The following is a 72,089-nucleotide window of genomic DNA, read 5'->3' as shown; positions in this document are numbered from 1 at the left end:
TCAAAAGTATTTATTTATATTGTATATTACTGTTACACACACGCCTAAAATGCCATGATTTGTTCTTTCATTTTAGAAGATATTTCTTTTAAAGTTATGTCTTTTTAAGAAACATTTCGTATTTTGGAATGCAAAATATTGATGATAATGCTTTTACAATAATTTTGTTTTCCTTCTGTCGTATTTTCCTTTCTCACCTCGCAAAAGTCGATGTATGTTCAAAAATGGTTCGAAAATGAAAATAGGGATATTTCACCCTGTTTGAAACGTCTTGTTATAACATACTGAACTTAGAAGGTAAATTTTGTACCACCAGACATGTCAACTCTGACGCGAAATCGTAGCAGTTATAGTAGTATTAACTGTGGTCGTAGTAGTAATAATAGAAGAAGTAGTAATAGAAGTAGTAATATTAGTAGTATTAAAGTAGTTTGCAGTCTTGAATAAAGAGTCAGTTTCCCAAGCACACTACGATTAACATAGACTGACAGTAAGACCATATGAACACGGCAAAGGCAGGGGTAGTGGAGGACATTTAAGGAAAAAAATGACAACATTAGTTTCCAACCCGTCTTTGTGTGTCCGGACTGAGGCAGGCCTGCGTGGCTCGGCCCGGAAATACATGCACCCGGTTCGGCCCTATAGCATTTGTGTCCGGGCCGAACAGGACACGCCCAGCCCATGCAGGGCTCTGATTCATATCCACTGCAAACGCTGTTTTTGTTCTCTTTTGACTTTTATTTTAGTACTCAGGCGAGAATTGTGTTTTATGTCTTAATTTTCTGCATCCTTTCACATATGGAAAGATTTGTTTACGTATCTAAATGTTTCATTAGGTATGGAGAGCTAAATGACAAACAAACATGTGCTGATATTAATACAAAGTTTCGAAATATTGTATTATTAAGTATTTCAATCAATGTTGCTTTTTTTATACAATTAATAACAAGTCTTATTATATTTAAAAGAAGAAAAACACATCTGCAAAATTTCTCCCGATTGCAAAGATTGGCTTAGAGGTTCGAACCTGGTTTAATTTTCCCCGAAGATACCCGAAGCTGGACTTTGAAAATTTTTGCCTCAAAATAGCAATAAAGAATGCCCTCGACCTTTGAGACAACATGGAACTTTTGGGAGTCAACTTTCAAAAGTTTGGGGTGGGTTATTTTGCCCCATAAAACCGCCTTTCCGCACATACTGTTACCTTGCATACTGTTACCAGCATTTTTTATATTTCATGATCAAAGGTTTGCAGGGGTCCCTGCTCCCTAACCGTTTTTCTCAGGAAAATACGAAACCCGTGTGACTTCAATTTAAACCTATAATATCTGTGGAATATTTGATTCAATTTGGTTCACTTCTTGCCGTCTTTCGGGCTTCAACTTTTAAAATTTTGGGTGGGTCTCTTGCCGCCTAAAACCGTTTTCCCGCAGACCATAAAAAACCCGTATTCCTTTATTTTTTGCGTATTGTCCATACAAAGAGATATGTTGCAATTCTTCATGTCCTTTACACACATCTCAGATACTGTTACTTGCACTTTTGATATTTGGTGATCAAAGGTTTGGAGGGGTCGGCGGCCCACGCTTCCGTTTTCTCAAGGAAAATACGAAACCCGTATTCCCTCATACAATATATGTGCACAATTTCGTTCACTTCGGCTCAATTCTTCTTACCTTTCGGGCGTGAACATTCAAAATTTTGGGGTGGGTTCTTTTGCGCGCAAAATAATTTTTCCGCATAAAATGAGAAACAAATATTCATTTTCTTTTTGCGTATTCTCCATACACAATGTTTCGTTGCAATTCTTCATGTCCTTTACAGACATCTGACATACTGTTACTAGCGCTTATGAAATTTCGTGATCAAAGATTCGGAGGAGTCCGAGCCACACTTAACCGTTTTTTTTAGGTAAAGTGCGAAATCCGTATACGCTCATTTTATGTCTACAATATTTGCGCAAAATTGTATTCACTTCGGTTCACTTTTTTTCCCTTTTGGCGCCAAATTTCAAAATTTTGGGATGGGATCTTTTGCACCAAAAACCGTTTTTCAGTAAAAATGAAAAACCCGTATTCCTTTGTTTTCAGCGCAATTCCCATACAAAAAATTTCGTTGAAAGTCTTCATTTTCTTTACACACATCTCACATACTATTAATAGTATTTTTGATTTTTCGTTATCAAACGTTTGCGGTGTTCGGCGCCCCACCCAACTGTTTTCTCTAGGAAAATACGAAACCCTTATCCTCATTTTACGTCTGCAGTACTTATGCAAATTTCATACATTTCGGCTCATTTCTTCTTGTCTTTCGGGTGTCAACTTTTAAAATTTGAACAGGAGCTTTTGACCCCTAAAACAGTTTTTCCGCAGGAAATAAGAAACTCGTATTGATTTATTTTATGGTTATTTTCCAAACAAAATGTTTCGTTGCAATTCTTCATTTCCTTTACACACACTTCACATACTGTTACTAGTACTTTTCATATTTCGTGTCAAAAGTTTGGAGGGGTCCCTGCCCTTTCCAACAGTTTTTTTCAGGAAAATACGAAACCCGTATTCACTCATTTTACGCCTACAATATGTGTGCACAAGTTCATTCATTTCGATTCACTTGAGTTTGCTTTTCGTTCGTAAACTTTCAAAATTTTGGGTGGGTGCTTTTCCCCGTAAAACTATTTTTACGCAGAAAATAAAAAAAAACAGTATTCGTATGCTTTTTGTATATTATCCATACACTAAGTTTCGTTGCAATTCTTCATGTTCTGTACACAGATCTCACTTACTTTTACTAGCACTTTTGGTATTTCGTGATCAAATGTTTGGAGGGGTCCGTGCCCTACCCCGCCGTTTTTTAAAGGAAAATAAGAAACCCGTATTCCCTCATTTTTTGTTTATAATATCTGTGCAGAATTTCATTCAGTTCGGTTCACTTCTTCTTACCTTTCGGGCGTCAAATTTCAAAATTTTTCTTAGGGGCTTTTTCCCCCTAAAACTGATTTCCTCAGAACAGTAAAAACTCGTATTCCTTTATTTTTTGTGAGTTGTCCATAGAAAAATTTCGTTACAATTCTTCATGTCCTTTACACAAATCTGACATACTGTTACTAGCATTTTTTATATCTCGTGATCAAGGGTTTGGAGGGGTTGCGTGCCCCACCCTACCGTTTTTTTTAGGAAAATATGAAGCCTGTATTCCCACATTTTACGTCTGCAATATCTGTGCACAATTTTATTCACTTCGGTTCAGTTATTCATGCCTTTCGCGTGTCAGTTTTCAAAATTTTGGGTGAGGGTTTTATATTAAATCTTTCTTTTATGTAACTTTTTTTTAATTCTTTTTTTTTGGGGGGAAAGGAGAGAAATGTTTTTTCTGATATGTGTCTTTCGCAATTCATCTTTTTTGAGGTGCTTAAGTAAGATCATTTTGTAACTTTTGATGTCATCCAACTCCGTCACGATAATAAAATTGTCATTCTTAACAATTTGTTTTATTTCCTTATTTTTCAGTTTGCCACACTGATATATTTTTAACATAATTGAGGTTTGCTTCAACGCCTTAGGAATTCGGAACCAACCCAACCGCCGAGCTTTTTGGGTTGCCTGCTATTGCAGGAAAACGAGAATTGCAGGTGGTAATTCACTTTTGGAGTTGTGTATACATAATTAGGGGCGCCGCCAGAACAGAAAAAAATAGGGGCTGTGTAAGTGGTAGCCCCCCACCATGTCCAATTCAAGCACAAATTTTCGCAATCATTTGTACTTCGTTTGTACAGAAATGTGTAAGCGAAATGTTTATTTGTACACAATTAGGGGCGCCGCAAGAACGAAAACAAAGTGGGAGGGCTGTCTAAATGGAAGCACCCTACCATGCCTAATTCAATCACAAATTGTCGCAATCCTATGTACGTCGTTTATACAGAAATTTGCAAGTAAAATTTTCGTTTGTAGACAATTAGGGGCGCCGCCAGAACGAAAACAAACTGGGAGCTGTCTAAGTGGTAGCCCGCCACCATGTCCAATTTAAGCACACATTTTCGCAATCGTTTCTACATCGTTTCTACAGAAATGTGCAGGCAAAATTATCGTTTGCCCACAATTAGGGGCGCTGCCAGAACGAAAACAAATTGGGGGCTGTCTTAATGGTAGCCTCAACCATGTCCAAATCAATCACAAATTATTTGAATCGTTTGTACACGGTTTGTACAGAAATTTCCAGGCCAAATTTTTGTTTGTACAATTTTAGGGGCGCCGCCAGAACGAAAACAAATTGGGGGCTGTCTAAGTGGTAGCCCCTACCAACATGTCCCATTCAGTCACAAATTGTCGCAATCGTTTGTAGTTCGTTTGTTCAAAAATGTGCAGGCAAAATTTTTGTTTGTACACAATTAGGGGCGCCGCCAGAGCAGAAAAATGGGGGCTGTCTAAGTGGTAGCTCCGCCCCCCAACATGTCCAATTCAATCACAAATTGTCGCATTCGTTTGTGCATCGTTTGTACAGAAATGTGCAGGCGAAATGTTTGTTTGAACAAAATTAGAGGCGCTGCCAGAACGAAAACAAGCTGGTGGCTCTCTAAGTGGTAGCTTCCCACCAACATGTCCAATTGAATCACAAATTGTCGCAATCGTTTGTATTCCGTTTGTACAGAAATGTGCAGGCGAAATTTTCGTTTGTACACAATTAGGGGCGCCCCCAGAACAGAAAAATAGGGGGCAGTCTAAGTGGTAGCTCCCCCCCCCCCAACATGTCCAATTCAATCACAAATGGTCGTAATCGTTTGTACATCGTTTGTACAGAAATATGCATTCGTAAGTTTCGTTTGTACACAATTAATGGCGCCGTCAGAACGAAAACAAAGTGGGGCTGTCTGAATGGTAGCCCCCACCATATCCAATTCATTCACAAATTATATAAATCGCTTTTACATCGTTTGTACAGAAATGTGCAGGCGAAATTTTCGTGTGTACTCTATTAGGGGCGCCGCCAGAATGAAAACAATGTGGGGGCTGTATAAATGGTAGAAAAATTTAAAAAAATGTATCACATTTTTGGAATATTTTTCTAGCAGGACTTTGTTCACACTATTGTGTGGTTTGGTATGTTTACTTTATCGTGTGATTCCCTATATTGATCTTATTCTAACGATGATGGAATTAAATGTTTTTTGTGTTTATATTTATACTTACAATCATTATTGCTTAGTTAGTTTATCACTCCTTGGCTCTTATTATTAAACTTATTCATTATTTCTTACGTGAGTTGAATCCTTATGAGAAAATTTTATTTTTTTCTTTCTATCTTGCGCAGAAACCGTTATTCTAATCTCGTACAGGAAATTGATAAGTGGAAGATATAACAAATTCACAAAGTAGACTGTTAAAGGGAAAATTATAACACAGTATTTTGTTTTATTCGATCATCTTCATTCAACTCATTTTGGAGAACTATAGAATGTATGGTGAAGTATTTTGGTGCACTCAGCATTCTGCTTTACGAGTAAAGTTGCTGACTGGCCGGCATTTGCTGTGATTTTGATTAAGGCCGGTGACCGGTGCAAACTTCTTATTAGCCCCCTTTTGACCGGTATTTTGGAATCTGGATCCTGAATATAACATTGAACATCGAAATTTTTCAACAGTGCCTTTACAAACACAAATTTCCGTTGTATTATACATTATCGATATTTTTTTAATGTATGGTAGTTTTTTTATTTATTTAACATTACAAATTTGATAACACTTATATTTTATTGTAAAAGAATTTTATACATTTATTGAGAGTATAAAATGTCTTTTTAAAACAATTTCCTTTGTTTGAAGTGTAAGTTTATAGAGTAAATTTCATTTTATGAATAAACTATTGTTACATAAAGATTAATATTCAGTATTATTCATCTGTTTCGATAATTTTAAACAAGTGGCAATTGCTGGTAAATACAATAACGATCAATACAGTCTTCAGGTTCTCGTTTGTACAGAGAATTTTGAGGGTGTGCCTGTAATTTTGTTTTCCTGAGTTGGCAACCTATTTACTAGGTTTTGTTTCAACTCTGCTACGTAGTGGCTCCGTACTGACACCCCGCATGCAAATAAGTATGTAAGGCTACCATACGCCCCGGTTTCTTAAAATTTGTTCCGGTGTGCAGAAATTTTCCTTCTTGTAATGTTTTTTCTTTATTATTATTATTATTATTATTATTATTATTATTATTATTATTATTATTATTATTATTATTATTATTATTATTATTAATTACACATCAACATTTCTGAAAAGATAATAAAATCGACTTATTCCTTTTCCTTTCAATTCCGACAATAGTATAGGAACAATTTCATTCTAATCTTTATTATTATTCCAATCGCTGCTTCCCCGGATAATACATGCAATGTTTAAATCCTCCTAAGTAGCACCCTTATCACTAAAAGTAAGAATGTATACCCCGAGGTGGCAACAAATTCATGTGACGTTGGACACCAGCCCCGAAAACACATTTTTTTTCTGCTTCAGTAAAACAATTATGCAAATTGTTTTCTTTTAGTTCGCATTTTAGGTTAACAAAAATAAATCAGTCTATTGAAATTTGCAAACAACTTCATAAATCTGGATTTTTTTCTTTATAGACATGTAGAGCATGTAAAGGTGGTGTGTGTAATAATATTGAAAATATAATTTTTGCCTAAATATTGTATGTTCACTGATTGCATTTATATTGTATAACAGCTTCTAGCTTCTATAATAATTTTTAGCACTGTTGATTAAGTATGGACTATATTAATACGTTATTTTAAGTTGCATAACTAGTGCGATACTGTAGTAAAATTCGCAAAAAATATTAAAAGAAGTTCTATATACATTACTTACTAGAAAATAATGTTGTCTTCAGAACTTTTATTCTTTTAGTCTTCAGAACGCAATTAAATTTTATTTTGACTTTCGAAGTTGATTGCCTAAATTTTAACCTTGGAAATTTGGATGTGGAGTAAAATAAAGAAGGTCAGCAGGGTAGAGAGGAAAACGATTTAAGAAATGCTGAAAAAATGCAAGAGACGAGAGAAATATTAGACGATATAAGGAAGCGAAAAAATGGACGGATCACAAGTTTCGATCTTGCTAAGGGATTGCATTCTGAGAGATGTAGTAAAGGGGGTGATATCAGGAGAGCGAGAGTGTGTAAGAAGGTGGCAATTGATAGATTATAATAAGGAAAGTGGTACTTTATGTTTGGTTTCGAGGCAGATATTAGCGGGAAATCGCAAAAAATGGAAGCTTTTTACCTAGTTCACGGAAACTGGCCTGTCATTAATGCCAGAACACTGAGGAGGAGAAGGAGGATAATTATACTACAAACAAAAAAGCCGAAACAATGGTTTATGCATAAGAATTGGTCAGCTTTTTTTTCTGGTATCAGTTTTGTAAGGTTCTAGCTCTCTCAAATTGGTTAGATTGTAAGGTCAGGACACTCGGGTCGGTTGTCGGGTTAGGTCACCTCGGGTTGGTTCATTCTGGTCACTTTGGGTCGGGCCAATCGGGTCAGCTCTGGTTGGGTCAGTCAATTCGGGTCACGGGTGGGGTCGGGTCGGTCTTCAACACATATAATTTCCACGAAAATTACAATATATCACAGTTTATACCTCATTGGACTTCCAATAAAACATTTTCAATGATGTGTACACCATGTCACCATTTTTGCATGTGGGAATTTCTAGAGGGATTTTTGTGGGAATTTGATGGAGTGTAGATTCCTGTGTGTGTGTGATACATTACAGGATACAAGATGTCGAGGAAGTGTGTAAATAAACCGGACAATTTCTGTTATGTATGTGGGGTGCTGATATTTAAATCACAACGTCGAAGTTTTACTCCACTTGTGTGGAAGTGTTATCAGTTATATTTTCGTTGCTTTGTAGGAGACCAGGATAAGAACTGGGTTCCTCACTACATTTGTTGTACTTGCGTGAAACTTCACACTGGGTGGGCAAATGGTGAACGAAACATGAACTTCGCAGTACCGATGATATGGAGGGAACGAAAAGATCATTCTTCAGACTGCTACTTTTGTCTGACACAGATAAAAGAAATTAGCAGTAAATCTAACCATCAGCAATTAGGCCAGTTCCACACAGTGCAGAATTACCTGTACCAGTACCTCCTCCTCATCTTACGGTAAACGAGGATTACGTACTTGAGGCAACTATTGAAGTTCCGAATGAAGATGATGATCCTACTTATGTAGGAAGCACATCTACATTGGATCCCCATCTGATAAATCCGGGTGAACTAAATAACCTCGTACGGGATTTAAAACTTTCCAAGACACAGACAGAACTTCTTGATTCTAAACTTAAGGCTGGAATCTGCTCCATCGTGACACTAAAGTGTGTATTTTTCGAAACCGTCATGCAAAGTTTCAAAACTATTATTCTCAAGAAAATGATTTAATGTATTTTATAATTTTTGTGGTGTGATAGATACACTCGGACATGCACATATAAGTACAGAATGGAGATTGCTTATTGACTCTTCGAAAACTAGTTTTAAGGCTGTCCTTTTGCACAATGGCAACAATTTCCTTCAGTGCCTTTGGCTTATGCAACTAATATGAAGGAAACCTATGAAAACATCGAAATGTTAGAAAAGCCTAGTGTTAGAAAAAATTCAGTATGACAAATACAAGTGGACCGTTTGCTGTGATTTACAAGTCATTTTTTGTTAATGGGTTTGCATGCTTGGTTATACGAAATATTATTGTTTCCTCTGTGAATGGGACAGCAGGAACAAAGCGGAACATTACATCAAGAAGGAATGGCCAACGCATGTATTAACTCCTGGACAGAAGAATGCTGTTTATTCCTCACTGGTGAGCCCTGATTAGATAATTCTACCTCCTCTTCATATAAAGATGGGGCTCTTCAAAAACTTTGTTAGGGTAATGGACAAAAGTAATGCAGGATCTTGTTACCTCAAGGAAAAAAATCCTCGGGTTAGTGATGCTAGGGATTTTTGTAGACCCCCAAATAAGATGTTTGATTCGTGACCAAAAATTTGATGATATCTTAACTGGTTGAGAAAGCAGCTTGGTGTCTATTTAAATGTTTAACAGAGATTTTTTTTAGGAAACAAGAAAGCCCCAAATTACCGTGAAATTTTGAGTAATTTCCGGCAATCATTCAATGAAATGGGTTGCAACATGTCCCTTAAAGTTCACTTTCTAGACCCCCACCTGTATTTCTTTCCTGAAAACCTTGGTGCTGTTAGTGATGAGTATGGGGAACATTTTCATAAGGACAATTCCTCCATGGAGAAGAGATACCAGTGACAGTGATGTTCAAAAATGCTAGCTGATTACTGTTGGACACTTAAAAGAGATGTTCCAGAATCGAAAGAATCGAAAATTTCGCCTGCACATTTCTGTATAAACGATGTACAAATGATTGCGACAATTTGTGCTTGAATAAGACATGTTGGTGGGGGTTACCATTTAGACAGCCCCCACTTTGTTTTCGTTCTGACTGCGCCACTAATTGTGTACAAACGAAAATTTCGCCTGCACATTTCTGTACAAACGACTTAGGAACGATTTCGACAATTTGTGGTTGAAATAGACATGGTGGAAGGGCTACCATTTAGACAGCCCCCACTTTGTTTTCGTTCTGGCGGCTTCATTAATTGTGTACAAACGAAAATTTTGCCTGCACATTTCTGTACAAACGATGTAGGAACGATTGCGACAATTTGTGATTGAATTGGACATGGTGGAGGGGCTACCATTTAAACAGCCCTCCACTTTGTTTTCGTTCTGGCGGCGCCATTAATTGTGTACAAACGAAAATTTCGCCTGCACATTTCTCTACAAACGAAGTACAAACGATTGCGTCAATTTGTGATTGAATTGGACGTGGTGGGGGGCTATCATTTTGACAGCCCCCCACGTTGTTTTCGTTCTGGAGGCGCCCCTAATTGTGTACAAACGATAATTTCGCCTTCATATTACTGTTCAAACCATATAGAAACGATTGCGACAATTTGTGATTGGATTGGACATGGTGGGGGCTACCACGTAGACAGCCCCCACTTTGTTTTCGTTCTGGCGGCGCCCCTAATTTAGTAAGACGAAAATTTCGCCTTCATATTTCTGTACAAACGATGTAGAAACGATTGGGACAATTTGTGATTGAATTGGACATGTTGGTGGGGGGCTACCATTTAGACAGCCCCCCCTTTATTTTCGTCCTGGTGGCGTCTTTAATTGTGTACAATCGAAAATTTCGGCTGCACATTTCTGTTATAAACGATGTACAAATGATTGCGCCAATTTGTGCTTGAATTGGACATGGTGGAAGGGCTACCATTTAGACAGCCCCCACTTTGTTTTCGTTCTGGCGGCGCCACTAATTGTGTACAAACGAGAATTTCGCCTGCAGGTTTCCGTACAAACGATGTAGGAACGATTGCGACAATTTGTGATTGAATTGGACATGGTGGAGGGGCTACCATTTAAATAGCCCTCCACTTTTTTTCGTTCTGGAGGCGCCATTAATTGTGTACAAACGAAAATTTTGCCTGCACATTTCTGTACAATCGAAGTACAAACGATTGCGACAATTTGTGATTGCATTGGACGTGGTGGGGGGCTATCATTTTGACAGCCCGCCACGTTGTTTTCGTTCTTCTGGCACCCCTAATTGTGTACAAACGATAATTTCGCCTTCACATTTCTGTTCAAACCATATACAAACGATTGCGGCAATTTGTGATTGGATTGGACATGGTGGGGGCTACAACGTAGACAACCCCCACTTTGTTTTCGTTCTGGCGGCGCCCCTAATTTAGTAAAACGAAAATTTCGCCTTCATATTTCTGTACAAACAATGTAGAAACGATTGGGACAATTTGTGATTGAATTGGACATTTTGGTGGGAGCTACCATTTAGACAGCCCCCCTTTATTTTCGTCCTGGTGGCGCCTTTAATTGTGTACAATCGAAAATTTCGCCTGCACATTTCTGTATAGACGATGTACAAATGATTGCGACAATTGGTGCTTGAATAGGACATGTTTTTGGGGGGCCACCATTTAGACAGCCCCCACTTTGTTTTCGTTCTGACGGCGCCCCTAATTTTGTACAAACGAAAATTTCGCCTGCGCATTTGTGTACAAACGATTGAGACCATTTCCGATTGAGTCTGATAAGTCTTTCTTCATTTCCGAGACGTCTCCTTTTCACCTCTATTGTAATTAAATTCTTCCTCGAGAAAATCTGTAATCAACACTGTCAGTAGCTACGTCGTCGACTAATACACCTTAACAAGTACAGCTTTATTTTTGTATATTTTTCAACAGTTTACCAATTTAAAACTATCGCAAACACAAATGAAATGAAATCTTTGAGTTTTACGTCCCACGGTTATGCCGGTTAGGCTAAAGGAGACGGTGATGATGAGTAATGAATGAAATGGTGGAATGAAGAAAGTGGGAGGAAACGGGAGAACCCCGAGAAAACGCACACGGTGTTTGTCCACCATAAAGTTTACAGGGCGGGGGCTAGAATTGAACCCGGGACCGCAAGCACCAGAGGTGAACGCTCTACCACTGAGCCACCGCGGCCCCTATTACAAACAAGAATATGTAGTCAACTTCTTTAATACTTCGCTCGCAGGAACCCGTTCAGCGCGTGCAACAAGCAAAAATAACATGTGTGGCGTCTCACAAATGAAAAAGGGGAAAAAATAAAAGCAAAAGCAGCACGGCAGTGCCTTATTGCAGTCAGTGCTGACAACATAGTTTCGGTCGTCACTAACGCCAATAGACCTACTTGCGGTGTACAAGAGTTATACAGTTACAATATACGTTGTGCCACAGTAGCGCTACAGGCGGAATGTGCACAAACTACAAATGAATATGTTCCCTTACAAGCTTCAGTCACTGTTGCACCCTCTTTAAATTCTACACATCCTTTTTGTCTCCCACTTTTTGACCTTGACAAGCAGAAGTACCAGGCTTTCCGAGTTCACAACCGTAAACTGTTTCTGTATGGAGTACGTTTTCAGTTCTTTGAATGACTGTGAGCGCGAAAAACAAGGGTGATGATCGGGCTACCGAATACGGCAGTCAGAAACACCCGGTTGCAACTTTAAATGTAAAATACAAATATAGAGCCTTGACAATGCCGTGAGAATGTATATGTATATATATAAAGGGTCGTGGTGGCTCAGTGGTAGAGCATTCATCTCCGGTGCTTGAGGTTCCGGGTTTGACTACAACATCCGCCAAATGAGCTTTGTGGTGGAAAACACTTTTTGCGTGTATTTTCTAGAGACTCTCCCGTTTCCTCGCACTTTCCTCATTCCACAATTTCACTAATTTCTCATAATCACACTCTCCTTCAGCCTAAACGGCATAAGGGTGGGGCGCAAAACTCTAATATTATTTCATTTCACTTATACATATATATGGATGAATTTAATACTTCAGAGGAAATGAAAGTATTCGATAAAATCTACAGCCTAATGTTCTTCAATTTAAACGTTCGTTGCACTGTGATCGGACTACCGCAATAGAGATAAGCGTGCAGATCCTTAGTAAAAAGGACTTCGGTACGTTTTCTTTTAAGATCAATTATTCTAAATGAATTTTCTTTATTCCTACAAGACAAGTATCGGAATAATACAAGCATTACTAAGCCAGTAAAAAATCGTATATTAAAAGTATTAAACGATCACAAAATACAAATTTTATGTGAAAATAAAAATTTTCGTTTTCACTATAAACTTATTATTAGTAAATGCACTAAATTTAGTACTACATTGCTCAGTATAAATGAAAAAAAATATTTCCTGCTTCATCTTCCTCTTTTTCTTTATTAACAAAAGTCCACTTCATTGATACCCTTCGAAGGATGAGTATCGCTTTCCGGCGAACTTGGCTTTTTTTGCCAAATACTTTCATTTTGAATTTTAATACTTCACCATCTGTGTTATACATCTGTGTTCACATCTGTGTTATAATCAAGAGACACACTTGGAAAACTGAGGTTCATTCTATTAATAATACTCTGTATATCAACGCATGTATGAATTTTAGCAAGTCCTCGTCATCTAAGACATTGCGTTTTTACATGATTACGAATGGTATCTGTACAATAACTAAAGTAAAAAACTAAATCTATGATTAATGAAACCCATAGGTTCAAAGTCGCGTTCACAAAAGCTCTCCACTAACTTCTATCCTTAGTCAACTGGATCAAGTTTCTACTTTGTATTCCTATCTCTGCGAGATCCATCTTAATATTATCCTCCCAACTGCGCCTAGGTCTTCCTAATGATCGTTTTCCGATTGATCTTCTAGTCAAGATTTTCAAAGCGTTTCTACTTTCTTCCATGCCACCTACATGACCTACCCACCTAACCCTACTAGACTTGACGACCGTAACAATGTTGGGTAAGCCTTATATATTATGTATTTCCTCGTTACGAAGTCAATTATCCATTCCCGTTACTCTTTGGTCCGGATATTCTTCTCAGGATCTTGTTCTCAAATACTTTCAGCCTATGTTCTTCCCTTACAGTAAGCGGCCATGTTTCGCAACAGACACGATTATCGTTTTGTATATTTAAGCTTCAAATTTCTCGACAAAATTCGCGACGACAATAGATTTTGAACAGAATGGTAACACAAATTCCCTGCTTTTATTCGATGTTTAATTTCTTCGTGAATATGATTTTCGTCTGTTAATATTGATCCTAGATTATTGAAAGTATCCACTTTAAAAAAATATTATTTCTAGCGCATCTACAATTTGCTCTTTACGCTCACGACGCACTTCCATGTATTTTGTGTTCTCTGGATTTACTTCTAAATCAATTTCCGTACAAATGCTTAATAAGATCTCTGCATTTCTTTCTGTTGTTCTATCAGCTATTACTTAACTTTGGTCTGGAATACGCTATAAGGAAAATCAAATATAGCAACTAGGGCCTATAGTTGAAAGGTACACTGAGAAAAAAATGTAGGTGGCATACTTAAAAACGTAGGTTACATTCGTAATTCCTGTAGTTTCTGGACTTAACGTACAACCGTATATAGCATCCTGCAGCAAACGTATAGCTGAAAAAGTATGTATTATACGTACTGTCTACATAAGTGCAATGACGTCATTCGTGTGACGTCATCTACAGTAACAAGTATATACGGAGGTAATATCTAGCTTTGTGACGTCAGGATCGTATGTAGCATGTGGATTAATAATGACGACACTCACTGACTATCAGGACGGAGCGTAATTTCAAGAAGTATGCAATATACGTTCTGTACGTGTGTTTCTTGCGTTCAACCCCGAGACAGCATCTATATTGTACTTGTGCCCCGTACGTACGACTAGATACAGTGTACGTATTGTACCTATGTATTATACAGATTTTCCTTATGTCGCACACATCTTGTCCCGATACAGCATACAGAATATCCGTATGCACCATACAGAGTGCACATATGCAGCTTACAGACTGTCTGCATGCGGCATATAGATTACACGTATGTCGCGTACAGGCTGGCCATATGTAATGTATGGATTGGATGTATGTAGCTTGTAGATTGTCCATATGAAATATACGGATTTTACCTGTATCGCATACGTATTGCCTTGTTGTAATATATGAATTGGACATATTCAGGATCTAGATTGTACGTATAGTGCACCATTATTGAAGCGCTGCAACATACTGAGAAATGCATGATACATTCTTACTGTAATGTTGCCACATATTGTTTTTCTCTGTGTGGAAACAAAAATTGCTTAAAATATGGTTGATCTCCTTTGTGCCAATAATAATAAAATTAAAAATACTACACTTTTCAAATCTTAGTTTGGAGCAGTGAAACTGTCCAGAGAAATGTATTTATATGCAGGGTGTAAGTTTGGACTTCCTGCTAATTTTTTGGAAAGCTACTGCAAAGCCAAGTGTTGAAAAGTGGCACAAGAGTTAATTTTAAAATTATTGGCACAAAGGAGGGTAACCATATGTTAAACTATTTTAGTTTTCATACAGATTAAATCAATATGTGACAATATTACTGTAAGAATTTATCATACCTTTTGCAATAACTTAGTTGCAGCACTTCAATAATAATGCAAAATGCACAGCCATGTACAATCCTATGTTCAAACTCAAAAAAGACTTACGTACAGTCATTTATTAAGCCATTATCATCCATTGCTTGTACAGTCACGAAAGAAAATATTCTTCAGTTGACAAAATTTGTTTTCCTAAAAACTCAACAATAAATTAACCTATCAGAGTACCGACTTTGGCAGGTTGTCAAGTTATAACTATTCGAAGAATAACAACAAAAAGATCCAAATTAATTAATTTGTTGCCGAGCTATTGGCAAAAGAAAATTTGTCAACTTTCAAATACTTTCTTTTCCGTGTGTACTATATAAACACGACTTTACCTCATTCTTTTCCTTAATAATATCCTCTTCCAAAATGCAGAAGTTGTTACCATAAGAGGCGTGAATAGGATTTTCCAGAAATAACTTCTCTGCACATTTTAATTAACAGATAAGTTATTTTTTAAATGACGCTATAATTAAAAACATGGTGTCAGCTGAAAACGTTTTCCCTCACAAGATGATTCCTAAACAGTACTCCCCGTTAAAAATGCAACTTCAAGGAGACAGGGAAGCTACGCCAAAGTTCCCAAGCCGATATCTAATAGTAAGTGTCGAATATGCTTAACCCTTAACATACCAAGCGGGGTACTCTAGGGACCCCAGAGAGTGATATTTGGTGATACTGCCGCAATTACAAGAATCAATTTATTCTCGATTTTTATATGTATCCTGCAACCCTTTGAGATATCAATTACATGATTAGATCAAAGATGCGTTTCTTTAAAAAATACAAAAAATAAAAACACACTTCAAAATGTAAAAACTCCATTGTTAAACCTGTGTTTCAGATTTACGAACACAAAAGTATGAAATTGTATGAAGAACTGAGAAGTGTTCAAATATACATAATATTTGACGTCAACAATGTTCATTTAACTTAAGTATGCTTCTAGACATCCAAAAAATAATAGTTGGAGTAACCCTCTGCAATACTATGTTAAGAAATTAAAATAATACTTGGGGTCCCCAGAAGACTCCAGCTTGGTAAACAACTTTGACGACTTAGGCTTGCTACGTTAAGGGTTAAACTTACCGCTGTATTCGCTGTGTGACAACGTGGTGATAGCAGAGCAGAACTGACCCAACATTGACAACCAGAACGACTGTAACACAGCGAGACATCGAGAGGATGTTCTCTTCTGGTATGGTAAGCCATGCGTCTTACGATCCAATGCCACAGCTCATCAACTGTAGCTGGCGGAGTTCACAGGTATGAGAAGCTGTGCAGCCATCGACCAAACATATTTATCCTTCCCTGCTCTATACATTCTGCAAATTTGGACTTTCCTGGATGTATCCTTCTTAGTTCAACATTTTAAGTAACGAGCAGTGTAATAGTCTCATACATTATTTAAAGAAAGAGCGATGATTCTCAGAATTACTCGGAAGTTTCTAGTTTACAATTATATACATATATAGATAGGTAGATAGATAGATAGATATAGATATAGCTATATAGATAGATAGATGTACAATAATTTAAAACGGTTATATCAAAGTTTGCATTCAGAGCACAAAAAGAAGTATAGCTCTCGGAACATTGATTTTAGCCAGATAATACCACTAGTAAACTCAACCACACTCAGTACCGTTAGTTGCTTGGTATTGTCTATGAGGCAAAGATCATCGTATCTCATTGCGTGTAGATTTTTGTATTTGTTTAACACTAAAAATTGTTTGTCGCTAATCGAACCCAGTAACATATATATAACGACAGGACGTACATTAGTCACAAGGTTACATGAGTGAAACACTAAATTATTCGATTGACACTTGCGGCCTTCTCAACACTAGAGAAAGGTACAAAGTGATTAAATAAATACGAAACATAGTACATACAAAATATAGCGATGTATGAAGTCTCCTTTTCATACGATTTGGAGAAAGGATACATCTGTAGAGAGCAACATAAATGATTTCTCTGGAAAATTTGGATTAGTCAGGAATTCGAACAAAAATAATTTTGAAATTCATTAAGTCCAACATTTTTTCTTTCTTTCTTCGGATTCTCAATAAAGTTGACTACTGAAAAGCTGAGTTACAGATTTTATGTTAAAACATATTCACTATACCATTGCCTTATTCACAGAACAATACATTAGTTATTAATGTATGACTGAAATAATAGTGCTTCGTGCAGATTTACTTTATAAAATTGGAATTGCAAAATGATAAAAAAAAAGTTGCAAGGTATAATGTTCTTATTTACAGAGAAAAAGAGTTGAAAGGACTTAACCCTAACAAACATTTTCTTTAAACAGACATACATTTATTCTAATTTATGGAAGAAAGAAATAATTTGCGGAGCAGTATATTTATTAAGGTTACATATTTGTACAAAAGAATGTAAATACAATCGGGTCTGTCTTCAGAAAGGACGTGCTTTTAGCCACAAATTACACTGCTTCTTTTCGCTGTCTTTCATGCAGAATCCTGGTTTTGTTTTGATGCATGAAATACCTGAAACAAAAATCCAAAAATATTTAAAATGTTACATTTTAAAATATTTAACATTTTTTAGATTAAATGGACAAAATCTGTTCGGTCAGGTATGGACTTTTGGGTTTCTGGTAGAAAAATGATGAATTTTAAAAAAAAGTGTTTGTTGATGCTGAACAACTCGAAATGTATTACTATGCAAAAGTAAGTGGGTACCCACTGGCGTTCGAGGTACCATAGGGTACCTAATATGTCTGCATTTTTAGATATGTGGAAATATATGTCTCTAAAATGTAAAGAACTGATATCTGTTTAGTACAGAAAACCGCAACTCGGTAAGCCTTATGGATACCGAGGTATGGGAAAATAAAGGACAACACCATAGAAGTGTGAGTTTTGCGTACTACATTGTGCAGTTTCGAAAACGTAATTACTGAGGGCTAACAACAACCTCAAAAGTAGTTTCAATTCAATACACTACACACACGTCCTTATGGGGGTTTTCGGGTACTATGGCATTCGCAGACCTCCCATTTCTAAACATTCTAAAATATATCTTAATAAACTTATAAAGAACGTTACAGGTGTGTGTTTACCGAAACCGCAAGTCGGTATGTTTAACAGTTACCGAAATATGGTGAAATAAATAGGAACACCATAGGTATGTGGGGCTTCCATACTTGACAGTAGTTTAGAAAATTAAGGAAAATATGACTAATGGCTATCAAGATATTGTCAAATAAAGGGAGGACCCACACAGTTATAGGGTTTTCGTGTTAGGTGGTAAAATTTCCGAAACCGATCATGAAATCTCAATAAGCACCAGTAGCAATTTCATCCTAAAGTAACTGGGTATTTCCATGGGGTTTTAGAACATCATGGGTCTAAAAAGATTAAGTTTTAAAAGCTTTGGAAAATATAACTTGACATTTGTAAAGAGTATTAGAAAAGAGAATAGAGTTACCCAAAACTTCCAGCCAGTACATCTTACAGCTAGAGAGACACCGTGAAATAAAAGAGTATTAGATTTTGAAATTTCATAAAACAACTTTTGATCTTAATAAAAGTTAAATAAGATGGTACTTATATGGGTTAAGTGAGTACCTCACACTCGTCAGGGCAATTCCGATCGAAAGATTAATTCAGCTCGAAGATTTCTTCGGGTAAATCCAAGCGTGATAATTCCTAGCGTCCAAAAAGAATGAAAATTCTTTGTCAATATCAAATATAGCAACCAAGATATAAGTAATTATGTATTTTACGACGTCGTAAAAATGGAGACCCACATGGATTTGTACTGTTGAGTCTTTGCTGTAAGAAGAAGAAATTTCAGAAAACTACCGTATATACCTTAATAGACAACTAAATGGGTGGAGGCACGGTGGCTTAGTGGTAGAGTGCGTACCTTTGGTGTATTGGGTCCCTGGTTTGATCCGTGTCCAAGTCAGTTTGTAGTCGACATTGTATTCGTGGGTATTCTCGGGGTACTCTCGTTTCCTCCCACCTTTACACTCCATCAATTCTATCATCAACATTCACTTGCCTTAATTTCATTTTAAAATTAAATGGGCAGTTAAGTGTGATCGTATCTCTGTGGATTAAGAGAATACTCCAGTGTAGTTTCCGCAAAACATACTAGGTACACACCCCACCACTAAGTTACTGTGTCCTCACTGATTTAATTGCATATTAAGGTATATACAGTAGGTTTTTGAATTTCTTTCTTATAGCAAAGACCCAGAAGTACAAATCCTTAAAGATCTCTGTTTTTACGTCATAAAATAAATGACTCGTTATATTTTGGTTACTATATTAGATATTCACAAGGAATTTTCACTCTTTTACACAGCTCGATGAACCTTTGGAACTGCCTGAAGAAAACCTAGAACTAATCTTTCCATCGAAATTGTACTGAGGTACTCACTTAACCCATAGAAATACCATCTTATTTAATTTTCTTGGGACCAATAATTTTTCCGAAGTTTCAACATCTCATACTCTTTTATTTCACGGTGTTTCTCTATATGTCAGATGTACTAAATGCAAGTTTTAGGTAAATACATATTTCTAATACTCTTTACAAATGTCAAGTTATATTTTCAAAAGCTTTTAAAATTTAATCTTGGTAGACTGTAAGATGTTCTAACACCCCATGGAAATATCTAATTACTTGAAGATGGAATTGCTACTGGTGTTTATTAACTTTCCATGACCGGTTTCGGAAATTTTATCATCTAATACGAAAATCCCATACCTGTATTGGTCCTCTCTTTATTTGACAATATCTTGATAGCCGTTAGTCATATTTGAATTCATTTTCCAAATTGTACCTTCAAGTATGCAACCCCACATACATATCGTGTCGCTCTTTATTTTCCCATGTCTCGGTATCCGTAAGGCTTACCGAGTTGCAGTTTTCGGTAAACAAATATCAGTTCTTTACATTTTAGACACATGTATTTCCATATATCTAAAATGCAGAAATTAGGTACCGCATAGTACCCCTCTACCCCATTGGGGTACCCACTTACTTTTGCATACCAGGGCAAAAACACCAGTGGTCGTTACTTTAAAATTGAAAACATACTCTTTTGTCTCTTCTGTGAGCACCGTGAATCGGTCGGAGCTGTACCATAGTTGGAAAGAGACACTGATCCTTCCTATATATGACCATGTAGTCAGAATTCAAAATCAAATAGCCGTTGAAGGAAAAACAATATTTTAAAATCCCTTGTATTGCACCGGTAGTAGTCATCTCAAAATCGAAATGTTCCAGTGGTAGTTAGGGTTTTGTACCAGTGTTCGTCACTCAAATAACTTGACATAATTTATTCAGAAACGCACTGTTTATCAGTTTAAAATTAAGAATAGAGTATAAAGTACTAATCTTAATAACTGTGCATCACTTTTGGCACTCAAGAAAGAAAATAAAAAAGTTTTTACATACTTTTTAAAGCAATTTCAGTAAGAAAAATGTTAACTGAATTCAAAAGTTAACTATATATTATTTTAACGTTAAGAGTACAATATTAATTACTATGTTTAATAACTATAGTGACTTTAAGCACTCAAGAATGAAAATAAACATGTTTGTACAATCCGCGGCAAAAAACCTGCAACATGAGCATATAAGTTTATTGTGAAATGACGAAGTCTTTTGTTACAAAGTAAGTGTGCACGGGAGGAGGCCGAGGTTTATCGTGGCGTGATTCGTTCCACTTAGATGTTATGTTCGTTCCCTGTGCTGTTAGGCGTAGTTTCACAATAAACTTACATTCTCATGTTGCAGGTTTTTTTTTTGCCGCGAATTGTACATACATTTTTAATACAATTTGAGAAACAAAATAAATTAACCGAATTCAAAACTTAATTATATATCACCTTAAGATTAAGAATGACTATAAAATACTGAGGTTAATAATAATGCATTACTGAAGAATGAAAACAAAAATGTTTTTAACTACCTATATTGTATTTACATGTTGTTATTTCTCATTAACATGCTTTTTGATAACGCACGATATGGGCTAGGGGTACGCACGAGAAATGATTTGAGACTGTCACCTCTCGCAAAGGTGTCGCGAAAGTTGTCTCGTCTCGAAACCTGTATCTGTTTCTATTGGAAGAGCTATGTCTCGTCTCGAATTTCGTAACAAAAATTCGTTACACATGCAGTTTTGTGTAAAAAGTTAAATGTATAAATACAGGAGAAAAATATTGCAAACAAACATTATGTTAGTATGTTGAACATACTTTTTTGTATGTGGTGCATAATATCTTCATCTATGGGGTTACTTTGCACCAAAGTTTATATGAAATGAAATCTTTGAGTTTTACGTTCCACGCTTTTGCCGGGTATGCTAAAGGAGACTATAATCATGAAAATGAATGAAATAGTAGAATGAAAACTGTGAGAGAAAACGGAAAAACCCCGAGAAAACCACACACAGTGTTTGTCCAACACAAAGCCCATTTGGCACGTGCTGGGATCGATCCAGGAACTCCACGCAGGAGAGGTGAACGCTCCATCACTGAGCTACCACGTCCCCAAAAACACAACCTCAGAATATACTTCATATAGAGTAGAAATGAAATGAAATCTTTGAGTTTTACGTCCCACGATTATGCCGGTTAGGCTAAAGGAGACGGTGATGATGAGTAATGAATGAAATGGTGGAATGAAGAAAGTGGGAGGAAACGGGACAACCCCAAGAAAACCCACGCACACGGTGTTTGTCCACCACAAAGTTCACTTGGCGGGGACTGGGATCGAACCCAGAACCTCAAGCACCAGAGGTGAACGCTCCACCACTGAGCCACCGCGACCCCTCATATAAAGTAGAAGTAACAAGATGTAAAAAAAAAAAATGGCCCGTCTGGAGGACATGTAAGCTAAACACCAATACAATTGTTACAGATTTATTTACTTGCACTGTTTAGGCTGAACATCGCAAAACCGTTATCATTATGTCACATCCTTTCAAAACTATGCTAACTGCAACGTAGACCTGTTTTGCTTCGTAATGTCCAAATAGTTGATTACTGTGCTCGAAAGCAGGCAAGTAGCATACAAATTTATGATGTTGAAGGCGTTATTTTTCACAGCTATGGAGAAAAGACATGAAAACGAAAAATAAAAAGAAATCTTTGTTTTACTTCCTACGGTTATGCTATGTATGCTGACAATCACAAATGAGTATTGAAAATTGATGATCTTGGAATACGATTTGGTGGAATAATGAGGGGGGGGGGAGAATAGACATTGATTAAATATAAAATTGAAAAGAAATAAGGGCCTGACGCTCAAATATTTATCTATCTGGCAGCCATCTTGATCTCTCTAAAATATCATGAAGTACTTGATTGATTCTAAACCCAATAATAGTAATAGTAATTATAACAATAAACACAGAATACACCTAGATATAATTTACGCACCTTGAAGTGTAGAAATTAATGATTGCAATCCTCAGCATTCCAATAGTTCTTTGGTTTCTCCAAATTAAGATTCGGACATCGGTTTTCTTCTCAAGCAATAATGGGGTACAATAATCAGTTGCAGTCCAAAGCCAAGTCACTAAGCATGTAAATAAAAGATTTTGTGTTAAATATTTGAACGTAAATTTCATGAAATAGAATTCATTAGTTAGTTACATACAAACTCTTACGCATGTAAGTCAGAATCTACTTGTAATAACTTGTAAATTTAAACAAACTAAATTATACTACAGTTATAGGGACATCAAACATATATTCCATAAGATATATAGGGTGTCTCAAAAGTCCCCTGACATAAAGTAACTCGATTATTATCAGAGCTACAACAAAATGTAATTGGGAAACCGTCTCCAAATATGATGTTTCCAATGTAAGTTGAAGGAATTTTCAAAATCGGATGAGCCGTTTGGCTGGACACTCTTTATGCGTCCAATGTTAAATGAAAATGCAACGTTGCCATTTACCTGGACCCACAACATAAGTGAATGAAGTTACTGATGTTTACGCTAACATGTCGATGGCTAGCCCCCATTTCAAACAGTAACTTCATTCACATATGTTGTGGGTCCAGGTAAATGGTAACATTGCATTTTCATTCCACATTCGGCGCATAAAGAGTACAGCCCAAACGGCTCCTCCGATTTAAAAAGTGTTCACTTTAGATTGAAAACAACATATTTAGAAATGGTTTTTCCTCTTACGTTTTGTTGTAACTCTAACTGTCAGAGGACTTTCGAAACACCCTGTATACATCATACGAAGTTCCTTTCTAAATTCTACACGGGTGTAGTTTAATTGAATGTGAGATGGGTGATACACATTAGGCCGTTCGGGAATACTCTCACAGACGGCCGCCATTTTGAATTAAATTTGTTTGTTATAAACTGCTGGGTAATGTGATATATATTTTGGTCTAGGAATTAATTCGTGCGGTTGGTACGCACACATTGAAGCTGTAGTACAAACACAAAATACATAAATACCTTAAGAAAAATATTGTCCATCGCTAGCCACCGCTTTCGCCCATCTGTCAGGCAATGTACGGATTCCGTGGCGAAAGAAGTCCTCATCCTCGGAAGCGATCCAGTCAGAGATCCATGTTTCGATATCTTCTGAAGAAGTAAACCGCTGTCCAATCAAATCGTTGTTCATGCAATCGAACAAGTAGTAGTCCGAAGGAGCAACGTCTGGTGAATACGGCGGGTGGGGTAAAACTTCCCATCCGACATTTTCTAAATAGGTTTTGACCGGTTTTGCGACATGTGGGCGAGCGTTATCATGTTGAACAATAAGTTTATCATGTCTGTTCTCCCATTCTGGTCGTGTTCTGGCCAGAGCTTGCTTCAAACGCATTAATTGTCGTCGATAACGTTCTCCATTCATAGTTTCACCCGGTTGCAGCAGCTTATAGTACACCACATCTTTCATATCCCACCATATGCACAGCATAACCTTTGCACAGTGAATATCTCGTTATGGTTGTGATGGACCTGGTTCACCTGGTTTCACCCAGGCCTTTTTTCGTTTAGGGTTCTCGTAATGGATCCACTTCTCATCACCCGTAATAATTCGATGCAGAAACCCCTTTCTGCTCTGTCGTTGAAGCAGCAATTCGCAAATGGTTTTTCGTCTTCCAACGTCTCTGTCTTTCAATTCATGTGGAACCCAATGTGACATCTTTTGAATCATTCCCATGGCTTTCAAGCGTTTGGAGACTGTTGTTTGATCAACGCCTAATGCTGCTGCAAGTTGTTCCTGCGTTTGACACGAATCCTACTCGAGCAATGCTGTCAATTCTTCGTCTTGAATTTTTTTGGCTGTCCAGCTCGCTCTTGGTCTGCCAAGCCGAAATCACCACTTCTAAACCGTGCAAACCACTTCTGACACGTTCGCTCAGCTAGAGCATGGTCACCATACACTTCCACCAAAATACGATGACTTTCAGTCACACTTTTCTGCATGTTAAAGTAATGCAGCAGGACACCCCGCAAAAACACTTTATCAAGCACAAATTGCGCCATGTTCACTTAACTACAAACCGGTGTTGTTGACGCTTTAATCCACTGCCCTATACTACGAACGATACGCGATGACAGGGGTTTGCAACACATGTGTGGATACACGGAACTGTGGGACGCTCCGTTCGTTGCGCCATCTCTTGTCCACCCGCACGGATTAATTCCTAGACCAAATATATGGCCACGGGCTAGAATTTTCTCAGTATGTCAAATATGCAATCAGATTCCATGGAGCTTAATTTGGTGAAAAGTTATTGCCAATTGAACGTTGTATTTACCTCTTTCTTCTAGATGTAGAACCATACCGTTAGCACGTGAGGAATGCATCGAAATATTCAAACTGTGAAGCGGGAGGAGTGCCTGTACAGTGGTTACCGATTGAAAACAGAATCATCCACAAAATGACTGTGTTACATGTTGCAGTGTCACAGTAATTAACTAAATTTGAGGAGACGGGCACATTCGTGGACATACGTCGTAGCGGACGATCGTAGAGAGCTACAGATAAAGCAACACCTACGGCAGTGCTGACTTCTTTCTCGATGTGGCCCCAGAGGAGCACACGTCATTTATTAATGCAATGTGGGTTGAGTCATAGGGTCTGCGCGTGTATAAGTGCATCCGTACAAGGTGCAAATGAAGCAACATCTCCACGAGAACGATGTTGATCGCCAAGTGCAGTGAGTAATTATGGTTAACATTTTTATGCAAATACTCTTTTCAGATGAAGCTGACCTCTACGTAAATGGGAAGGTTAATAGGCAGAACATGCACAATTGGTCACCTGACAACCCCGCGTGCAAGACCCCTCCAACATGAATAGCGCAAAGAAAATTAATTATGGTGTTGGCAGACAAATGAGGAATACGTCTAATCAGTCACTTTTTCATTCCATAAAATTAACTGCGGAATAATACCTCACGCTCGTACAGGGATAGATATTGCGAGCTGCGATGCCCGAGGATGGTACATTCTCGCAGTTTTTTCAACACCATGGCGCTTTCTTCATTATGGATTCGTATTGCGTCACTACTTGAACAATTCTCTAGAACATGGGTTGATCGACGAGAGGCAGTTGAATGGCTGCTCGATCACCGGACCTAACGCTGTTCAATTTCTAGCTAAGTGGAAAAGTTAAGGCTATGGTTTCTGCAGTAAATATTCATAATTTTTATCATCTAGAACAAAGTATCGCCATCGTCTGTGCACAAATTTGACCCTATATCCTACTTTGTGTCCACAGCAATTGGAAGAAGCTTCTGCAAATGTTTATTGCTCAGTAGGAACATGTGGAACATATACTATAACCAGGGATAAAAGTGGACCTGAAAAGGTGGGGGGACGGTAGGTAGCGGCATCACTCCACGCCGTTCCTCCTGCCTATCTCTGCCCATTGTACCATTTTAGGATCTGGGGGACGCCCTACATATTTTTCGAGGTGGGGAACCCCCCGCGTCCCCCGCGTTCCCCCTCGCTTTTACCCCTGACTATAACAGCAAAATGTGTTCGAAGTGGGAAAAATCAGAGGCGGTGTGTTTTATTACGATTTTGACTCGACATATCGGACATATCTAAATGTTCAAATGCAGTGAGGTGTGAAGCCTACAAGATTGCATTTCTATTTACATAATGTCTGAAAACCACTGGAAAGCTTCTTTTAGTTACGGAGAAAAAACGGACAGACTGATCCATCCATCGTGAACAACTTTCTGGAAAAAAATAAATAAAAATAGCCCTTACCTTGTATCAGAGAATTATACACCAAAGTGCTCAAAAGCCGACTTTTAATATTAACAATTTCCAGCGGGAAAACTCCTGGACCACACACTCGAATGAGGGGTATTTCAAACTCCCGTAAGATCTGCCCCCACAGCAATCCCCTAAATCCGCCCATGCTCAAAACACGACGCTTATAAGAATTCAGACAAGACGACACATACATACATACGAAAGAAACAATTCAATACGGCACATCAAAATATAAACTAGATGAACTTCTTTGAAAACACCTCATTTTACAAACAAAAGGTAGAAAAAGGTAAAAATGTCAGTATTGTCAACTTAGAATCTATATAAGAAATAAAATCTTTTTATGTGCAAAGCTATTCGTCAATACGTATAAAAAATGGATTTATTAATGGTATTTAGCATTTATTCTTCCGTGAAGGTATATCTTGATCACTAAAAAACCAGAAACGGTATGTCTCTATCACTGGAAAAAAAACAGAAGGGTATGACATACCACTACATATAGTCTCACTTGGTTCACTGCCAATAACATTTCACCAGAATAAGTTACATGATATCTGATTGCATATTTGACACCCTCAGAACATTTTAGTGCATGGCCATGTATCACACTACCCACTTATCGTCCGTATTACAATTTCGAATCTAAGATGGCGACCGTCCGCGTGATATAATCCGAAAGTATCCCTCTGGGCCTAATGTGTATCTCTTATCTCGCAATCAATGCAACTACATCCCTGTAGTTTTCAGGAAGGATGACAAGGGACTTCTGATGCATCCTGTATATAATAGTTGTATCAATAATGACGGGTATACCAGCTAGGCTAAAGGAGACGCTGATGATGATATAATGAATGAAATGGTGGAATGAAGAAAGTGGGAGGAAACGGGAGAACCCCGAGAAAACCCACTCACGCGGTGTTTGTCCACCACAAAGTTTACTTGGCGCGAGCTGGGATCAAACCAAAGACCCCAAACACCAGAGGTGAACGCTTTACCACTGAGCCATCGAGTCCCGACAGGAATATTTGTTGAAGTCTACTGTCTTCTTCAGTACCAAGATTACACAAAAATGAGCCTATGGTTTTGATGGAATTCGAACCAACATTATATGTATACTCTCTCAGCGAGAATCAAAGCTGGCACCAAGTTTACATATGCGCGCGCATTGTATTTTACTTATACAGCTCACAGAGCTATGGGCGAGCAAGCAAGGCACGTGCCCCGGGCGTGTGGTTGGAGGGGCTACTAAAAGAGAGGTTATATATTAGTACTTTTCCATTTTGGTGTTTAATACTTTTCATCAGAGTGCGAAATCATGAAATCAAAGTGGGGGAGACTGAAAGAACTGAAGAGAGCGAGAGAGAGGGGGAAAAAAAGCTGCGCAGTCTTACACTTCAAAGAATTGTAGTGAAATGAGGTCAGAATTCAAGATGACATTCGGATGCTTGGCACGAAGAAAGACATTACAAGCAATTTTGAAAAAAAAAAAGAAAGAAAAAAACTTAAATAATGTGATATATTTTGTAGGCTTTGGATATGTATGTTTTAGTTGGCATCAACAATTATTGGTGTGTTTTGTCACAATTGACAGTTTAGCGAGAGACTAGGCTAACTGACAATTTTAACTTTCTGAAAGAAAAGGAAACAAATGAAAACAGCACGTTACGAAGGATACGACTGATATTCATAGTTTGGCTTAGTATACAACAGGGGTGGATCCAGGATGGACTACTGGGGGGCGATGGGTTGTAATGCCACTACTTACAAGATAGAGCTACTTTTAAGAGATTCAACTCTGGATGGGTTTTATTTTATATTAAAATACACAAAGTTTCCTCTTCTTGGGGGAGATAGACCCTCCCTGGATCCGCCCCTGTCTCAGGACAAGCCACACAGACAAGTGGTTGAGGAAAAGGTCAATTAATGACATTAGTATGCTGTTCCGTCAAAATCTCAATCTTGACCTGGATGTAAGATAGCCTGGTCTCTCACTGAACCCCTCAATTGAATGTTTAATATGTAAATTAGGCACTTCTACATCACAAACAGTAAATATAACCTACCTAATTCTACGTTTTTAAATGCATTTCTACAACTGATTGTAACTTTAAAGGTTCTCGTGAAGATTAGCTGGTGGAGGTTACCTAACATAGCCATGAGTTATCAAATTAACAGTTGTGCTTCGTGGGTGATGATAATGATCCTGAGGTTAGATGTTAAATTGGACTCGAGAGCGGAACAAGGGCTGATCTTATTCGTGTCTCAGACGGGGCATGGAATTGAACGAATATGAAAATAAGGTTGCTGTAATAGTTTTTCATAGGGTTTGTAAGATTTTCGAAACACTTGGCAATTTTTTTTTATCAAGACTTGACATTTTTTTAAGATAAAAATCAAGACTTGTCAATTTCAAGTTTCATCCCCCTCCCAATCTTGTAATGCTCGCTACGCCGCTGTAAGCAATACATATTTTCGACAATATTGGTTGTTCATCTGTTTCCGCTGGGTTCCAACGTGGTGAGCTACATATGGGACTTTTAATAGTGTTATTATAATGAGAAAGAATTGCAAATTATGTTGATGTTCCTAAAAGAGGGAAACTGAAAGAGAAATTAAATTAAAAATAAATAAGAGAGAGAAAAGTAATTACTTGAAAATAAAAATAAAGTCTTTGAGTTTAATGTCCCACGATTATGCTGTTAGGCTAAGGGAGTCGGTGATTAAAGCAAGTTAATGATTATGGAATATTTAGTGAAATGAGAAAGTGGGAGGAAACCAAGTCCCCGAGAAAACCTACGAGCACGTATATGAAAATGAAGTAAAACATACACTGGCCTATGCTTTCTTTGTTTAGCAGAGTCATAGTTTGGAATCGAAAATGTGTTTTGAATCCTTGTATTTAGAGATTGAGAGTGTAAGTAACGAAATCACTTAATACATCCATTAAGATTTCGGAAAGCGAAATCTAAATTTAGGTAAGCTAACTCCATGTATTAACTGCTTGCATCCGCTTCGTACATTGTTCGAAGGGTCACGAAACAAATCACCTCATTTAGTCTACACATACCTAGTACTAGCGTTAATTACCTGCTTCGTTGGGTGAAAATAAGAAAACCAGTAATACATGTATGTTACGTTAGTCAGTCACTTTTTTTACTATTACGAAACGCTCTCTCATATCGGTTATTTTCGATCATTTGTAAGATCCGTCTCCCCTCTTTCCCTCCCCAAGTTTCTTGGCTGAATTTTGATATAAATAGTATCGGAAGTGTCACTGTCCATTTCTGCGCCCCCGAAAACAATGGATTTAGATTAGGATTAGTTCACTTAACTTAGTAAGCCTACACAGCTTTGGCGCGGCTCGACTTGTTGGAAAGCAATCCAAAATCTAAACAAATAAATCGATCTCATTGGGGTTTAGTAAAGTGTATCGTAAGTCAAGAAGATTGAGAATCACTGCCTCGATTATTCACTTCAATTAATCATCAAACTCCTTTAACCTGAAGTAAATAATCGTGGAATGTTTAATTAAAATTATAATTTTATGGCATCTAGAAAATGCACATATCGTACATTACGTTACATTACCATTCAATCGCAATAGGTTATTACAGACATGTGGTTGGCTTGAAGCTTAGCGTCCTATTCAGCGCCAAGACTCTGTACTACCTACACCTACAGCATAATATGGAATCCTACTCGCATGATCTTCGATCAAGATTTGAATCAACGGGAGGATGAAGATTTTCCCTCTCGTCAAGTAATTTCCCCAACTCGCCAAAGAATTTCTCCCTTGCCGGGAAAATATTTTCCCTCATTCCATATTTTACATATTATATACTATATATTATATCTTGCATCACTGAGAAATAAAATGCTTGGATTGTATATCTGAAAAGTCGCCCCCTCCCCGCAGGCACGTAGCCACGATTTCGCAATACGGGAGGTCCGTGACGAAATACTGTGGTTATCACACCAGGGGTTCGATCAATCTAAACTATTTTACTGACAACATATGCATATTGATTTGTTAGGACAATAAAATGAGGATATGTTAGTAAGTATTTTAATTAAAGAATTATGAAGAAATCTTGCGTAAAAGAATAGAAAAAAGTATTGACAAAGACATAGTCCTCCGAGGTCATTCGAACTCGGTTCTTCTCGTCTTCTTTCTATTTCTCTTATCTTAGTTCAATGCCGTCAAGGATAGCAACGAGATCTCTTTCGGGAGTAAAGACATCCTATAAAATGGATTAGTGTTGCCGCGAAATTCAAAATGGTTCATATTATTAGTAATTCTGGGCATTGCTTAAGTTCTGACAGGCTATCTGAAAGAACCGGTTTATCGATCGTCATTTGTAGTCCATAGGCTTACTGGCGCAAATCCCGGGGGGATGAGGACATGTCCCCTCCAATCTTAGAACTGGGGGGGACTTTCCCCTCAATAATCCGATTTGAAATGCGTTTTTTGGAGAGAAATGTGATGATTTGTGTCCGATTGCCACAAAGGAAAGTAAGATGAAATTGATGTCCCCACCCCAGAATAAGCCTTAAATCTGCCCGCCTCACAATTTTGAAGACAACTCTGCTCCCCTGATCCTCCGCAGCATTGTTTTTCAACTTCATAAATATTTTGAACATCCTTAAAAAAATTATGAGAACTGTCTTACCCGTCCCTCCCAATCTTGAAGACAGATTTGCGCCGCTGCATACGGTTAACATGGAGCTAGATGGAATTCGGAATGTTCCGTTACAATAATATCCAATTTCAACTTGATCCGCCCCCCCCCCTCCCGTTTCCTCCACACAAAGCTCCTCGTAAGAAAGAGTAACCAAAACGCTTATTGTAGCTTTATATTTTTGAGGCTGATTCATCTGTTTCTTTCTGTTTCATCTTTCCTTAATATTTTTCATTTCTGGATCCGAAGGGGGGGTCTGGACCCACCCTTTGGCTACGTGCCTGCTTCCCGTAAAAAGCTTCATTCGAACCCTGAATCAAACAACTCCATCTGTAAAGCAGTGCTGAGTTGATTTTAATATCCTTTTCTGCAACGAGGCAGTATGAGACGTGGACTTACTGATTAACATGGCCTCCGAACCACTCCCGCCGGGAATCGAACGCGGGTCTCCCACACCAAAGGCGCGTACGCTAACCGCTTAGCCATGAAGGAGCTCATATCTAAAGCAGTGTAAGCAACAACAACAACAAAAAGAAACACACACACATACTAGAAGTTTGCGCAATTGGGGATCAAAACATTCTCAATGAAGTATGAGAAATAGTAAACGTCAATCAAAGTGGGCTTCTGCTTATTCTTTACTTCGTTAATACTTAATTCCTTCTAGAAATAGTGAAACAATACTATGAAGACACAGTACTTAAACATAATCGAAAGAATAAGACAAGGAAACAGAGTAATTTCCGACTAATTAAACTAGTCATATATACTATACCTAACTGTTACATTGTATTTCTTACCATATTACGAAAGCGATATAACTTTTTTACCAGCCATAGAAGCTGGACGCAATCCAATACTGCAATTTAGACGCTGCAACGAAAGCTGCAAGTCAAACGCCTGACACTAACTCTTCAAACTGTGTAATAGCTGTTTCAAGCGGCCTACAACTTATGACCTTGAAACTATGTGCTAGTAACCAAATTAATGCCAAGGTACAATACAAACACCCCAACTTGCCACAATGACGTCAACACAAGGAAAAAAAGAAAAACATAATTTTTGGTTCGAAAATTATGAAACAATAATAATAATAATGTAATTCTCAGGAACTCAAACATTAGTTAAATAGAGAACATAACAAGCAAAACAAAACAAAACAAAACAAAAAGAACCTTAAACGTGAGCTCTCCCTGACTGCTGTTTTTAAATTTCAGTGAGGCTGTAAAATATGTTTTGTTTTATTGTTAAAAAAAACAAAAAGAAAAAGAAAAATAAAGAAAGAAAAGAAATAAATTTTGTTGCAAATATCCTAGTAAAATAGGTTTCCTAGACACAAGTGGCTCCGCGTAGCGTAGTTGCTAACGCTCTCGCCTTCGGTACGAGCGGACCCAGGTTCGATTCCGGTAGGGGCACTCGGTCGAAAAAGTATCAAAAGCTTTTAAGTCCAGACATCCTGAATGAGGCTTTCTTGGGTTTTCCTCATTTCACACCAGGCAAATGCCGGGTGGTACCCAACATATAGGTCCCAGGCCGTTTGCTTCCTTCCCTTTCCCCTGATAGTGTGCTCACCAAGGGACGTCATAACTCACATGTGACGGGCTAACAAGGTCATTGATGCCGAAAGCCCAGAAATCTAAATCCTAAATCTTCACCACACAAGAAAATGTTCGCGCTGAAAACGGTTTCTTAGCAATTATGTTAAGCAGTCCTGTAGTAAATCTCCATCAAGTAATAAACCGTCACATATAAAAAGGAAAGAATAAACACACAACATTCATTTTGCGTACCTTGAAATGTAAAAAGTTACAAAACATTAATATTCAAAGATTTCTCAAAATTCAGATTAACCCATTTCTTTCTCCTCAACCATTAACGAGTTACAATAGTAAGAATTGTAGTCATAAATCACATTACTTGTTTAGTACTATATTAAAGCAAGTTATACTAAAGGAATATTTAACTAAAGTGATAGTTTACTATTGCACTTACCCAGGCTTTTCTTTCCTTCCGCTCTTCTTTTCCGTTTGTAAACAACCTCGTTTATAAACCAGCTCGCAAGCATACGACAGTTGTTTCATGACGTCATCTATGGTGCAAGAAAGAGGTGTCTATAGGCGGTCAGGACCTCACACACAGATGGACGTATATAACAGATAGCTGAAGTATTTAACATACGTATACGTATATAAAATACGGAAGATTGTTAGATGTCAGACATCCTGCAGCGACATGATATAACATCCAAGCGCGTTAAAGGCAGTAGCTGTGTAGCATATGGATAAAGTACGCTCCGTACAGATTTCCTTAGTAAACATAACGAATCCTTGTATTTGTACAATATACCGCTGTCCGGATAATGGATTTTTCTCAGTGTATTCACAAGGTTTTGGCATATGCTGATGACGATGTAAATTTAATGGTATCTGTACATAAATTAAAATATTTACTCTTTTTCACAGCATGTTCAATACACGGTAACTTTTCCAAGAAATAAAGCCAATCACTTGAAGTTAGGTACGCAGTATTTCGAGGAGCATGAAGTGTTGCTTTTTTTCTAACATTACTCAGTTCTAATCCATCACTTTTCGTACTACAAGTTCGTTATTTCGTACAAGAGAACTTATAAATGTAATTTAAACTTGAGAATTTAAATAGTCCGAAAGAAAAATGATCAAATGTAGACGTTTTTCCCATTATGCCAAATTTAACCTCACTCTAAATGCAAGACTTTTAATAACAGGAATCACTTGTTCAACTATGGCACTATCCAGTCCAATAGAAATTAATCTGGTATTCGTTGAATTAACACCATATTCAACATTTAATAAGTACTTTTCCTTAGTATCAAGGACATGTTACTTAAGTACCTGATCAACACAGAATGACGTTAGTATGCATACAGGTATATGACGTTAGTATGCATACGTTAGTATGCATGCATGAAGGGGTGGCAAAGAGGAACAATCATGTTTCATCTTGTTTATACATCCCCCATACACTTACGATTATGATATCAATTGAATAATTTCAAGATCGTGCACGTTATGTCCAGGTAAATTAATTGTCATTCCTTTATATGTTAAACATACATTTCCACTTCGCAAACACCATGCTAAGGCATCATTATTAATATACATTATCAGTATACCCTGGAGGATATACATAATACCACATGCGTTATTTGTATAAATACATATTTTTTGATAACTTTAGAAAATGTATACAGTGATATACAAAGAAAAGTATGTAATGGGACTTTATATTGAAATTTCCCTTCAGATTGTATTGAAATTCAATTTCATTATTACAACTTTCACGGACATTTTTATGTAGATCATCACTCGAAGTACGACGAAATATTTGCATATCAGAGTACTTTTCCTGTACTCGTTCAATAAACACATATCCCTTCTTATGGTCAAGAAATGGACAATTACGAAACAACTTTACATGTTCTATCCATGGAACATCGTTATCAGTCCAATCTTTTATTTTACCAACTTAAAAGAAGCATATAGATTTTCCTCTTTTCTTCGTATAAAAGTTCCATCATCACTTAATTGTTCAGGGCAGTTTTGTTGAAACAGGTCAATTTTCGAATGTTCTTAAACGTAATTCCTTTGTACAATTATATTGAGGCCCGAAACATTTATATGCACTAATATATCATAATTCTGGAACTTGTTCGAATGGTATTCTCTCAGATGCAGAATTCGGCCACAGTCTCGTTCTTAATCTTGCACAATTCCTATTTTTCTATTTGTATGTTTAATTGAAGTCTGGCTTTAATTTGTCTTGCTTTTATCTCTGAACACAAATATTTTCAGTTAATAGGAGTTTACCAATATTATATGTAACGGTGACGATAACGGTGGAGGGTATTAGTGGTTAAAATATGAAACAAAATTTTAATAACCTCCCGTTATCCGGAATCTTGGTAGCAGGAGCGCATGCTCCGAAAACAAAGTGAATTAAGAAGTAATGAACTTAAATAAGAATATTAATATTAATATTATAATACTTTTGGTTTATAATTGACAATTTATCATTTGAGCCTTCAATATAAATTTTTACACTGATGTTATTTACGAAGTTGTAAGACGTAGCGTGGACGTAGAGAGATGATGCAATTTAAACTTAGAATTTTTAGAATACAATTGCGTAAACTTGCTAAAAACCATATGTATTTATTATTATATTTGTTTTTATAATATTACATTTTATTACAAAATAGTATTCATATACACAACAGATAATGCTAATCACAAATGAACAATATTTTGACGTAAACAGTCGCTTCAATAATGATTTGATAACGTTACTTACTTTAATTATTGATACCGTTCAACATAACACTGAGATTGACAAGTAATTAAAAGAAATAAGATATATTAAACAAGGAAACATACAAAATACTATATACAACAAAAATAATAATAATATATGCAAGAAGGTTTTTCTACTATTTAGTCTTTTTAGAATAAAGGAAAGTCCAGACGACAGTAGCAAATTTGTTATTTTACAAGTCCAGAAAGAATTGTTTTAGAGAAGCTTGATCTCTTATTTATTTTTATATTTATTATTAATTTTTATTTTTAATTATTTCCTTTTTACGGATGCACTAAACTATTACATTATACTTGCAGCTTGGTATAATTGTTTCTATCTTCAGTTCTGTCTTTGCCTGAACAGATGATTTACTAGCGAAATACTAATTTGAATGCAAAGTGACTAATTGACTGACACTTGATAGTCGCGACTGGCGAACTTTTATTTAAATTGAATTCAACTTAGTACTGATACTTTAAACATTTTTCACAGATAAATATGTTAGCTAGCACAGTTTTCAGAAATAATGCAGTTATGTAACGATGTTATAGTACTACTGTGGTTGTTAGATATTTTTATAGCTATAATTGGAAGTAATATTTCGCTATTATATAGGCCTATATTAAATATAGATTGATTTTGTTTTAAGCGCTTTTTATGTATATATGTTTTAAACTTGAGCTTACGACTAAAATAATTTAATACAAAGGAATGCGTTCATATTGTGCGCTCATTATATGCACGACGTTTTATATTTATTGATCCTTTAGAGTGTCTACAAATTATTTACTTCTATTAATATTGACTGGCGCAAGAAACTTTATATTTACTTTTTGTAGCACTGATATGCAGTATCCAGGAAAATAGGTTAGGCTATGAGTGAAGTATTTGAAATGAATATTATTATATCGGCTTACATAAATAATGTATCAATATTGTAGATTTACTTTTTATATGCGCATATGTTTTTACTGTCATATTAAAAGAATTCTATAAGGTTACGAGTGCAAAGCATGCTTTAATGTGTCGTATACCGTGTACACATATCACTTGTTTTACTTCTTTTCGTTGACATTAGTACGTGACATGCGATGTTTACTTGCAGGGTCTTGTTTCTTCACGAATATGGCTTAATTGTTATTTTTCGAGCACATTCGTTTTTCTTACCTTCACCGGCAGGTTGAAGCACGTATTTACATTTCATCGTACCTCTTATGCTTCTCACTTTACTATTACATCACTTAAAATGATTTTTCAGCTGCATTTCTCTTCCATTCTTCTCCAGCTGCCTGCCACCTGCTCCTCTTGCTCTCGATTTAACCTGCTGCTTCCTGATCATGTGTTGACAGTGTTGCCAGTGAAGTTTAGACATTGGTGGAGTTTAGAAGGTTACTGAGCGGAGCGCTCAGTCACACTGCTCGAAGTGAGCGAAACGCAAAACTTGCGAAAACAACGGGTACACAAATGCTGATGGGGCAGCGTGTCCTGTCACATATACTGTAACACATGATTGACATAGTCATGTTACTTCATTAGCTGATCAACAGATCTAGTGCAAATATCCATACAGATATCTGTGCACGCATGCACGGGAAGATGTAGAGGGAAATCATGTTCAATTTTGTTTATACATGTCCCCTACACTTAGTTCGATTCCGGTGAAAGAACTTTCAAAATGAAAGCATATTTATTGTCCGGGTTCGATTCTGGGTGAGAAAGCATTGAATATTTTAAAACATTCAGTTAATTCGATCCTTTCTGTCGTGAAACGAAAATGAATGCGAAGTGCTATTTCTGTGAAATTGTTTCTTCATGCAAGGATTATTCAACACCAAATCGTGAAGTATCAAACTCGATCCAAGCTCTCACCAGAAGAGACTTTTGTGCAGAGAATCGTATGTTAACGAAGCTACAATCCAGGTTAGTTGTCTGCTTCAATTTCATTCCCCAAATAATAATAATAATAATAATAATAATAATAATAATAATAATAATGTTATGCTGTATTCATTTTAAGCTCGATTCCCGTTGAAAGTAAACCATGTTTTCTTTTTTTACGGGGACGGGAGTTGTGAGGAATGGGTCCAAAAAAGGCTAGCCATTCCTATGAGAAGCTTCGGAAGGACGAAGATGGGGTAGAGCATTGAAAATTTGAAAGCATTATAGTGGTTCCAAACGAGAAGCTTGGAATAGGAACCAGAGCCCAATATATATATATATATATATATATATATATATATATATATATATATATATATATATAATACTATAACACATAGGAGCTGCCCCTTAGGAACTAAGAATATTTCCATCACGATCTTTGCCAGAGGGGTTGGGGGTCCAAACTAGCTATCCAATACAAGACGAAGACTAATTAATTGGGAAGCTTCAATCACTGATCGCGTATGTTCTTAGCAGAAGGAAAGGGGGTCCAAAATAACTACCCAATGCAAAGAGAAGCTTTCCGTTCTTAGCTCCGCAAGAAGAGCATGAGGCATGGGGTTTAAACAAGTATCCAACACGAAGAAGAAGAGGAAAAGACATGATTCTTCTTGTTTGTACAGCTGAAAGGCGTCTAAGATACTCCTTACTCTTGCATAGCAACATACTGGTTTATGCCGGTTTAGGTCAAATGATGACAGAGTTTGAGCCAAAATTTTCCCATGGGGATGAACCTCCTTTTTCTACTACTGTCATCGTCACTGATTCCTTATTATCGAAGGGTATATTCACTCCCCAATTCACATTACATATAGCTTATTTGTAATGCATGATCTTCAAAATCATGAGTGACATCGCCGATATTACCCTCTAATCCCTCGTTTTAACAACAACCATCAATTGCGTCTTGCATGATATTTTTACGTTGGTAACTGGACATAGATCGCCGCTTATTCAATGGCTCGGATTCTAATCATTTTAATAATATACTTGGAGTGTCATACTTTCTCAGTTGCGTGTAAATAATTCCCCTGGCATTAGCCAAAGGCGGATGTAGAGGGTAACAACTGGGGCACTCAGGACCAAAACTATGATAGTTATATCATGCTTTTTATAAACTTTCAAGAATATCTAAATAATAGCTTAAATTACTTTTGTCACTCAAAAAAACACTTTGAAACCTAGAACCCCCGGCCATAGCCAAGATCCACCACTGTCCTTACCTTTTTTTTTCAGTAAACCTGACAGCTCGATGTCTGGCTCTTTAAAATGTTTGGAAAACGAGTGTTTTATTGAACAGATATTCTATTTCCTTTTGGTTTTATAGAGCCATAATTTATATGGATCTTTTTATTTCTTACGACTCGTAAACGTAAAAGAAAATGATAATTTATGTCCTCACCCTCAATCGCACGACAATTACAACTGAAATCATATCACGTGTTATGCATTTCTACTTCACTTCAGAGACAATGCACGCGCTGTACTAACATAGGTTTTTTAGTTCACACAAGTGTTCTTTGAGAAAAATGTTACGCTGAAGTGCAACCTTAGTATTCCGAGAGACATTATTTTCACACAGTACTTTTATTTTTATTATATTATAGACGTATTATTTTGTCTCCTCTGAGGGGCACTCTCCGAGCTCCAGGAGACAATGCCACCTAAAAACATGTCTGGAAGAAACACAGCTCTACAAAAAACTACGTAATTACTGCTCTCTCTTTGCTCTTTTTCATACTAATGTTGTGGTAAAAGCAACTAACAGAAATGTCTCTCAAGACTTCAACCCAAAGTAAGACTGTTAACAAACCCAAAACACAATCTATTAAATCCAGTACACTATTAAAGGTTTATCAGTTGCGATCATGGGAGTGGTTACTGACTCACATCCAGTTCTTAGCGTAGCCCATGCGTGACGTCAGCATTTACGATTCATCAAAAACAAATGCCTTTAGAAGCTGAACGAGATATAAAATCTCGATATAAAGATATCCAATCAAGGTATAAAAAATAAGGGTCTCTTATTTTGTTGCCCTTTGTATTGCACCAATTTGCTTTTGGCGAAGTGCTCCTTTAAATCCATATGTATAATTTTTTTCAGACATAAAGAACGTTACAACTATTCGATAATATAAATTATTCTTAAGATCGGGTCTTTAATATTTTTAGGTCTCAATCGACATAACAGGTTTACACCTTCTCTGTGGATAATTAATTTAACACATTCTCTCTTCACCATTTCAAAAACTTCTTTTGTGACTAAGATCTTAGTATCAATAGTATCGTTCTTTAAGTATGTGTTCAATAAGTATGTATCAATAGTATACATCAAATTTATTTCTATAATTTTGTAATTGTTTATCAACATTACTATTTATTGATTCAAATTGTTCTTACTTTACTACATTTTGTTGGTTGAGCCATTACCCACATTAACAACGGTTTTATTTTTTAAATCCACTTGTGTTGAAATATTTCATGTAAAAGCTTTATATAAATTACTATAATTTCTAAACTCTTTCTTCGCACTTACATTTGAAATAGTTTTCATTGCTCTTTAATAATATTAATACTTAAATGATAGATTTATCTACTTTAATATTACGGAAGACGTCCGTATTTATTATATATAAAATTCGGATTATCTAACACCAAGAAGAGCAGTAATATGAGCTCCACAAAAAACAATTAAATCAAAATTCTTGTCTCAAATTGAACCTTTGATCCTGTTGAATTTGTTGTGTTATATTGCAAAAATACCTTTTATTTAGGTTCATATATGATGGGTTCTCTAAATTCTGTATTTGATATGTGCGTTGCAATTAAATGTTTTTGCTGCGTATTGTGTAATATTCTTTTAAAACAAAATCTTCTACTAAATCACAGTGAATATTTATGGTATAAAATGGATGAAAGATTTATGTCTTATCTCCAAAATGTTCTGTTTGGTTAGATAAATTATTTCCACTAGAATGCAAAAAGTATTAATAGTATCCAAGCTTATACGAAAACTCTCACTCAATATTTTAACTCTATTTTTCTTTCTCTCCTCGATGAATGTAACAGTATTTCCAAAAGTGCCTTTTAATTCTCATAAATTGTATTGACCAGGCGTAACTCTTACTATTAATTCACTATTAATTTTTTGACTATTACTTAATTTTCCAGTTTCAGAATTAATACGAGAAACAATATTATGAACTACATTTATTATTTTTTCTCTAATGTTTGGAGTTAGGTACGTTGTGTAAAATCCTACAGGATATATTTCCAGATCATTTTAACTGGATAGTGCACAGGAATGTTTTCTACATGTCTTTATTCATTTAAATTAATACCGTTAAAACGTCCATTTAAATATCAATTTAATTTAAAAACTTTTATTTATTATAATATTGGTTATTATATAATTATTATATAATTGGTTATTTTTAAAAAATATATTATGTAAAAGTTGTTAATCTTCTAAAAGAGTATTTGGTTAGTGTTAAAAGCTTAATAATAATCATAACAATCAAAGATGTTCGTAATCGTACTGTACAAGTACTCAAACTCAAGTGTACAAGTGTACACTTACATAAATCTGGAATTATTATACTTAAATTAAGTGTTAATAAAAATCGTAAAATTTTCAAACAAATTGTTCTTTATATCTTTTCAATTCATTTACTATATACAATATATTCCTACTAATCTCTGTCTTAGAGACATATATCAACCGAACCTTCGCTAAATCTTGTTTATCTTATTAGCCACACGTTATCTAACATTAACCTAAGACTATCCAACATTAATTTTAGCATATGCCTTATTTCCATACAGTTCCGGTCAACCTACTAAAACTCTTCCCCTTTAACTTTTTTGCTTTCGTTTAAAACTTAAGGTACAATTATTTAACAGACATTATGTGCGTTTCTAACCCTTTCCTTTAGCTCTATCTTCTGAGTGCTTCTTTCTCAAACCCTTCATAAATGTAAGCATTAATCTGATCATGTTTCTCGTAGATTTACCACTGGCAACCCAAGAAACCGTGCATTCATTATCCAGCTTCACGTAACTTGCGCCTGAGAAATAGGATGAGGACTCTGCTCACTTGGTTGAAAATAAACAATGATATGCAGCCATGATTAGAAGAAGGAAAAAGAGAAGAACCATAGAATTATAGAGGTTCTGATATTGTAAAAGGAGGATAAGTGTTAGATAATTGAACGAGGGACAAAGTGCTTCTAAAAGGGGATATACTGATACGTTTATTTGAGAGAGTAGGTAAGAGCATGTGAAATCAAACAAATATAGATTACAACAAGATTATGAACATTTATATTATAAAGATATTGATTAAAGACATTGTTTAATTAATAGTTGTGCATACATATTGTATAGAGTACAGAATACTCAAAGGTACTGGCAGAGAAAAAAACTTTCACAGAAGAACTTAAGTAAGTATTTCGTGTAGATTTAAGTTTCGGTTTTAAAAATTGGGATATTGATTCAAGGATAACATGACCAACAACAAAGAGAATGAAGAATGGAGTGTTATGTCTGATGGCAAGCACGGAGTGGATGTCGTAAGATGATGTTAATGAATAATACTTTTTTCTATAAATACCTGAGTGTTTAAAATATGAAAATAGTTTTACACATTCTAAACGTCTAACTCAATCTGAATATCAACAATTAATTAAACTTTTTGAGACATAACGATACATTAATGATACAGTAGGAATATTTAAAGAAAATAATGAAGTTGTTCCACTAGATGAATCTGAGAATGATTCTGTGGTAGTGTTTGATGATTTTAGTTTAGAAAAACGAAACACGGAATTTTTTTATTGTTGGCGTTATAAACTCTTGGACAAACCTATTCTAAAGTTCTATTATCAGACACAATCTAAATTTTATTTGTATCTTTAGAGAGACCAATGCAAATTTAAAACGCGTATGCTGAATTTGCCTGATTTTATAGAAAAAAGTTATACATCTATAAATGAAGAAATCAAACATATGAAAGAACAAATTAAATATAAAATAGAAGGATTAAAACTATGTATTATCTGTCAGGAAAGTAAATGTACTCGAATGTATTTTTCGCGTCTGGCATTCCTGCGCTCTACTCGTGGAGAGTACGAGAATTAAATCAATCAAATGTTTACTGAGGGGCAAAAAGAAAAGTTTAATCTGAATTAGACATTGCAGTGGGGCATAAGCTGTGAATACGAATAGTGCATAGTGTAAATAAAGGACGACACCGAAAAACAAAGCCAGAAACAGCTGTTAAACTTAGAAAAAAAAGTAAAAATTGTCCAAGTGGGAACATAAAACACAAAAAACAATAAATACGTCGACAACTAAACGTTCACCATGCCATGATTTTGGTGTAGTGGTTAAGGTACTGACTTACAAATGCCAAGGTCACCAGTTCGAATCCCCGTCAAGGACATTTAAAAAATGTTTTTGTTAATATTACATATTGCTTATTAGAGGGTAAAAGAGGTCGTATTTAGTTTTTCGTAACAATTATTATTGGTAATGTTTTGTACTGATAATACTTTTTGTCTTTGCGTATTGCTTTCATTCTTTTCTTCATTTCGAAAGAGAAGAATATCCGAACAAATGCCACCAAAATTTCTCTTATTTTGAATGTAAACGCCATTTGCAATTAGTGAAGAATAAAAATTGAACGTTCCGAAAAAGCTGCAAAAAGTAAAAAGAAAAACATGGAAGTGTACCATACTCATGATTACTAAAAATACAATTTCTACATGCCTTACACCTCCCGACCACGTTTCTACGTTAGCAAATAAGAGGCTTGTGTTTAGGTTAGGTTGGTCAATACGTTTTGCAAAGGGGCCCGGTTTAGCTCTGACCTACAACAGGTGCGAGAAGGGAGTAAAACACTTTTTCTCTCTCCCTCTGTGTGTCTATTTATCAATCTATCTGTATATTTATAAAGCTATATGTGAATGCGAAAACCACCCTAACTTTCAGCGGATTGAGACAAAACTTGGCACAAACATTAATTGTAAAAATATTTTGATGAATTCGTTAACCAGAATAATCAGATGAAAATGTTCAAAATGGCGGCCCTTCAAACTCTTAAAAAGTTCCAAGGGATCAAATTTCGTCCATAAATAGGTATTCAGAAAGTTTGAATAACTTTTCCTGTTTTACTGAAATATTTGTGTGCAGGGACCTATCATCTTTTATTGAAATATTGGACCCGATTAATTACCTAAAGAAGGTTTACGCCCTTTCGCTACGGTCAGGCTTTATTTATTTATTTATTTATTTATTTTTTGCAGGAGGGGAATATTTTCGTATCGGAACAAGATGATTATTAGTGATGATATGGAATTACACATTGAAAGTGAAGTAACTTGTGAAACGTGTTATTTGAAATAATAATATAATAAATGTGCTTTCCCCTAACGCAGAGAACTGTAAATAATGTATTTCGAGTTCGGGAGCCTGAATGGCGAGGAGTGTTATTTGACTTGCGTTTTAGTAACACATTAAATTGCAAATAAAAGTAGGCAACATTAGTGGTAAGTAAAACAATAATAATAGTTATAATAATAATAATAATAATAATAATAATAATAATAATAGTAATAATAAGTGCTGTTTGTGGCAAGGCAATATCTTCCTCATTTTTTCTTCAAACGTAATGATTGTAACGCCATATCTCCCTTACAAACAAAATATTAACAATTTATGACGAGAGATCGGGAAATAGAAGTGATGGGAGCAAGGTTGGACAGTATGCACTCATAGTACTCAGAACAATAAGCTATTTCAATGCAAAATGAACGAGGAGTCATTGTTATGGGAAGTCATGGGGCCACGGCAGAGCCCTCTTTAGGCAAAATGTCGATGACTTATATCGAGAGAACAGTAGGTGATAGTGGGATGGGACCAATGTTGGACACCGTGGATCAATAAAGGGCATCGAAAAAATTAGCGAGGCGGGCGCCAGCCTGCCTTACTTATTTCCACATACTAATATAAAATTATATTGTCAAAATACACACACGAGTTAGCTACTAATATTTCATAATGTTATTATTATTATTATCGACAGTGTCTGTTCATTACGTGTGCATATTTGACATGAAGCCAAAGAGAAGATCCACCATTCGTAGCAAGAATAAGAATAGTCTGTTACTTTAACTGTGTGCGACAGCGAAAAATACGAAAAGAATGACTACCTGTAACGAAAAGAAACAATACTTTATCTCAAATGGATAGAAAATTGAGCCGAGATAGATTCAAACTCGCATGGACGGCGAAAAAAGCCAGTTCATTGTCCACTATTTTTTAACTGACTCACCGAACGTGTTTCAGTAACTTACTTATTGCTAATTCTCTTTGCTTCACTAGTTTAACTTGTTTTTTCTAATAACTTATAACGACAGGGACACGAACACAGAAACATCGACGACACTTAAAAATCAAAGATTCTCTCCAGCAGGGAATCGCACCCGGTATACCATACACCAAAGGCGCACGTGCTAGCCACTAGACCAGCGGGTAAGGCCACAGCTCACTCTCTGTGTCGTTAAAGACTACGACCACTGTATTGCCAGCTATCACTTCTGTGGGTTGCATACTATGGTCACATGTTTCTTCTTTGCTGGAAGAGTTAAACCTACATTCTATGTAATACATGAGGTATTTAGACCTACATGCTCTTCATATAATGTAATAAAAGGGTCATGCTGGGAATAAGAAAAAGAACATTCCTTGGACAAAACGGAAACTATTGGCATCAGATATATTTATCTACGAGGCATGCGCAGTAGTATATTTCAAAATAGTTACTGTCTAGTTCAGTAAACGAAGAAAGGGGTATAAAAAAGCAAATATGTCGCGGCAACGAGATCGACCAGAGTTCACAGCGGCGGAAGCAGATGTGTAGTAATACAACAACTTGGTTAAATTGATAATTGGTTCTTTATTCTGTAGTAGATCGTATCACAACTCTACGGGACAGTAGAGGAAGACTTTCTAACACTATCATATAGTAAGCCTTAATAACACGATCATATAGACACAAGTGGATATAACTGTGAGTACTTCAACTTGGATTTAACGAAACCGTTTAGATATTCAGTGGTTTACAGGGCTGTATAAGACACACTACAATTTTTCATACCTCAGCTTCCAGTACTTAGATACATGCAATTTCTGGCTAGATTCTGAAACTGCTGTCGGATTTTAATACATGACGTATTGCACGATATAAAATGCTTTGCATTATTTGTTTGTTTGTAGACAGCTACTAGCTTAGTGTTCTGAAAGGTTGTGTATAAACTAGGGATAGTCAATTCCGGAATTATTACTTTACGGACTCCCGAAAGTAAAACCGGACAAATTCCGGAATTCAGAAAATTCCGATTTTAGAATAATTCCGGAATTCGGAAGAATCCGGAATTTAGAAATTTCTGATTTCGTTAACTCTTCGGAATTCGGAAAAATTCAGATTTTTTTCGAAATCCGAAGTTTTTCTCAATTCCGGATCCATTCCGAGTTCCAAAATTCTTCTGAATTAGGGAGTTTAACAGAATTTCATAATTTTCTGAAATCCGGAAAGTGAAAGTTCCGCTTCCGAAAAATTAACTTATTTTGGTTAATATGAATCGTGGCAGAAATAAGTCTTTGACCAGGTAATGGCGACTGCTTTGAAAGAAATGGAGAGTATGAGAATTGAATCTGTCATATTTGTAGTTTAGTGTGGATAGAAGACAATCTTGTTAACCAGCGGTTTAAGAACAACTCAAGTTATTGATGTAAACTTTGCCGACTTCATAAAAGAAATACGAAAGACATTTGAATCGAAGAAATATAACATACAAGTTTGGAAGCGGAGACAAAGAAACCAAACGTAACCAGACTAAAAACGAATCGTTTACAGCGTAGCGATCGTGGTTCAGTGGTCGAGGTTCACTCTTTTTTTTTTACTTTAGGATTTTTGATGGCGATTGATCGGCGAAAACATACGTTTTTTTATATTCAGATATTTGAGTACTCGAATATTTCAATACTTGAACTATCTTCAGGAACCTTCAGGAATAATAATAGTAGTAATAATAATCTAATAATAATTATTATTGTCCTGTAGAAGATTAAAAGCTAGGAGCTAATTATCGCTCAGGTCATGCCATTACAATCAGAAACGTGATATTTCGAAAGAATATTTCGGTTTGTTTTAATGTTGCTAACGAGAAGAGGAGCTCCTCATCTCGTTTCTAAAATAAATCAAATAACATGAGAATTAACATTTTACATTCGAGACGGGTCAAGGCTAACTCAAAATTTTCGTCTTTCTTACGGAGATGAGAATCGGTACGATAAAGAACATGTTTGTAACGAACCAATAATGTCCCTGTAATTATATTTCCACTAAAGTGCATGCCGTAGTTAATTTATTCGTTGATCTGGAGACAAGTTAGTTCCCATTAATAAATTAAATAACATACAATAGAGTAAAATTACAGAAATGATATCGTATTATACAGTAATTTCGCCGTGCAAGATCACTAGTATAATAATAATAATTTTAATAATAATAATAATAATAAAAATAATAATAATAATAAATTTTCGTCGGTCCTGCGCGGAAAGTGAGAATTAAATCAATCACATGTGTAGTCAAGGCAAGGAGAAAAGCCTAAACTGAATAAAATATTGAAGCGGACCACAAGCTGAGAATAAGAATAGTGCATGGTGTAAATAAAGGACGACACCGAAAGAGAAATTCAGAAACAGCAGGTAAACGGAGAAAAAAGATTAGAGATTCTTGAAGTGGAATACAAATACGAATAGGGATGAGCGCGAGTAGAGCCAAAATTCGACTCTACTCGAGTTCAATTCGAGTCGAATTAAAGATAATCGTCTTGAGTTGAGTTCCGAGTCAAGTTGCTGTTTTCGAAGTCAAGTTTCGAGTTGAGTCGAGTTTGATAATGGCTTCCTCGCTCGTTCAGCTCGTTTTAACTCGTTTTGAAACAATGGCCTGATTAGACTAGAAAACGAAAGTCAAGAGAAATGTAAGCAGTAATGTGGAATACTTTTAGTGTTGCTCACGACAAGGGCGGGTCTCGTCTCATAATTTTAGTGCATCTTATGGGGCATCATTAGTGTATCTCGTCTCGTCTAGATAACGAGAAGACAAGAGGTTTTTTATTATTACGAGACAGCCTCAAATGTCGTAATCACCAATATAAGTAATACTGTAGTTCTTAAAAATAAGGCTGAGACCTACAAGGTCAAATTCTTGAGCCCAAGCTGAAGACCAACTCGGGTACTGATATCAACCGGCTCGTCTCGCATCAACTGAGCGAACAGCTCGAGTCAGCTCGGTTGGGATGAGCCGTGGGCTCGGTCCAATTGAGCCGATGGCTCGAGGTTTCTCCGTTGGGATGGGTCACCTACCCGGCTCATGTGAACCGGTTAGAGCCAGCTAAGTTGAAACTAGTAAATCGGCACGGTTCGACTCAGCTCAACTAAGCCAATGGCTCAAATTGGCTCGGTTGTGTGAGCTGTTGGCTCGGCTCACTTTTCGGTTTGGTTCGATAATAAATGAGCTGTAAGCCGAGCCACTCGAGCCGTTGAAAAGCCCAAACCCGTCCCAGCTATTTTTAATATGTTTGGCTGAAGCCTATAACTTTTAACAATTTTTGGCTCGAGCCCGAATGCTTGCCCCTTCGGAACTCAAACCAACGACGTGACTGATGTCCTTGCCTCCTGAAGACTTCTCGACCACAGAGATCGACAGTTAATTAACTTTTACTATTCAGATACAAACCGCATATCTTTTAAAGATTATACACGGTGTTGATATAATAATAATAATAATAATAATAATAATAATAATAATAATAATAATAATAATAATAATTTTAAACTTGCCCTGAAATTTGGCAAAACTTACTTGAAAGTATAAATTTCGAGGAAAGGGTTTCGTACCTTCAGGACACACCTCTGCAACTACCAACATTTTAAACTAGAGCGTTCCATTGAAGTGTCATGTAGGAAGTAGTCTACTGATTGTTTTAATGTAAATAACTGTAATAAATATAACTGAATACCACGCAACACTAAGGCATATAATAAACTAATTTTTATTATATGCAAAGGTAAATATAATAGCTTTGCTACAAAAATACCTACATAGAGCACAATTCAATGAGCTCTGAAATACAATGTAACGAAATAGCCTATGAGATTCCGTCTACAGAGCAATTGTTAGTTACAGAATGGACATACACTATTTCTAGAATCGAGACAATCCGGGAAAGGTTTGTGATACTTTTAGACTCTTCTCGATTCTCATCTCCAAAGAGAGACGAAAGTTTTGAGTTAGTCTTGACCTGTCTCGAATGTAAAATGTTAATTCTCATGTTATTTTATTTGTTTTAGAAACAAGATGAGAAATTTCTCTTCTCGTGTGCAACATTAAACCAAACCGAAATATTCTTTCCAAATGCCGCGTTTCTGCTTGTAATGGTATGATCTGAGCGATAATTAGCTTCTAGCGTTTAATCTTCTACTATATAACAATTATTAATATTAGTTTATTATTATTTCTGAAGATTTGATATTTCAAGTATTGAAACATCTGAGTATTCAAATATCTGAACATAATAAAACGTATGTTATCGCTGATCAATCGCCATCGAAAATCCTAAAGTAAAAAGAATAATTGCAACGTGCATTCGCACAAGCACCTTGACCAGTGAACTTCGATCACTACGCGGTAAACGATTCGTCTTTAGTCTGGTTACGTTAGGTTTCTTTATCTCCGCTTGCAAACTTGTATGTTATATTTCTCCGATTCAAAATGTCTTCCGTATTTCTTTTATGACGTCTACGTTAACTTCGTTACAAAGTTTACGTTAATAACTTGAGTTGTTGTTAAACAGTTGGTTCACAAGATTGTTTTCTCTCCACACGAAACTACAAATATGACAGATTGAATTCTCATCCTCTCAATTTCTTTCAAACAGTCGCCATTACCTGGTCAAAGACTTATTTCCGCCACGATTCATATTAAACAAAATAAATTCATTTTTCGGAAGCTGAACTTTCACTTTCTGGATTTCGGAAAATTATGGAATTCAGTTAAACTCCCTAATTCAGTAGAATTCCGGAACTCGGGAAGAATCCGGAATTTAGAAAATTCCGGAATTGAGAAAAACTCCAGATTTCGAAAAATCTGGATTTTACGAATTCCATAATGTTAATGAAATAAGAAATTTCTAAATTCCGGATTCTTCCGAATTCCGGAAATATTCTAAAATCGGAATTTTCCAAATTCCGGAATTTGTCCGGTTTTACTTTCGGAAGTCCGGAAAGTAATAATTCCGGAATTGGCTATTCCTAGTTTATACACAACCTTTCAGAACACTAAGCTAGTAGCTGTCTACAAACAAACAAGTAATGCAAAGCATTTTATATCGTGCAATACGTCATGTATTAAAATCCGAAAGCAGTTTCAGAATCTAACCAGAAATTGCATGTATCTAGGTACTGGAAGCTGAGGTATGAAAAATTGTAGTGTGTCTTATACAGCCCTGTAAACCACTGAATATCTAAACGGTTTCGTTAAATCCAAGTTGAAGTACTCACAGTTATATCCACTTGTGTCTATATGATCGTGTTATTAAGGCTTACTATATGATAGTGTTAGAAAGTCTTCCTCTACTGTCCCGTAGAGTTGTGATACGATCTACTACAGAATAAAGAACCAATTATCAACTTAACCAAGTTGTTGTATTACTACACATCTGCTTCCGCCTCTGTTAAGTCTATTCGATCTTCTTGACGCTACATATTTGCTTTTTTATACCCCTTTCTTCGTTTACTGAACTAGACAGTAACTATTCTGAAATATACTACTGCGCATGCCTCGTAGATAAATATCTCTGATGTCAATAGTTTCCGTTTTGTCCAAGGAATGTTCTTTTTCTTATTCCCAGCATGACCCTTTTATTACATTATATGAAGAGCATGTAGGTCTAAATACCTCATATATTACATAGAATGTAGGTTTAACTCTTCCAGCGAAGAAGAAACATGTGGTCATAGTATACAACCCACAAAAGTGATAGCTGGCAATACAGTGGTCGTAATCCTTAACGACACAGAGAGTGAGCTGTGCCCAACCCGCTGGTGTAGTGGCTAGCACGTGCGCCTTTGGTGTGTGGTATACCGGGTGCGATTCCCTGCTGGAGAGAATCTTTGATTGTTAACTGTCGTCGATGTTTCTGTGTTCGTGTCCCTGTCGTTATAAGTTATTAGAAAAAGCAAGTTAAACGAGTGAAGGAAGTAAAATTAGCAATAAGTAAGTTACTGAAACACGTTCGGTGAGTCAGTTAAAAAAAGTGGACAATGAACTGGCTTTTCGCGCCGTCCATGCGAGCTCGAATCTATCACTGCTCAATTTTTTATCCATTTGAGATAAGAATGGCCCTTTCCGTTACAGGTAGTAACTCTTTTCATATTTTTCGCCGTCGTTCACAGTTAAAGTAATTGGCTATTCTTATTCTTTCTACGAATGAGGGATCTTTTCTTTGGTTTCATGTCAAACATGCTTACGTAATGAAGAGACGCTGTCGATAATAATAATAATAGTAATAATAATAATAATAATAATAATAATAATAATAATAATAATAATAATAATAATAATAATAATATGAAATATTAGTAGCTAACTCGTGTGTGTATTTCGACAATATAATTTTATATTAGCTGGCACCCGCCCTGCTAATTTTTTCGAGGCGCCTTATGGCTCCATGGTGTCCAACGTTGGTCCCATCCCACTATCACCTACTGTTCTCTCGATATAAGTTATCGACATTTTGCCTTAACAGAGCTTGCCGTGGCCGAAGGACTACCCATGACAATGACTCCTCGTTCATTTTGCATTGAAATAGCTTATTTTTCTGAGTATTATGAGTGCATACTGTCCAGCGTTGCTCCCATCACTACAATTTCCCGTTCTCTTGATATAAATTGCTAACTGTCTGCTTGTAAGGAAGATATTGCGTTACAATCATTACGTTTGAAGAAAAATTGAAGAAGATATTGCCTTGCCACAAACAACACTTATTATTATTATTATTACTATTTATATTATTATGAGATTATTATTATTATTATTATTATTATTATTATTATTATTATTATTATTGTTCTTTTACGTACCACTAATGTTGCCTACTTTTATTTGCATTGCAATGTGTTACCAAAAATCAAATCAAATAACACTCCTTGTCATTCACGCTCCCGAATTCGAAATACATTATTTACAGTTCTCTGTGTTAGGGGAAAGCACATTTATTATTTTATTATTTCAAATAACACGTTTCAGAAGTTACTTCACTTTCAGTGTGTAGTTCGAAATCATCACTAATAATCATCTTGTTCCGATACAAAAATAACCCACTCCTGCAAAAAAATAAAAAAAAAATAAATAAATAGAGCCTAACCGTAGCGAAAGTGCGTGAACCTTCTTTAGGTGATTAATTGGGTCCAATATTTCAATAAAAGAGGATAAGTCCCTGCGAACAAATATTTTAGTAAAACAGGAAAATTTATTCAAACTTTCTGAATACCTATTTATAGGCGAAATTTGGTTCCCTTGGAACTATTTAAGAGTTTGAAGGGCCGTCATTTTGAACATTTTCATCTGATTATTCTGGTTAACGAACTCATCAAAATATTTCAACAACTAATGTTTGTGCCAAGTTTTGTCTCAATCCGCTGAAAATTAGGGTGGTTATGGCATTCACAAATAGCGTTATATATATACCGATAGATACATAAATAGACACACAGACGGAAAGAGAAAATGTGTTTTACTCCCTTCTCGCACCTGTTGTAGGTCAGAGCTAAACCGGGCCCCTTTGCAAAACGTATTGACCAGCCTAACCTAAATACAAGCCTCTTACTTGCTAACGTAGAAACGCGGTCGGGAGGTGTAAGGCATGTAGAAATTGTATTTTTAGTAATCATGAGTATGGTACTACTTCGGAACGTTCAATTTTTATTCTTCACTAATTGCAAATGGAGTTTACATTCAAAATAAGAGAAATTTTGGTGGCATTTGTTCGGATATTCTTCTCTTTCGAAATGAAGAAAAGAATGAAAGCAATACGCAAAGACAAAAAGTATTATCAGTGCAAAACATTACCAATAATAATTGCTACGAAAAACTAAATACGACCTCTTTTACCCTCTCATGAGTTGTATGTATTATTATTTTTTTTAAATTGTCCTTCACGGGGATTCGAACTGGCAACTTTTGCATTTGTAAGTCAGCACCTTAACCACTACACCAAGATCATGGCATGGTGAACGTTTAGTTGTCGGCGTATTTGTTGTATTTGTGTTTTATGTTCCCACTTGGACAATTTTTACTTTTTTTTCTAAGTTTAACAGCTGTTTCTGCCTTTCTTTTTCGGTGTCATCCTTTATTTACACTATGCACTATTCGTATTCACAGTTTGTGCCTTGTGCAAAGTCTTATTGAGATTAAACTTTTCTTTTTGCCCCTCAGTAAACGTTTGAATGATTGAATTCTCATACTCTCCAGGGATGGAGCGCAGGAATGCCAGACTCGAAAAACTGGTGTACATTTACTTTCCTGACAGATAATACCAAAGAAAGACGTTTTGGTAAAATTACTTAAAAATATTATGTAACGCGAGTAGACAATAATTTTTAAATTAATGAATATAATGAAGAGGGAAAAATTATAGACATGATAGGTGATACGGAATTTAAGATGAAAGATGATGGATTGATCACTAATAATCGAAATTATAAAGCATGATTATTGGAATTAGTAAAGAAAAATAATCCAATAAACTATAACGATGCTGATCTAAATACATATGCACATATTCTGATATTGCTTCTGGTATTCTATAAAATCAACTCTTGCTCCAACACTAACCCGACAGAAAACACCAAAGTCTGCAGAGGAAATCAAGACATGTATATAACGAATTAGAAAAGATCATACGCATCCCCTATATTTTGGAATTGTCCGAACCGTTTAAAAGGATAACTAAATGATTTGATTAATAAAGTTTCGTTTCAGATTCATATTTCAGGGGATTTGTACTGTGGTCAACTCTGGGCTGCTCTTATATTTTAAAAATGTATGGAAACATACACGCACCTTATTGCTGGAAATTCTTTAGAGAGTAATCTACCACCTCTACTTAGAACATTTTAGGGAAAACTCGGGTAATGACTGAAGACAGTGATAAAAACATTTAGGTTTGGATAATCCGCAGATGAACTCCTATGTTAGCAGAAAATTAAATACAAATGGTTAGTATAATAGGAAGCCATTTATTAGACTGAACTGGTGTGGTGGTGAGGAGGTTACCAACTCCAATGATGAATTTAGATACTGTCTAGTCTTTAGGAAATCTTCAGTGCTTAACTGTCAAATACAAAGACACAAGGAAAATTAGAAAAATATAGAAAATTAAAAAATTAGAAATTATTATAATAGTAATATCGCAGACAAAGAATTAGAAAATAAAGCAAAAGAGAATACTTTTGCTAAAGACACAAACTTGGTAACAACTATTACCAGGTTTAAGATCTGCATTAGCGATGAAAATAAGATCAAACATTTTTTTCAGGTTTATAAGTATTTTATATGATTTTAAATTTGTGTGTTGTGTTTATTTCTTGTGGACCTCTTTCTTAAAAAAGTATATTATTGATTTTATAATAAATGTAAGTATGCAATTGAAAGATTTTTTTTACTATTTCTAGTGAAGAACTTAAACAATTAAATATTGACTATATTTACACCAAGAAAAAAATCAAACCAAAATAATCAAAACTACGCAGATCCCGATGTTTGTCTTAAATCTTTAAATCTTTTCGGATCAAGAAAACAAGTTTCAAATTTTTTTTAAGGTATATATGGTAACATTCGCCGAGTGAGTTGACCAGTGCAAATTTTCGAAAAGTTTAAGTTTACCGCGATTTATTGTTACAATATTGACTACTGTATAAGAACGAGGCTCACCAAATTACACAACATCAATATTTAAGGAAAGAAGCTGCTATAATTTGTATCCACTTCCAACCCTGGACAGACAGTAATCCTACACAGTATTCTTTCAACCATAGCATAGTCATATCAGCTATCATCTAGTGCACATTTTTATAGACATTTTAACTCTCATGCTAGCTGAATAAATGTGGAAGTTTTTATTTTTATAGCGTAAGTTGCTCATTTGAAAATTTGGATAAGTAAAGGACTTCAGTCAAAAATATACAGACATCATGGACATATTTTGTGTCGGAGAAAATTTGTTGATGAATATACAATTTTCTCAATGTTTGGTAAAGGGAGAAAAACAATCAAACAGATTGGACTAATGTCCAAGAAATAAAAGAAAGAAAAAATACATGATTGCGTCTGTTGCAGAAAGGCTATAGGCAATTATGTAAGTGGTGTGTGTAGAAGAGGTACTCAGGTAAGATTCATGTAAGCGAGTGAAATGAGGAAATCATATTTAAATACGAAATTGGCTGTGTGAGTTTGTATTGGTGTGGGTGTAAATTTTAGCATATAATATAGGCTTAAACAAAGACCAGTATATTGCTTACTATGGGACAAATGGCATTTTATACAGGAATAACAGCTCTTTAACTTTTGCGTCTGAGGTTGGTATTTCTAATACCTGAATACTGTTACATGGTACCATTATAAGATTTTAGAAAAGAAGAACTTTAAAAAAAATATTATAAAATATATGTGATTCATTTATATAAAAATAATAGATGAACATCACACAATAAAAATATAGTACGACAAATATTATTGCTAAATTTGTAATTAATTTTCGACATGAAATAAAAAGTAATGTAATAGCTCTTTCTATTCTGATATTTGTAGTAGACCTGAATATTAAAAAAACTAGCTGTAAATATCAAAGCATGAATTTAGAATACTTGTATTTGTAAATTTTATTTAGATATAAGTACACGCAATGTCATAAGGTACAGGTTCCTACAAAAAAACACTTCGCTTATCCTAATTTAACTAACGAACTTTAGGAATTTTAATAGTGTTGGCTTAAATATCCAGAAAATATGTGAAGAACCAAATTGCACTTGTAGTTTCTAATAGTTAATGCAATTTATCATTGGTATGTGACCTTCAGGTTAGCCCAATGCATTTGCTAAAATAAAGTTGGGGTCAATATCGTAATTTTTGTCTTTAGGCATATAGAATGGCAACTAGTGCTTCGAGAATGTAAAATTGGAAACCAGCTGTAAGTGCAAGGATATATCATAAAGCATTTTTCTTGATTCACATTCAGTGTCTAGAGATTTAGATATATTCTGCATATGGGACTTTTGTTCTGTTTAATCCAGAGTTGATAAAGATAAGTGACTTGCTCTTAGAATACTGATCGCAGAATGGATTAAACAGAAATAAATGTAAACAACTGAGAGCTTATGTAGATCAGGAATATATTTTACATTTGGGTTTATTTCTTTATTGTACCTAGAGTAATAGAAAGGAAATTTGTATTTGGTTTTAACATTAAGATTCAATAAAGAACAATATCTGAGTTTCAAAATCCATTTGCGTATTTTCTTCAAACTTTAATTATTTACCTCCTAATTTGGAAGTTGGTAATACTTTAGTATATTTGAATTACAGACGGCAATTGGATAATGTTCTAATACGCACTGGAATTAGTTAGATTAATACTTCATTAAGTAAATAGATTCGTAGTGGTACCAAGTTATTGAAACGTTTTATGACGGAACGCACACAAAACAAGATTTTTCTAAGTGAAATCCATTTTCTTTAGAGGAAGCACGTGCCTTTGAAATGTTTTCCAAAATTAATTTTAACGAAATGCAGAAATGTTTTTCAAAATATCTAGTAATATAAGGTAGGAAGTTAGTATTTTTATATATATTCTTTATCTATATTTCTAAGTTATTTTTTATCTATTCTTAGTTATCCATAATGTTTAGCAATAAACATCTTGAACTCTGGAAAAGAACTAAAAAAAGTTGACCAATACTTTAGTGTCGTATGCTGATCTGAAATTCATCTACCTACTAACTGAATAACTAAGTTTAGTGGTCCAGGTCTGCCATATTTGAAATAGAATTGACAAACAAAAACTGCAGTGCTTCGCATTTTAACTGCTTTCCTTTTATAACAATTGCTGAGGCTTATTTTTATTATATGAAGTGTTCAGAGAATAAGGCAATCAAGCCATAGACTTGTGAGAAAAATAGACATACAATTTATATTGTAAGCTTATATGGAAATTTTAAGTTTATAGTATGCTTAATTATATTGAAAATTTTACAGTTTTTGTCTTTACGTTGGCCTACTTTACCTTGATTTGAGACATTCAAATTTCATCCTATTTTCCACTGAAACGTACCTGTAATTCATCAAGGAAATAATTATATATATTAATTAAAATGAAATTCATCTCAATTTTGAACATTACAAACATTTCACAATTTTATATCGTATAGATCAGATCTACCAATATTGTAACAAAGAGATGCTTGAGCGATTGAATTTAAAAATTCAAACCGCGATTAGTAATAATTTTACAGTCTTTTTTTACAGTTGTTCAATAATATTCTTTAGTCAGTGGAGAGGAGGGCGTGGATTATGGTCTGAGTTGATGACGATCGGTTTCGCTGGGTGGTGGGTCAGTACGAATCATGGTAGGTGGTAGGATAAAGTGGGTTATGACGGGTCCAACTGTAAACACTGGGTATTGAGTCATTATGAGTGGTGGGTCAGTGGGTCGTGGGTCATGTTTTCCTTCACCCACATTATCTGCAACGCCTACATCGCTGTGGTAGTGATGATGGTGGTATTAGTGATTAGTATTATTTTTGCATATAGTGATTATATTTTAACATTTAGATGTGAATGTTTAGTTTCTTAACATTTAGTTAGAGCTTGTAATAAGAAAACTGAAGGCTATTATAATTTGCTAATCGTATGTTCACAAGAACAACTTATTTAAACAATCTGCTTAGAGTCAGAGGAACGTATCTCATTTCAATAGTGTGTAACACGAAACTGAATTACTATTTTGGTAAGCTATCCTGACATCTGTATAGTACTGAAAAACCTTGTGTAATGCCTTGATTACTATTCAATAATATTTTACCATCTTATTATTTTCTAAAAAAGATAATTAAAATTACTGATTTTTACTCTCCTGTAAATCTATGAAAATGGAGTTACGTTCTTCTGGTTCTCATGCGACGACATATAAAACTTATAAGAACTCGTTTGTAATGCTTTTCCTTTCTTCACAGTGATATACAGAGGTAAGTGAAGTGCTGGATATAATAATAATAAAATATTGAAAATTGTGTTAGAACGTCTTCTGCTTTACTATATTTAAATATGCTGCTAGTGCAGCACATTCATTAATTGAACGGTGTTATTCATCAATTGACCAAGGGCCATTTTTCAATTTTCGAGATTTGTACATCAGTATGTATGAGACAATGTAAATAATCTAAACGAAATTATTTGAAACCCTACTATCTGCTTAAACGTCCAGGGAAAACTATTCGACCAGGCGCCAAGAAGTGGATCGTACTTGTAAAATGTTTGTGTGTCCTTCAATATCTCAGGGCATAGAAACAATTGGCATAACACCGAACATTTGTCCTTGGTCAATTGATGCATAACACCGTAAAATTAAATCAAATACTATAAGATTATATTCATATAATTGACCTTCAAATGTAAAAGCAGTATAAGGAAATCAAATTTCTTCTAGTAAAATTTGGTTGTAGTCTGATAGACGACCTTGATTACAAAATACTGTATTTCCCAAAAAGAAACTAATAATTTTATCGACATCAGGATATCTAACTTGTGTATTTTGACATGTAGTTTAACTTCCTTAAATCAACAACTATTTTCAGTATTTTTCCTTGTCTCTTCGCAACTACTCGCATCGGAATATGTTATATACTTTACGAAGGACGAATAATTTTATTGCATAAGATTTAATTGTCTTCTTACTTCTTCTCTATATTAGTGAATAATAGTGCATGTTTTCGCATACCTAATCGTTCAGTAACTATTTGAAAAGAATTTGTAAAGTTCACACAGTAACTAGGTGCTTTTCAATCACGTGTGTATGTTTATGAAGAATAGCTTTAACTTTTAATGCATATTTTTCTGTTGATTATTCTATAAATGCTCAATAGTTTTTCAGTCATTAGTACTTACATCTTCGGTGACTTTATGTGCTTTTTTCTGTTAATTTTCTGTTTTTACTATTCGTAACGAAAGACCAGTATAGGCAAGTGGAATTATCCAAAACCAGTATTAAGCCAAAGCTAATTTTATTCTCTAAATTATTAACTGATATTGTTTAATTTTGGAAATCTACAATAACACGTAGATGTGTAAGAAAATTTAAATCAATTACGAAAGTCTCATTTAAATCTTTAATAACTAATATTGGCAGACATGATGTTACAAAGTGATAACAACTTGACTTTTACCCATTACTCTCTTTCTCTCTATGCCTGCCCGTATAACGCACTCTAATTAAGTTATCAACCGTCTACAATATCGGGTTATATATATGGCAATGTCCCGTTTGTTAAGCCTTTGCCAAAAGAGTATGAAATAAACATACAGAAGCACCAGAATCAGAGCTTGAATAGGAGTGTGTTTAACTCTAATATGTACTCTAGCGGCACAAAGTGTTTGTAAAAACACAAAATCATTATCAGGCTCATAAAAATTATCTACATTATGATGCAATACCCAATAGTAATTAAGAATTGGTATATACGGATTAGTACTAATATAATTCATAACATTTGGTGAAGTTTCATTATCAGAAATATTACCAATATTGCCACCACTCACAATGTCAATTTTACTTTTAACTGCATTTGTTGCCAATTTAGTTTCCATGAAAGATCAGGCACTCTTAGTGTCCCATAAATCCGTTTACATAGGCGATCTCGGTAACTATTGAAGATGGGAAAAAATAATAAGAGGCAAATGTTGTTGGAAAGTATGTGTTTTCAATCTAAAATGTTGGAATATTCAGAACTGGACCAAGTGTTTGGGCTATAAACTGGCTTAGTTCGCAACGGTAAAAAATGTAACTTAGCTACCTCTTTGTCGGACAACAATGTGGTTTGATGTATCCTGAACCAAGGAGAATAGAAGGGACGGCTACAATAACGGATGTGAAGAAGGATGATACGTAACGTCAATCCAAGGCAGTGTCGTCACCATCACAAGAAGAGGGATGCAGGTACGAAAAAGTAATTGAATTTAATTTATTCACGGCAAAATGGTATTAATTGCTTCGTGATGCCAACGAGATGAGAGAGAAGAACAACTGAATAAAATTAGAGAAGGTAAAGTGCGAAACCGAAATTAATAAAAACAGGAAAGTCGATAAACACGAGTTAACTCAATACAAGTTAATCGGGTACAGCGAACATGTGAATGCTTTAAATTATAAGTAACAACTTTTAAAATATAAATTCTTTACAAACGTCTTCTGCTTTGCACTTAGACAACTTTGCAAGATAGAATTTAGCTCCACTTATTTCGGCACTTAAATCCTGCCTCATTATTCAATTGTTGTTTCGTCTATAAAAACAAGCGCCAGTAACGTCACGTTTCCAGAAGAGTTGAAATGAGACAGATTATTTATCTTGTACTCAGCCGCTTGTGTAGTTATAACGTGCCTGCCTGTCACACTACATTTTGGTAGGCCAAACGTAACAACGAAACCTGCTTCAACGGGATATTCGGACTAAGATTTCCCCTGGTCTTCCTTAGTCCTTTCTCGCCGCACAGAGGCGCTATCTTTTCCACTCCTAGACACCAAAAGGTCCGATGTCACCTTTGAGTACAGGCCTATTCTCTCCTCGTGTCATTTCGTTGAACAAATAAATAAATAAGTACAATCTGTCGGCTGGTGAGTATCATTATTCATCTACAGGTGTGGTCTCTGCTCATAAACTTCTTTTCTCATCTTGTTTCGTTGAATAATTGTCTAGTGTCGTGTTTATGAAACGAGATGAGACAGGAAACATTCCTTGTCTAGCAAGCAATACTAATTATGTCATTGCAAAGAAATTTAAAAAAATTGTAGAATACAGCAATTTTAGTTATAACATTCATGCATTCGTCTGATGGACATCAGTAGTATACCATCCTTCTTTCCTTTGACAAATGAATGACTTCAAGAAAATACAATTCATCCAAGGGGTACCAACGCTAGTTACCTACTTTTTACATAAGTGAAATTCCATAAAATTGTACTGGTTCAAAAACACTGTTACGCAATTTAATAGGAGGCTGATTTCACGTGTTTCTCCATACAGGACAGCGCTTAAAATGAACTAATGCCCTGAACGACGTTTGAAGCATGTCCTCATAAATAGCCTGTATGATAATCGGACCCGTTACTGACTGAGGTACAGTGAACTGTATAGGAACTGGGAAATAGTGGAAATGAAATAAGTGAAGAAAGGAAAAGGTTTAGCCTACATTATTACACCGCCATCCAGGACACCGCCTGGCGGACTGCAGCCGTAACCTGGGGTGGCACACTCGTTGACATTCTGTATAAAGTTACGTGCTGTCCAACGCGATCAATAAGAAAGGTGGCCCAAGAGAATAATACTAACAGAATGACTGTCCAATGTATCTTCGCAAGCATTATTTTCAAGTTTTCAAGGTACATTTCGTGCAGGAGGAGTAACCGACGACTTGAATTCTGTAAATGGTTTACATGCACACAACTTAAACAATCCAACCTTGTGGCTAATATCATTTTCTCTGACGAGGTCACATTTCATCTTAATCGAATTGTTAACACACATAGCCTTGTGTATATAATAGACAGCAACCATCATGTTGCCGAAGTTCCCTTAGTCAAGTTGGGTCCCCTTTTAAATGTGTGGTATACAATTAACGGCAATGTTCTGCAGGGTCCTGATTAACAGGTGAAACCTATCAAAGCTTGCTACAAACAATACTGTTACCTTATTTGGACAACTTGCCTCTCCCAAACCGCCAGCACTTTTACTGCTAGCAAGATGCGCTTCCGCACTTCAGTGTCAAAATTCGACATTGGTTGGATGCAGCAGTTCGTGTATATTGGATTAGATGTCGAGATCTCGGTGAATGACCACTGAGATCACCTGGTTAAACACTGCTTGATTTTCTTCTCTGAGGCTACTTATAATCCGTTGTTTACAGGAATTGCCAGCACATATTTGTCGCTTTAAAACACAATATTAGGCTAGGCGTGAGCTGCTATTACCACTGAGACTCTGGAACGGATTCGAGCCAGTTTGATACATTGTATGGCAATTTATGCACAACAAGATGGACATCTACTCCGATGACAGCTGCAGCATTCTTTTACCTGTTTCACGATCTTCCAACAAGTAGGAGACTGGAAGTTAATTTTTATAGGTTAGGTGCGGTGCCGCTTATGTAAGTGTCGCAGTTCATTCTCGTCATATCACTCATTTGTCAAAGAAACAAGGATAGTTTACAATTCTCGCCCATCAGACAAATGCCGGTATGGCACATTTCAAATAGCTGGCTTATACATTTTCCAATGTCTATGCAATAACATAAGTAGTATTGCTGACGAGAGCAGAATATTATTCTGTCTCGTTTCGAAAACTAATACACAATACTAAACAATTATTGAATTAAATGAGATGAGGCAACAAGCTTAGGAGCCAAGACGAGACCTTCAGATGAATAATGATATTCACGAGCCGATGATATTTATTAATTATTTTTTTCATTTAAGAGACAGAATGGGTGATTGATCCTCTATTCCGAGAACACATTGGCCCTTTAGGCGAGTCTAACCAGGAAATGCAAGGAAATTCTTAGTTCGAATGTTCCGTCGAAGCAGGGTCGGTGCTCACGTTTCGCCTACAAAAATGGAATGTGGCAGACAGGCCCGCTACTACTACACCAGCGACTTGGTACGAGATAATTAATCTGACTTTTTCAACTCGTGTGGAAACGTGACGTTACTGGCGCTTCTGTTTCTAGACGAAACAACAAATGAATAATGAGAAAAGATCTAAGTGCCACAATAAGTGGAATTGAGTTGTATCTTTTGTACAAGTACCTCTCCCATTTTGATGGTGATGCAACTGCCTTGGACTAACGTTAATTATTATCCTTTTTCATATCCTTCATTGCGGCCGTCCCTTCTATTCTCTTCGGTTCAGGATGCATCAAATCACATTTACTTACCTTCATTGTTATCCAACAAAGGCGGGGAAATGTTGCATTTTTCTTTACTCTAGACGCTTTACCAGGCTAGAGCCCAAACGGTTGGTCCAGTTCCAAAAAAAAAAAATCAAAATTAAAGATTGTTATCTTTTCATTGTTTCGTATCTTCAATAATTACCGTATATATATAACGTTTAGTTAGATTTACACGTCGGTGCTGTAGGTTAAGGATTACTTAAACGGTAATTCCCAATTGTTCAAAATGACATGACACAGATTACGGTATATGCGAATTTATATTTTCCATTACATAAATTATATTTTCCTCCTGAATCTTCACAAAATATTTAGTTTTTAAACGAATGTACATTCGTTCATAATTGTGTATATTTTATGTTCTAAACTAACTGTAGAAAGCGCAGATATTCGTGTCTAACCCAAACTAAATAATATAAATAAGCAGGTCTAACCATAAAATAAAATAATATCATATAGTAAGTACGGTTCTCCATAGTAATATGAACAACTTATTTTATAGGTTTCGTCTGTTATATGTTTTGTATCAGAAGTATGGATGTCAAGAGAACTCAAAGAAACCTAGTATGTTCCCGTTCTTGACGACCTGACGTAACAACAATTTTGCCGATTTTGTCAACTTCAATGGATGTGGCACAATTAGCTACTTTGCAGGGTATGGGAAGAAAATATTTGGAACCATTAGAACAAACATCTGAAGAAGGTTTGCACCTGAAACCTATATAATCAAACTAGGATGCCAACCTATAAACAAATATAAATATATAAACAGATTCAATATTAGAAACACCCATGAATTCAATACAGGCTCAATTGTTCCACGCTCAAATCTGAAATATTTACTACACCTAAAGATGGTCTAAAACTAGAAATCGAGAGATCGTATCTACAAGCACTCATTTATAGTATACAATGTTACTGCTTACCATAATTTCTAGATGCCTGGAAGTGGATACGAAAGAGCATTTGCATGAGCCAAAATGAGCTACATAAGAAGCTATACCAGAACGTTCCGCATAGCTGAAATCTTTATAATGCAAATCAATGTGAAAAATTAGAATTTACCGCTATATACACCTTTATGTAAAATTTATTACATCTTGTGGTTACTATGGTGGCTAAATTAAAAAAAACTTACTTTCTAACAGAGTGACAATGGATAATGCGTCATCTGATGACGAGAGTCTGTAATTTGCTATTATGAATAAAATGTAATTTTATATTCCGAAGTTGAAATGACTGTTTTCCTAATTCTCCATTGACAGAGAATGTTACGTTTTATGCGATGAGATATTTAAATCTATTGTTTATTTCATAAAAATAAAGATCAAACTTTTCAAAATAAACTTCCCATCGACCGTATAAATATTGTTTATTTTTTAATCTATTAATTGTTTTATAGGATTGATCCCTTTTCGAATGTGGAAGGTTTCTTAGGCTGACGTAACACATAAAAATTACCCCATTGCCATATAATGTAACTTACATTATGACATCGCCATAATTCCATTATTACCCTTCCGAATGGTCCGTTCTATGTTGCAGTTATTGTTCTCTTTCCTTTTGCTTTACGAAGGCTGCTAGCGAAATTGTTTCCTATTAACGTGTGCTACAAATTTCACACGGGAAGGACTTAGTATCTAAGAAATTAGTTTACGTTTTTCTTTAGTATTACGGTAGTTAGGAAAGCTTTTGTTTGATTGATTTTTTAAACAATCAATTATTACATACTCCTTGTTGCTTAGTACATAATTTTAAATTAATAGCAATGTAGAACTTTCTAATTTTCCTGAATCTGTTAATATCAAAATTGTAATCAAAATGCATACACAAAGTAGTCTTTAATGAAATGTCAGTTGAACGAAACATAGAATGACGTATATTAGACTGGGAGATTCTTGATATTCACCTCTTTTAGATGCTCTGTTGTACAAGAATGTCCCAGATGTTTGTATAAAATGTGAAAAACAGCAAATTCTGAACAGTTAGTTATAAAAGAAAAACTTCTTTTAATAATTTGCCAGGAGGTGATGTACCTAAAACGGAAGTCACATTTCCTCGCTGAACTGTTATGCTGATACGTTGTATCCGAAAAGTAGTAGCCGGCTTGTCACCAGTAACGTGTGTAATACGTTAGCCTACTTCTTTGATGAAATTTAGCCATTCGCGCCCCAAGTACCGCTCGATTCAATGGCTACTGGCAGGAACATGTAGCTGTCGAGTAGATGTTTATATTTTCTGTTTTCTCGCATCCTCTGCGGGCTGCAAAGCTCCTTATCGAGATGAAGAAAGAATGAGATTAGGTGACGCGAAATGTCAGAGCAGGTGAAATCCCAGAGAAGAATCCTTTCCCCTTCCATGGTACTAGCGTCATGCCATCTGATCTTTTACCATCAGATCTGTTACACCCCGCAGGTTCACGAACAGATGGAACGTCTGCCGATGTGAGTGCTCTACAGATGATGTCATTCACGTTCGAGTGCCTCATATGTCTTCCGGAGCTACTTATACAAAACAGACCGAGTAGACCATTCGGATTGACTGATGAACCACATTTAGAGCAGTTGTGTGATTCACCGATTTCTACCCAATTCAAGGATGAATTTTAGTAATGTTCCTAGGGTAAGAAATGAAATAATAAATTTCATTTGTATATTTTCCACATCACACCACAATTCTATCAGGACTCGAACTATAAAAATATACTAAATCGTAATGGCACAGAAACTTAACAAATATGATTATCCAACATCGTAAATAGATTTAATACTCACAGGTAGTTTAGCTTTGATAATCTCCAATCGATGTCTTGTCACTATGCTGTCTTAATTTCAACTCTCCCAGTCCACTGTTCGTACTCCACCAGCACAACCTCTTTCCGGGATTCAGATGCTACCTGGTTGTAGCGTAGAGCTTAGCTCGATTCTACATATGAAATGCTTACTTTGTTATTTAGGTATTTGAACATTTCATAAATGTGGTGTGATGCCTACGTTATCTGTTTTCATTTTCCTAAACAAATAGTTTGATTATCGCTTCCTTCTTTTACAATAACCAAAATAAGTTTACAAAAATGATTTATAGCTAACTCTACGTGTTGATACGTAAGTTCTACGTTATGCCGTCTGAATAATCTGAATAAACCGGTGTTTGGACATCTCTAGAGACATACGAAGACTAGCTTTTCAAAATGCATTTTTCATTAGAGAGAGGATAAAGTTGTTTTTCATTGAAATGTGTCACTTCTGAAGTTCTAATTTAATATGTTTCTCCTTATGTAAATAACTAGATTTCAAATCTGGAATAAGGGACGTATACTCATATCCAAAATGATTGTCGTATATCTATAACTGTCTTCTTTTAAAAATATAATCTGGTAATGATTTTGCAGGGTACGTTTAATACTGATACTATGTGTATAATCGGCAATTGTATATTTGTAGTAAATTTCATAGGAAAGTTATTATAAATACGAAAATTAGAATGAGTAAACCAAAATGATGCAAAATGGTAAATAAAGATTCATTTTCGTTTTATTGTTTTTATTTACTGCTCCTTTGACATGAAATTTGCCACAAGCATGTCTTGTCGATTATACACGTACCAACATTATAAGATATGCCGGGCGAGTTCGTTATCAAATTATATTCCTACAACAACATATTTATAGGCATGCCACAGTAATTTTGGACATGAGTGTACATCTGTAAGTAAAATTCAATAAAGGTAGATCCTGTTTGAAAATAGTGTGTTTCGTAGACATCCTGTTCAATTATTTGCTTTGCATGGTCTTTATCTGGTATGCGAAAATAAAGAATATTTTGATAAACACCTGGAACAGTTTGAAGAATTTCTTCATGAAGCTGGTATTGTTGCGGGTTCTTATCCAGAAAAAAATATAACCGCTCGGACAGTACGTCTTGTGGTGTATTCTCAGGATCAATAGCAGAATCAAATATGAAATTTTCAACTAAACGAATATAACAAATTTTATTGTAATAATTCAAAAATAGAAAACTTTTAAATAGATAATTTCTCTTGGAAGTAATTACGAAAGCATAATATCGTTTCAATTTCGTCTTCAAACAATTTAGACTATTCACGATAGAATAATAATAATGGGTGTTTCGAATGTCTATGTAGCATGTTATGGTTTGAAGTACTTTATACCCAACATAAATTGTCCATTTTTTTCGGCATACCAATAATAAAGAAAAGAATACATACCAAAATCCAGGTAACTTAATATCTACTCGATCCAATTCTAAAATGCATCTAGTAGGTCAAACTGGTTTGTCCAAATTATTTCAATTCATAATTTTGATTTTTTTCACACAACACAAATTATTTTTTCATTTTTCCTTTCTTTGTTTCAACGCACTATACACACGGGATTTGTTTCCAACCACAAAAATATAATAACAATCTAAAGATAACATGCTTCAAATTTTAGACTAATAATAAATATGAACAAAAACACCAGAGGTGCAAAAAGTGCAGCCAAGTTCGGCAGCCTCAAAAAGTGTTGAGATGAGGATGGATGAGCCAAGTTCCTTGGCCACTGCATCTGAAAAGAACGAACACTGGAACATGGAGCCAGGTGTCTAACATATTCGATTACATTAAGATGTTTGTTCCTAGTTTCACGGCCGGGACATTTCAGCCCTAAGACCAGTGGTGACACCCAAATCCACCACGCTCACAAACACAATTCGTAAGACTCGTTAACATCTTTTACCTTGACACTTTGTAGAGGAATATAAGGTTTCCTTGTCTGGGTTTCGAACCATCAAATCTTACTGCAGTGTACTGTATATTTGCCTTAGCGTCTTAGCAAAGTTGATATTCCTAAGGTTGGTGGTGGTCTCAAACCCACCACGCCCACCACCACTATCCTTAAGGTTCCTTAACATCATTTTCCTTTACACCTCGCGCCAAGTTCCAGTGTTCGTTTCAGATGCAGTGGCCAAGGAACTTGGCTCATCCATCCTCATCTCAACACTTTTTGAGGCTGACGAACTTGGCTGCACTTTTTGCACCTCTGGTGTTTTTGTTCATATTTTACTTATTTTTGTAGTTCACCATGTCAATGTCGTATATTGGGATTCTCAATTGTGGCATATTGCTGGATTTAGATTTAAAATCGTACATTTTTAAATGAGTCATAATGTGTCACATGCAACATTAGTTCCGAAGGGCTCTCCCACCGGGAATCCAACCCAAGACCCTGTACAAGAAAGACCCACATGCTAGCCACTAGAACAACGAGGAGGATTTATTATGTTTAATATCTGTCAGAGAGTTATGTCCAAACGAGATTCTAAATAATTTACCCGAACTACAAATTCACGATCGCTAATATCTCATTTTTCATTACCTAAATACGAAGAGTATCAACAGGGCCCAAAACCCTGGATGCTGAATCCTTGCTGCTACATCACTAGACATAGCTGGTGTTACAATATACTTAGTTGTTCTCTACCTTTCCACATTGCGAAATTACTGAGTTCATTACATGACGCGCATGTTGCGCAGTTTCATACTGCCTTGGGTTATCTTTCCAATTATATACACCTTTCAAATAGCTTGTAATCTTAATTATATTTGCCACCAACATATCCTAATTGTATAAAAAACTACATGAACTGACATAAATTAAAGGGGTGCTTCCGGTTGACGTGGAAAGTTGAAATGATGAAGGGGAATGAAGAATTTTCCCATTTTATTTAAATGGGTCTTTTTTGGACCTATAATCTCATGTTTTAGGAACTTGGAATTGGAATTAAAAAATTGAAATTCAGTACGCTTGTACGTTTTCGTTAGTATTACCTAAGTAAATCAGTAAAAATAAACAATTGCAACTTTAGAGTGGTTTTATGGGGAACTGAAATATCTTTCCCATGGTATTTATATGGGACACCTTTTAAACCGTAAAATTATAGGGAACTTCCTGTAGGGCTACAATAATTAAATTTGACACGATTGTAGCTTTTCGGAACTAACCGACCGAAAAATTGTCAAAAGTGAATATTTTTAATTTTTAGAGACTCTAAAGGGGAGATGAAGAAACTCCCCATGCTATTTAAATGAGTTTTTTTTAGACATATAATCTCATATTTTACGTACTTGAAATCGGAATGCAAACGTAAAATTAGGTATGCTTAAACGCTTTCGTTAGTATTACTTAAGTAAGTCAGTAAATATAAAAGTTTCCAACTGTAGAGTGGTTTTATGGGGAACAGAAAAACCTTTTCCATGTTATTTATATTGGACGTCTTCTAGACCCCAAAATGTTTAGGCACTTCCGGCAGGATTAGAATTATGAAATTTGGCACGATTGTAGTCTCCCAGGACTAACCTACAGCAAAATTGCTAAAAGTGAATATTTTTAATTTTTAAGGAGTCTAAAGGGAGGTGAAGAAATCCCCATGTTATTTAAATACGCGTTTTCATGAAATACAAAATCTTATCTTTTAGATAGTTGAAATAGGAAATAAACTTGAAAATCGGGAATTGAGAGCTTAAGAGGTGTGAGGAAGTAGGTCGAGCAAAGGCGGAGGTGTGGGGGCTAACCTCTAGGATGGCAAATTCAAGAAATATGAATAGCAAAGGAACTAAATTATCTGTTGATGAAAAGGCTGATACGAAAGTGATTCACACACTGTTCACAGATAGAGACACGAAGAAACAAGTAAATTTTTACATAACGACTGTGTTAACCAAAATATAACTCGTGATACCAATATATTTACGAAATCGGTTACATTTTATTGCTAGTCTCACATAAATTCCAACAATTGGATTTCTTATTTCGAAAACTTCATTAATTTCAAATATTCTCACCTCAATATTATCTTACTTATCCAATTAATTTCAATATCTATTTAATATCAATGACTGTAATAAGGAGAAAATCTTCATCGAGAAGAGAAAAAAATATTGGTCTTCCTTGTCTGTGTTTCCAACCACGAAATTTGAGGCAGTATGTACACTCATGTCCAAAATGATTGTCGCGTATCTATAACTGTCTTCTTGTAAGAATATAATTTGATAATGATTTTGCAGGGTACTTTTAATACTGATACTATGTATATGACCGCGAAATGTATATTTGTGGTAAATTTCATAGGAAAAGAATTATAAATACGAAAATTAGAATGAGTAAAACAAAATGTTGCTAAATGGAGAAGAAGATTTTATTTTCGTTTTATTGTTCCTATTTACTGCTCTTTTGGCTTGAAATTTGCCACATTCATGCCGATTATACACATACTAACATTATAAGAAATACCGGGCGAATTCGTTATCAAATTATATTCCTACAACAACATATTTATAGACATGCGACAATAATTTTGGACATGAGTGTACGTGTCTTAGCCCAAGGATTTAAAAGTTAACTGATTCACAGAACATGTCTCATTAACTTGCTTAACAATTTATTAATAGTTTTCACTTATTTTACTCGCACACTGAGAAAAAATGTATGTGGCGTACGTAAAAATGTTGGTTACGTGTAAATCCTGTAGTTTTGGGACTTAACGTACACTAAACGTATAACTGAAAAGTATATTTTAAACACTTTCCGTATAAGTGTTCCGAATAAACGTACTTTCCGCACGAACGAAAGAACTGTATGGAGGCGGTCATGATCTCACATACAGATGGCCGTATGTAATTTATAGCTGACGTACGTAATGTACGGAAAAGTGTTAGATGTCAGACATCCTTCAACGACATTGTGTAACACTTAAGGGGGAAACAGGGCAGTACGTATATAGCATATACATAACGTATGTTAAGTATTGATTTCTGTAGTAAACATAAGGATCCCGTATATTTGTACACTATATCGCTGTCCGGATAACGGATTTTTCTCAGTGACCTTAGCTCGTTTTTCTATTAACCTAGAACGACAGGGACACGAACACAGAAACATCAAGGAGAGTTAAGATTCCAAAGGCCCTTCCACCTGGAATCGAACCCAGGACCCCATACACCAAAGTCACACGTGGTAGCCAATAGACCAGCGAGGATGGCACCAACTCCACCACTCGGACGATTGACAACATTATCACTATACACATGATGTGTTCAATAACGGAATCGTTTCCGATTTCTGATTGTAAGGACAGCTTTTTTTGGGGGGCAATGAAAAATTTCCCATAGCAAATTTCTCAAATTTCATTCTCAAGCCGTTATCGGGTACCTTAAAGGAGAGCTTCGCATCTTTATCTCACTAAGAAGTACCTAATGGCTATGAGCAGTTTTTCGCCCATAGAAAATTCCATAGCACATTCCTTAAATTTCCCATGAAAAATGATCCATGAAAAGTTTCCCATAGCACTTTCCTCACATTACCGTTCTTTTTCACAATCAAGTCATTATAAGGTACCATTATGTACAGCTTCACGTCATTATCTCACTGGGAACTAGCAAATCAATGTGATGAGTGAGTAAATGACAAGTTTTCTGCTTTGCTAAGGACAGTTTTTCGCCCATGAAAAATTCCCCATAGCACATTCCTCAAATTTACGATTTTTTTTCCTACTCAAGTCGTTATAAAGTACCTTTGTGCAGAGTTTGACGTCTCTGTCCCATTGGGAAGTAGCTAATCAATTTGATGAGTGAGTGAGTGAGTGAAACGATTTTTTGCTTGGTTAAGGACAATGTTTGCCCATAAAAACTTTCCCATAGAACATTCCTCAAATTTCGGACTTTTTCCATACTCAAGTCATTATAGGGTACCTTTATGCAAAGTTTGACGTTTCTATCTCATTGGGAAGTACCTAATCAATTTGGTGAGTGAGTGAAACGATTTTTTGGTTTCTTAAGGACAGTTTTATGCAAAGTTTGACGTTTCTATCTCATTGGGAAGTACCTAATCAATTTGATGAGTGAGTGAGTGAGTGAAACGATTTTTTGCTTGGCTAAGGACAGTTTTTTTGCTCATAAAAACTTTCCCATAGAACATTCCTCAGATTTCGAACTTTTCATATACTCAAGTTGTAATCGGATATCTTTATGCGAAGTTTCACGTTTCTATCTCATTGGGAAGTACCTAATCAATTTGATGAGTGAGTCAGTGAGTCAGTGAGCCTGAAAACTGCATATTTTAGTGGTCCAGTACTCGAATATGCTTATTGGCATATGAGTACAACTCTCGGATATCTCCTTAAATTCTAAATTGCATGTTTCTACCCTTAATAGAATCATTTCTACAAAGCCTCGAAATCGGCGATTTTACCCAAAACCTTTGTTCGTGTATAATATGCTTACGGCAGTGCATTCCAGTTTTATTTTCTTCGAGGAACTTCGCTGCCATGCACTGCTGTGCATGTTGATAAAGTTAGTCCTACTTCTGCTTACCCAGTTTTCTAACTGAAGAGGGGAGGTTCGCTGCACATTCACGAA

At 35.7% G+C, this 72,089-nt stretch overlaps 1 long non-coding RNA gene across 1 annotated transcript; it reads right to left on the bottom strand.

Annotated features, from left to right (window-relative positions):
* Window positions 1-17,479: 17,479 nt before the first annotated feature.
* On the bottom strand, window positions 17,480-31,965 carry LOC145683345 (uncharacterized). The gene is made up of 3 exons (XR_014131053.1): window positions 31,861-31,965; window positions 22,552-22,690; window positions 17,480-17,634 (listed from the first exon to the last, which is right to left on the bottom strand). It is a non-coding gene; the product is annotated as an uncharacterized LOC145683345 (long non-coding RNA).
* Window positions 31,966-72,089: the final 40,124 nt, after the last annotated feature.

Source organism: Thermobia domestica, chromosome 4 (genome assembly GCF_964235325.1).
Source record: "Thermobia domestica chromosome 4, izTheDome1.hap1.1, whole genome shotgun sequence".
NCBI classification, from domain to species: domain Eukaryota; kingdom Metazoa; phylum Arthropoda; class Insecta; order Zygentoma; family Lepismatidae; genus Thermobia; species Thermobia domestica.
Note: the sequence above shows the minus strand (reverse complement) of the source record. Positions and strands in the feature narration are given on the sequence as shown.